The sequence below is a fragment of the Anabas testudineus genome, chromosome 18 (genome assembly GCF_900324465.2).
Source record: "Anabas testudineus chromosome 18, fAnaTes1.2, whole genome shotgun sequence".
Lineage (NCBI taxonomy): Eukaryota > Metazoa > Chordata > Actinopteri > Anabantiformes > Anabantidae > Anabas > Anabas testudineus.
The window spans coordinates 78,298-150,386 of NC_046627.1; the positions used below are offsets into that span (position 1 = coordinate 78,298).

The 72,089-nt window shown below is 42.8% G+C and overlaps 2 protein-coding genes across 2 annotated transcripts; both read right to left on the bottom strand.

Annotated features, from left to right (window-relative positions):
* Positions 1-12,954: 12,954 nt before the first annotated feature.
* Positions 12,955-21,509, bottom strand: LOC117153105 (butyrophilin-like protein 10). Its single transcript, XM_033326721.1, has 4 exons — positions 21,154-21,509; positions 19,958-19,968; positions 15,762-15,992; positions 12,955-13,071 (listed from the first exon to the last, which is right to left on the bottom strand). Exons 1-4 carry the CDS (start codon positions 21,428-21,430, stop codon positions 12,955-12,957), a joined length of 636 nt encoding a protein of 211 aa, XP_033182612.1. The 5' UTR covers positions 21,431-21,509.
* Positions 21,510-22,232: 723 nt separating this feature from the next.
* On the bottom strand, positions 22,233-53,177 carry LOC113166688. The gene is made up of 7 exons (XM_033326723.1): positions 52,968-53,177; positions 27,430-27,447; positions 24,398-24,721; positions 23,586-23,717; positions 22,727-22,746; positions 22,407-22,472; positions 22,233-22,313 (listed from the first exon to the last, which is right to left on the bottom strand). Exons 1-7 carry the CDS (start codon positions 53,002-53,004, stop codon positions 22,233-22,235), a joined length of 678 nt encoding a protein of 225 aa, XP_033182614.1. The 5' UTR covers positions 53,005-53,177.
* Between the last annotated feature and the right edge of the window lie 18,912 nt (positions 53,178-72,089).

Consider the following 72,089-nt stretch of genomic DNA (forward strand, 5'->3'; position numbering starts at 1 on the left):
GCACTGCCGATCCGCTACTCACCGGCCAGAGGCGAATTTACGCCTCAGGTCTTTCAACCCCCTCTAAGGTGGATTGGCTGTCGACAGACTTCGGTGTAGAACTTCAGTGTCGCCAAAACAGTCACGGATCCGGCTCGAAGGACCAGAGAAATGTCAGGAGTTTGTCACCTATGATGAGTTTCACCTATGATGAGTTTCACTCCTTGCTAAGAAACCCTGCAATCAGACAGATGAGACACAGACAGCGTAGTCTTTGTACAAAGGGCACCCTCCTCAGTGCAACACCCTGAGAGAGTACACCGAGGGAGTTCCTTGGTCCTTTATTTATAGTCATGTGATATAAGAATGTACACAGTGTGAGTGGGTGTGATTATGTGTGTGTGTGTGTGTGTGTGTGTGTGAACCGGGCTATTCCCGTCCTGGGGTCTGTCAGTTATGTGTTCTGGGTGAAGGCTGTGTATAAACCAAAACAATGCCTGTTCAGCCAAGATAGCATGAGTACAGAGTGTGACAATATGATTAGCTGTTTCACAGTTTTCTCTTAACAATCTGTTTACACACAGACTCTTCTCATAGAACTGATAATTCATGTGCTCTTTATCACCTTTCATCCTCCATCAGTGCTTTTTATAACCTGCAGCTTCTCCTGATGATAATCTGTCCAGTTTCTACACAGTAAACAGGATTTTTCAAATGTTCAGTCCTTGAGCAGGACTGGACAGGTCTGATTAAGGTCTTCAACCCTCCAGGTCTTTCTTCTTTCTTCAACTGGACTCTCTGGACTTTAGACCAGTTTTTATTTCACTTCTCTCATGTTACTGTCAGCAGAACGTTCTCGTCAGCCTGGTTCAGCAGGGTTTTGGTTCTCACCTTGGTCTTCTGCTCCCTGTTTCTAGTAAATAGGACTGATTAAGCTTAATTGATCGTTGGCAGCCTACACGTCTTCATCACTGTAATTTACAGCTCTTTAATTTGATACATATCTTCTGTATTTATTGTTGAGTTGTCGTTTGTACCATTTGTTATTAACATGATTGATTTTACTGGTATAACACTGACATTTGATTTAACTGAGATGATTTAGTGGAAATAATTGTTGTGATGTGAGGGCTCCATCTTGTGGCAGTGATATGTAAAACATGTGAACAGTAAATTTAGTCCTAGTGAATGTTAGGGGAAAGCTTCTTGATAATAAGTTGTAATTTTTCTGCCTATTGTTGATTTTTTATTTCTTTCAGAAACCACACAACATGACTGTTGTGCTGGAAAAAAGCTTTGTTAAAAGAACTCCAGTGACTTCACTGGTGGACCGTGAGTCCTCTGAACCAAAGTACACGTGAGAAGCTGTCGTCAGCCATCTCCATTTTCTCCTGGACAGTGTTGGTGAAGGTCTGTTTCAACAGCTGCCTCTGAACCTCAGAACGAAGCACTGCGACCTCTCAGCCCTTCACACCTGTGAGCCTGCTCTGAGCCACGGACAGGTGGGTGCCGTGGACCCTCCCTCATGTTTGGTCCCCTTGTGCTTCTGAGCAGAACCTGTGCAGCTTTCATTTTGGACATTCAGACGTTGTACAGTTCAGTCTACGTGGTGGATTTCCGGTTAGACATTGTTCCACATGACACAGTGTAATGATGTCAGAAGGCTTCGACCTCGTCTCTTTACTGTTCACTGATGTCACCTCACTTCAAGTTGTTAAATATAAAGTTAAATATTAAAACCAGTAGACTGTGATGAGAAGATGACGACGTGATGTAAGCTGGAGACTTTTAGATGTAAAAATAAAAACCAGAACCTGGAACATTGAACTGTATCAACAAATAAAGAAGTGAAAGTCAGAGGAAAGTAAAAGTTCCCACAAGAGATCTGTCTTTAAAACGCAGGTTTTACTCAGCTAAATGTTTTATTTACATCACGTTCTGTACATTATCGTGCAGCTCACACTGGAACAATGGGAACATGCCCTCTGTAGAGTTCTCTAAAGTCACTTTACATGTATTTATTCAGATCAGGAGCAGGATGATAGTCTAAAGTCCGGACTCTGATCCTCTCTCCGACTCTGGTCTGCACATGTTTCGTCCTTGTCGTGTTGAGGCTGTAGTTTCTGAACAGTTTCTGAACAGGATCTTCCTCTGCTCTGTAGTTTCCCCTACATGAGGTGTATTTACTAGAACTGTTGTTCAATTCAATTTATTTGTAGAGCGCTTTTTACAATTGACATTGTCACAAAGCAGCTTTACACAACCAAAGAGCAGTACATGAACAGTGTATGTGTATGAGTCATAATAATCTGATTGTCCCTGATGGGCCAGCCGAGGGCGACAGTGGCAAGGAAAAACTCCCTGAGAAGGCAACAGGAAGAAACCTTGAGAGGAACCAGACTCAACAGGGAACCCATCCTCATATGGGTGATTACATGCTGTGTAGGCAGCAGTCCAGTATAACAGTTAATATCTTTTAAGTTAATATGGAGTCCAGTTAGTTATTGCAGGCAGACTTGTTCCATTCCTTGACTATCGAGCGTTGAGTCGAGACCTCCAAGAAACAGCTTCCGACGTCCGCCGAGGCCGGGACCGACATCATAGTAGCTTGTGACCAATCCAGTCTCCAAACGCATCCCAAAGGGCAAACGGTGGATCCAGGCGACGAGATCTCCAGCCAGAAGTTGGGCATCAGGACGAGTCAGACAGGTCCAGAGGGCAAAGGGTGGAATGACGTGTAGCTCGACAGAGAGGAAGGAAGAGGGAAAAGAGAGAGGGAGAGGGAAAGAGAGAGAAGAGGAGAGATGGCAGTTAGTTGTATTCACAGTCAGATAAAGTTTGAGGTGAATGTATATTTAGTGTAGTGCAGCAGGGACTCCGGCAGGACTAATTATGACAGCCTAACTAAAAGGGTGGGTTCAGAAGGAAACACCCCCCTAATATTAAAATCTCCAGCAATTAACGCTGTTGTTATATTTAACCAGATCAGGCTCCTAACACTCCGACTCTCTCATTCCTCTTCCATGCTGCCATGCTAACACGGTCAGTCGATGGCTGCCACACAGGTCCAGTTTGGGGACCACAGGATCTCATCTCTGCTTTTTGCAGATGATGTAGTCCTGTTGGCCTCATCAGACCGGGACCTCCAGCAGGCACAAGGGCGGTTTTCAGCCGAGTGTGAAAGGGCTGGGATGAGAATCAGCACCTCCAAGTCCGAGGCCATGGTTCTCAACCGGAAAAAGGTGGCTTACACCCTCCAGGTTGGGGGGGAGATCCTCCCTCAAGTGGAGGAGTTTAAGTATCTTGGGGTCTTGGGGCCAGTTGAGGTGGCTTGGGCATGTGTTGTGGGTGCCCCTGGGAAGCCTCGCAGGGAAGGTTTTCCGGCCGTGTCCTACCGGGCGGAGGCCCCGGGGAAGACCCAGGACACGTTGGAGGGACTATGTCTCTCGGCTGGCCTAGGAACGCCTCGGTGTTTCCCCGGAAGAGCTGGAGGAGGTGTCTAGGGAGAGGGAAGTCTGGGCATCTCTGCTTAAGCTGCTCTCCCCGCGACCCGGCCCCGGATAAGCGGAAGAAAATGGATGGATGGATGGTGGAACTCTGGTTAGTACCCCTGAATTTAACCAAACTGGTGGAACTCTGGTTAGCCCCTGAATTAGACCAAACACTCACATTTATTTGTTTGTTTGTTTATTGTTTCTCTTCAAAGCGAATCCGAGTGAGCTACAGAGCTAAATATCTAAACCACTTCTGGAAGAGTTCTGTTTTCAGCAGTTTTCTGAAAATGAAAAACTGAGACGACTGAGGTGGCTAGATCGTACGTTCCACCATCGTAGAACCGTTTAGCTTCTTTTGAAGTGAGGGGAACACAAGACATGCAGAGTGCGGAGGGGGGTCTGTAGACCTGAATGAGGGAGTTCAGGTACTGGTGCTGCTGAGTTGACCACTCTGTTAGAGTCCGGCCTTTGAACCTGATGCAGCAGCTCCATGAAGCCAGTGCAGAGATCTGAACAGTGCTATAACGTGTCCTTCTTACTGATCAGCAGTGAGACATGTTGCTGCATTTTGGATCCTCTGAAGGTTTGATGGTGCAGCTGGTGACACCATCAGTAAGACACTGCAGGAGTCAGGACCAGATATGAGCAGAACCTGAACAATGAGCTGTGTTGTCTGAAAGGTCGGGTCTGATCTTTGTGATGCTGAAAAGGGAAAATCTGCATGATGTGGAACCAGAGGAGATGTAGTCAGTAAATGAAATGATAGTTTAGTTTTTGCATCAAGAAAATGCACAAAAAGACAAACGTGAAAACAACAACAAGCAAATGATAAATTCAAAATGAACTGATGGCCACGTTAACACTTGAACTACAGATGAACAGAATTCAGGACTGAAAATGAAACATTTCTATGACATTATCCTGCAAAGATCTCAGTCGGCTTTATTAAAAAGGTGTGTTTAGATGTGTTGATAAGATGCTTTGTGAATTCAATGCCAGCGTCTGAATGCTTAAACTGTAAAAACTGGAACACAACCATTCCATGAAATTCTGTGTCTGCTGACATATAAAGAGCCCACACAGGTGCAGTATCTTCCATCCAGGTGACCTATCCACAGTACATCTACAGTTCCTGATCATCAAGATTTATTCTAACTACACTTTCATTAAATGATACCAGAACATTTAATTTAACTACACTTCAAAGACTTAACGCCTACAAAATAGAACTTATTTGAACCACAGTAATGAGAATTTAACTCACAGTACTAGAAGAAATACTAGGAAACAGAAAGGAAAGCGATATGTAAAAAAAGGTTCTGGTAGTGGACATGATTGAGAATTGTTATGTCTCAGAGTGAAATGTGAAATGAAGAACGAAAAATAATTTTCAGCCTTTTCAGAAAATCAAACATCTCAGTAGTTTAAAATGTCTTATGATCATTTTTTTAAATATTTTAACTAATATCATACTAATATAACTCCTGCCCCAGACATAACTGCTGTTCCTACAGCAACCACTACACCGTCAACAACAACCACTACACCGAGAACATCAACCACTACTACACTGACAACATCAACCACTACTCCAACAACAACCACTACACCGACAACAACCACTACACCAAGAACAACAACCACGACTCCAACAACAACAACCACTACTCCAACAACAACAACCACTACACCGAGAACATCAACCACTACTCCAACAACCACTACTCCAACAACAACAACAACCACTACACCGAGAACATCAACCACTACTCCAACAACAACAACAACCACTACACCGAGAACATCAACCACTACTCCAACAACAACAACCACTGCCACACCAACAACTGTTGCCACAACAACAATTGTTGTCCCACCAACAACTACTGCCCCAACAGCAACTGTTGCCCCAACCACAACTGCTGCCCCACTAGCAACTGTTGCCCCACCACAATAACTGTTGCCCCACCAGCACCACCAGCAACAGTTGCTCCAACAACAACTGTTGCCCCAACAAAAGCAACCAGTCTTCTAAAAACCACAATCACTGTCCTGACAACAACAATCATCAATTCCCCAACAACAACAACAACTGTTAGTATCTCGTCTCTGAGTAACTTGTTTTTGGACACACGAGGGGAAGTTGCTGTGTTTCTTCTATAAATTCTACTAGGTTCACATACTTCAATGAAACATTCTGTCTTCTTGGAGTAAATCAGATCGTCGTTCTGTGAGTTCTATCTGCTAACACAGTTTTCATTTGATGGCCTTTTTTACATTCTCATCACCTCTCAATGCAACCATTGCTTTGCACATATTAAAGAGAAAATACTTGATGTTATTGTAGTTATATAAAAATAAATAGTCAAGTATGTTAGTTTATTATTAAAGTGATTGTTAGATAACAAAAACACTGATAGTGATTATTTCTATACTTAATTCATTAAATATTATACGATGATCATTTGTTTCACTTGAAAAAATAAAACTAAACAACAATTACTTTCACATTTGAATAGTTGTCATGTTTGTTATGCATATATATAGAATTTATAGAATTTTACATTGCTGGTTGACCAAAAGAAGAAATCTTAATTTATCTATTATATGGGTTTGTGTCTCACTGTTGAAAAAGAAAATCTTATTTCAAGTATTACTGGCAGTCACCTGGTAACTTCATATCCATTTATATTTGGACAGTAAGTGCAGTTTTCATGTTGTCCCTCACTGACAGTGTTCGTCCAAACAGTGACATGAACTGGTAACAGCAGCGCTCTATTAGTAGAAGAAGTTTAGTGAATAATGGAAACAACCCTGTGAACTCTGTGAACTTCACTAAAGGGAACAGTGAAACATAGGCTCAAAGCTTTTATCCAAAGTGACTTACAGAGTAAGGAGATAGGAGGTGGAGGTGGAGGTGGTCCACAGCTGGGATTCCAACCCCAGTCTCCCACATAAAAAATGATAATGAATGCTTTATTGATCCCCTTGGGGAAATTGTGGATGGACAGCTGGCAGTCAGTGCATATCTGTGCTACTATGGGGTTTGGTGTCTTGTCCAAGGACAACTCAGCAAGTATCCAGGAGGAACCGGGAATCAAACAATAACTGCTCTACCACCTGAGCCAATGCCGTCCCCATGGAGGGAACCACTCTGTTTCAGAGAAAAGGCTGTTTCAATAATCGAGGCGGGAAGAGATAAAAGCACGAATAATAATCTCTGCCCCACAAAAAGTTAACATACATCTGAATTCATCTCTATTCCTAAGGTGATGAAAACATGATTAAACTATTTTAATCATATTCAATTCAGTTCAATTCAATTCAATTCAATTCAATTCAATTCAATTCAATTCAATTCAATTCAATTCAATTCAATTTTATTTGTAGAGCGCTTTTTACAATTGACATTGTCACAAAGCAGCTTCACACAACCAAAGAACAGTACATGAACAGTGAATGTGTATGAATCATAATAATCAGATTGTTCCTGACAGGGAAGTAATGTGATGCCCAAAACGTATTACTATCAAGAGCAGCTGGTTCGTGTAGTGGTAAGATCACCGCCTACCTTCAGTAGGGATCCAGACCTCCTCCCTTAGGCTGGCTACCTGCCTATCCTTGTAAATCGTTTTCCCAGCTGTGCCTACCTCCAGTAGGGGTCCTTAGGCAAGACCTCCTCACGCTGCCCTGCCTACCATTGTACCTTGTAATGACTTGGAAGTCGCTTTGGATAAAAGCGTCTGGTAAATGTAATACAATACACTTTTACCTTTTAACCCATGAAGTCAAACCTGTTGCTCTTCTTGATTTACATTTAGCAGACGCTTTTATCCAAAGCGACTTACAAGTCATTACAAGGTACAATGGTAGGCAGGGCAGCGTGAGGAGGTCTTGCCTAAGGACCCCTACTGGAGGTAGGCACAGCTGGGATTTGAACCCCAGTCTCCCACATGGGAGGCGGTGATCTTACCACTACACTAACCAGCTGCTACATTAAGTACTGCGCAGTCCAATTAAAAGAATTTCAAATGTAGAGAACTCAGCTTATGGTCCATAGTTTAAAGGCAACACTTAAATCCAACAACACTAGGACAGAACAATTACCAGCATCAACACTGATTAAAGGTTGTTTATGACTGGTAGAGGGTTGAAGTCCCGTCTCTGTGCTGTAACTTTTACAGAAACCAGACTGGAACTTTTCTAAAATATGATGCAGTATGATTCAGAAACTACTTTTTCAAGAATCTTAGATACAAGGGATCATTTGGAGATAGGACAGTAACTGTCAGACAGAGTCGGATCAAGTCCAGGTTTCATTAACACTGGCTGTAAAGAGGCAGCTTTGAAATAATCAGGGACACAGTCAGTGATCTGTTGAATACTGAGAGCAGATGTGGTCCAGTCTGTGACATTTAATAAGAATTAGGTTGGAATTAAATCACAGGGACACGTTGTTACTGTTCTCTTCTCTCTCCTGTTTCCACTCACTCCAACCGGTCGAGGCAGATGGCCGCACACCCTGAGCCCGGTTCTGCTTGAGTTTCTTCTCTCCACTGTTGTCTAATTGGGTTGTTGGGTTTTCTATAGAGTTCTGTACACAGTTATATTTTGTAAGGACCTGAACCTTAAACACTGTAAAGTACCTTGAGTTTGGTGATTTGACTTTTGTTGTGATTTGGCGATATTCAAATAAAATTTAATTGAAATTGACTGAACTGAATTTTTATGTATAAGGAAACATGATGCAAGAAACTAACAGCGAGGTGAGTCAGACCATTGGACCGAAGCTTTGAGTAACTTTTAATTCAAGTATATAAAAAGAGAAAATAACTCATGACAGAACATGGAAAGATGCCAATTAACAAGTTTATGTAGTGGAGGCCTCAAAAGATACTTAGAACAGCTGGAAGTGTTCATATGTGACAAACTGTATAAAGACAGTGTTTACTCCTCTCTGCTTTTTGTGTGGTTTCTGTTACCAAGCTGGAATCCCTTCCATAATGCTAATCCATTTAAATGATGACTCAGATGGATAAATTAATTTGATCACACGACCTGTTTAACAGGGTTATTACTATAAATAAAACTATACTGAGGAATAGCAAGGCCTCAGTGTCAGAGAGGTGCCAAACACTTTCCAGTTGTCAGTTCACCAGGACACTTAAAATAACTAATGAAAATGAATTGAATTCCTAGCTTTAGAGAGACCTTAGAGACCCCAAAATCATTCAGTTCAGTTTTTAGACCTCACATGTGTCAGCCTGTCCGTCCTCCAGTCTCTCTGGTTGCAGCCTAAATCTTCAGCAGTTCTTCTTCTTAGTTGTCTAGACGACGGACACACGGTCGATGTTTGACGAGTTTAAAGATCTTAGTCGGTTACAAGTTGTGAAAATGTAAGTTTACATTTTTTAAAACCATTAAATTACTAATAAATAATAAAAATTCACTGAGAAAGTGTTAAAATGTCTTTTAAACAGTTAGAATTTGGTCCCTATTCTCTGTTACTCTACTGGGTTTCTACTGCACTGAAGTCTGTCTGGGTCCAGGTTTAAAGGAGAGGGGCTCAAAACAAACCTGGTTTAACTCAGACTGGAAGTTCTGACTCTGATCCACAATGTTAACCTCATCATTTATTGGTATTGGTCCCTTGTGGTGGTTTTCGGTCTCTTTGTGGTAGCTTCAGTCTCCTTGTGGTGATTTTAGTCTCTTGTGGTGGTTTTCAGTCTCTTGTGGTGGTTTTCATTCTCTTTGTGGTAGTTTTAGTCTCTTGGGCTGATTGGCTGCCCCTTCTACAGTAGGCATATCGTATCTCTTCCTGTTGTCGATGCTCACTCGCTTTTCAGTTGTTCTGTTTGTTTCGCTAAATTTAACAAACTTTAAACTAAATTTATAGTGTTAGTGAAAAGCACTACTGGCGTAAGAGTTATAACATACACCTGTGTTGCTTAAGGACCATTCATAATACTTAATACTCTTGTTTTCTTGTGTTGTGAGGTCTGTGTTGTGAGGCCGGCTGGGTGACGGTTCGTAGGAAGCATAACCCTAGACACTTGCCCAAGGTTCACCACGACCAGGTTCACGTTTCTAACAGATTTTCCCCACTCAGCGACAAACTGCTGAGAAACCCACTCTGGTCATTGGCAGCTCTACAGTCAGAAACGTGAAGTTAGAGACTCCAGCGGCCATAGTCAAGTGTATTCCCGGGGCCAGAGCGGGCGACGTCGAATCCTATTTAAAACTCCTGTGTAAGGATAAACGTAAGTATAGTAAGATAAGAATTCACACAGGAGTTAATGACGCCCGATTACAACAATAGGAAGTCACTAAAATTAATGTTGAATCAGTGTAACTTTGCAAAAACGATGTTGGACTCCGTAGTTTTCTCTGGACCCCTTCCCAATCTGACCAGTGACGACATGTTTAGCCCCGAGTACCTAAATTATTTATATATAAAACTAACACAAGAGTTATTCATAAAAACCTAATAAAAATAAAGACGACTCCTCTCTTAGAACAAAATAACAAGAAAACAATCAAATGTGGACTGTTAAATATCAGATCTCTGTCGTCTAAATCCCTGTTAGTAAATGATTTGATAATTGACCATCAAATAGACTTATTCTGTCTTACTGAAACCTGGCTGCAGCAGGATGAATATGTCTCTCTGAATGAGTCGACCCCCTCAAGTCATGTTAATTATCATGTTCCTAGAAGCACAGGTCGGGGTGGAGGAGTAGCAGCAATCTTCCACTCAAGTTTGTTAATCAACCCCAGACCTAAACATAGTTTGAATTCATTTGAGAGCCTCACTCTTAGCCTCTCTGATCCTAACTGGAAAAATCAAAACCAGTCCTGTTTGTTATTGTGTACCGTCCTCCTGTCCCTTACTCTGAGTTTTTAACTGAATTCTCAGAGTTTCTATCTGATTTAGTTCTTAGTGCAGATAAAGTCATTATAGTGGGTGACTTTAATATCCATGTAGATGTTGATGATAACTGCCTCAACACTGACTTTAATTCACTATTAGACTCTAAATGTAAATAAACCCACTCACTGTTTTAATCACACCCTTGATCTTATTCTGACATACGGTGTGGAAGTTGATCATTTAATAGTTTTCCCCCAAAACCCTCTTTTATCTGACCATTTCTTAATTACATTTGAATTTACAGTACCAGACTTTACTAAACCTACAGATAAGATTCTCTACAGTAGATGTTTATGTGAAAATGCTGTGGACAAATTTAAGGAACTGATTCCATCTTTTATTTCAGAGCCATGTACCAACACAGAGGAAGGCAGTTATTTCAACGTTACTCCAGCACAAGTGGACTATCTTGTTAATAGTACTGGTGCTTCACTTGGAACAATACTTGATACTGTTGCTCCTCTGAAAAAGAAGCTAGTGAGTCAGAGGAAGTTAGTTCCATGGTACAATTCACAAATCTGTAGCTTAAAGCAGAAATCACGTAAGTTGGAAAGGAGGTGGCGTTCCACCAATTTAGATGAATATTGCCTGGAAAGAAAGTTTAATAATATATAAAAAAGCCCTGCGTAAAGCTAGAACTTCATATTACTCCTCATTAATAGAGGCAAATAAGAACAACCCTAGGTTTCTTTTCAGCACTGTAGCCAGGCTGACAAAGAGTCATAGCTCTGTTGAGTCTAGTATTCCCTCAACTCTCAGCAGCAATGACTTCATGAATTTCTTTACAAATAAAATCATAACTATTAGAGAAAAAATTGATCAGATCATCCCTGCATATAGCATGGATTGTACAACAACTCTAGATCCACGCTCGTACTTAGACTGCTTCCTCACCGTAGATCATTCTGAATTAATTTTTGTAATTAATTCCTCTAAACCATCAACATGTCTCTTAGATCCCATCCCGACTAGACTCCTCAAGGATGTCTTACCTTTGATCAGCACGTCCATATTAGATCAGATCAGGTGACTCTGAACCATCTCTTAGTTCTGCTGATATAGCTTAGTCTGCTGGGGGACCTCTACTGATAAACTGAGCTCCTCTCCTCTCTCCTTTCTCCTCTATCCATTCTAATTCTACCATTTCATGTCATTAACTTTGTGTCTTCTCTCTCCTGTAGTTGTGTTTCCTCCTCTCTGTACGTTTCTGCAAGTATCCTCCTCCAGTTCAGTCCAGATACCAGTTACTGGTCCTACAAACCTGTCAAGTGTTTTCCCTGTTTGTTGTTGTCTTTATTGCCTGCTGTTCTTTTCTCTTTCCATTCATTCCAACCGGTCGAGGCAGGCCATTATGAGCCTGGTTCTGCTGGAGGTTTCAGAGCGTAGCAAAACAGGACCAAAAGCTATAAATTGCACGATTTGAGGACTTTGGGTAGTGTGTTGATTTTCCTCTTTTTTGTTTTTCCACAAAAAAAATTAACCGAGGACAAATGTGGAGACGTGAGGACGTGAATTGTCTCACAGACAACAGGTCTGATGTAACGTAATAACCAATAATCAACGGGATGACCAATCCGATCATGTAAACGTTTCTCTCTCCACAACACTCCACCTTCTTCCTGTATTTACTTTTTCTGTTCCTGCAGCAGACACATCTGACCAATAAGGAGAGAAGACGTTCTTGTGTAGTTTGAAGTGATGTGTTTTGGTTCTCTTGGATTTTTCTGTGTGTGAAACAACACCGAACCGAGGAGAAACTGCTACAAGTTTACAGACTCATCAACTGATTCGGACCAAAGCAAACGAATTAAGGTGTGAAAGCAACCTTAATACCACTAAGGACAAATTTCTAGTCCACAACCTTCAGCACATGAAACAGAGACAGAAGCTGAACTATGGTGAACTGGTTTCTCTGACCAGATCCTGAAGAACTGAGGAGCAGCTGATGTGTTGGTCTACGTAGGACGTAGGACGAGTCCCTCTGTGTCAGTGGACAGTTTGGATCCTTCATAACTGCAGTACTGCTACTGCCTGAGTTGAAGTACATGTTGTACTGAGTACTTCACTTTCCCACATTTCCAACATCACTTTATTAAATCTGATGGTTTCACTGCCGGGTCGTGAAGCTGTGTCTAGTCCTGTGTTGGACAGAATCTGGTCCCAGTGGAACTGAAACGTCCAGAGTTTCTTCAAGCACAACATCTGGTTCTGGTTCTCTCGTCAACAATCTACGAAGTCAGAATTCAACATGAAATCAATCAACATCTGAAACTAAGTAGAAACGTCCGAGACAATTCTGGTCTGAACCCGTCTCCCTGCAGGACTGGACCTGAAGCTGGACCATCACACAGTTCAACATGCTGCTGCAGCTCAGACTCTGTCACCGGTTCAGGTTTCAGATCATCAGCTGATCTCATCAGTTAAAGTTCAGGTACTGGATCAGAGAGAAATTGGGTCAGCACCAAACTGAAGCTCTGAGTTCCAAACTATTTATTTCAGAACTAACAGGTTTGTTTTTTCTATTTAAAGTTACAGAAACATGCGTTAGTGTCAGTTCCAAACGGATCCAGTGGTCTCCTGTGGTTCAGGTTTCATGAAGCTGGTACCAGAACCTCTGTGAACAGCTGGTTGGTAGATGTTCTGAACATCGTGGATCAGTTCTAGGAGCTGAGGATTATAAAACAGGAATAAACACAGCATTAAAGCAGGACTAGATACTAAAGCTGGACTTCACCCAAGCTTCCTGACCATCAGAGACCTGATCCAACAGAGACTCAGGTCTCTACTGTTCAGCAGGAAGATCCAGATCCACGTGGATCCAGATCAAAGTGAACATGGTCTCAGTGTGAACATCAGAAAGATTCAGTGAAGATGCAAAAAGCGGATACAGAACATTTCTATATATGATGAGATACACAGGTTAGAGTCCAGAGGATCCAGAGTCCAAACCAGACCTGGAACTGGAATAGTACTGGATCATACAGAACATTTCTATATATGATGAGATACATGGGTTAGAGTCCAGAGGATCCAGAGTCCAAACCACAGACCTGGAACTGGAATAGTCCATGGACCTGGTCTCTCCTCTTTCACAATAAGAGCCTTTTCTGATTTGAACACAACCTTTCAGAATAAAATGCAGCTGATGGTCAGAGATGAATTAAAAATACTACATCATACAGTATTTTACTGTAATACTTTATACTTCATACTGTGATTTTATTGTACTGGGATTTTTTGGGACCATGTTTTAAAAATGTTTTCTCTCTGATTCTGAAATCAATAAAAATCCAATCAGAACTTCGGATCAGTAACAAAACGTCCTCCTCTCTCCGTCCGTCATCTTCTTCATCTTCTTCATCTTCTTCACGTCCAGTCAGAGCTGATCAGTGATCAGAGACTCATCAGCTGATCAGTCTGACTGATCAATCAGCCTCAGGGGATCTGGTTCAGTGGGATGAGTTCTTCATTCTGGTTCCTGCAGACCAGACAGAGACAAACAGAACAGAACTGGTCTGAGAGCAGCTGGATGAAGATGAAGATGAATCAGAGTCATAAAGACTCATAAAGAACTATATCAGAGACCAGAAGAACCAGGACTCCTGTAACAGATGCTAAGACCTCTCAGAACCCTGATCTGGGTCCAGATCAGAACCAGAGCTGCTGTGATTCATGCTGAGATTCTTAGTTTTAAACTGGTCTGTGTCCGTTTCTGTGCAGACTGTTTGTGACTGGATGTAGATTTTTAAAATGAACAGTTAATGAGATCAGTGATTCTTAAATCTGTCGTTAGATTTAAAGATGTTCTGAACTGTTTCTAGTTGAATTCAGTCAAAGTGTTAAAATCTCATAAAGAACTGTATCTACTCTGTTTACTGCTGAGGAAACTGTGAGGTGACGTCATAAAAACCACTGACACAGAAAATAAACTGTAGAAATTACAGATCAACAACAGTAACATTAGTTTTCCTGTTGTGATGGATCAGTTTTAGTCCTGATGGTGGATCAGGATCCAGATCCGTGACCTGAGCTCAGTCTCACTTCTCTAGTTTCCTTCATGATGACGTCCACATGTTTTAAAGGGAGCTGCTACGTTCCTACTGTCTGATCTTATTGACACTGATAGAAACCAGTAGATGCAGCTTCTACTAACTCTTCTAGACTGAACCTGGTCCCTGAGACTCTGCTGCAGTTCAGAGCAGCTGATCATAGGAACTCTGGAGTTACAACGAGTGTGGATCCTAAAAAAATGATATTTAAATAAAGGTCTCTATTAGTTTAATCTAAAGATCTAAAAGTGAAACTTACTCAGACATCAGAGGAGCTGGATCAGTGGTTCTGATGCGTTTCTCTGTAAAAAGAGAGAAACCAGAATCAGTCCAAGTCCTGATCAATACATTTCTACATCACACAAACATCAGGAACTCTACGAATGTCTTTTTGATTCACTGACAACATTTTAATAAGTGATGAACTGAACTGATATCAGATCTGGATCAGCAGGTTCTGACTAAAACACTCCAGTTATGACTGAGGAGAGTCTGGGTCTAGATCTAGAAACTAAAACCAGGTTTTCAGGGTGTTGGAGATTATCAGAGTCTTGATGTTTGGTCCATGTCTCATCTCAGTGTCGACCTGCTGTCTGCTGGTTTGGAGATTTCAAACTTCTGTCAGCATCTGTGTTGTCGAAATGAATCTTAGTTCCACACAGAATTTAAACACATGGATCCACAGAAACCTTCATCAAGTCAATGTCTCATTGTTTGTGGAGCAGGATTCACTCAGCTCACTTCTACATTTGTCTAGTCAAACTCTTTGTTGCTGATCCAGTGTTTGTCGTTAAAGGATCAGTTCGTGTTTTTAGAGGGAGGATCTGCCACACCAGACTTCATGAGGAATTCACTGGATTAAAGACAATTAGACTCTTTATGAAGTGATACCAATCGAAACTGAATCAAAAATGAATTTTCAATAAAAATAAATATAACAATAAACAAAAAGATTAAATATATTTATATATATAAATACATCAAATAAACATAAAATAATAAATCAACAAATAAAAGAAAAAATAATAATGTTGATATTTTAAAACTATTATAGAATAAATAGAAGTTCGATTCCCAGCCGTGGCCTACCTCCAGTAGGGGTCCTTAGGCAAGACCTCCTCACGCTCACCCTGCCTACCATTGTACTTGTACTGTAAGTTGCTTTGGATAAAAGCGTCTGCTAAATGACTGTAATGTAAATGTAAAGACCTTAAACTGACCTTTGACCTTCAGCTCCACTTGTTTCTTCATCAGGATGTTTCCCTCCCTGTTGTAGACGGTGCAGGTGAAGGTTCTTCTGTCTCTGTCTGTGGGGTATTTCAGGGTCAGACTGAGGTCTCCAGGTTTCAGCAGGTTTCTCTTCATCTCTGTTCGACCTCGGTAAAACTTATGCTGTTCTTCAGGCTGATCAGAGCCTTTCTGATACACATGGACCTTCTTGTTTAAACTGTCTGTCCACTCCACTTTGACGTCTTCAGGCAGTTGAACTGTGGTTTTCCAGGGCAGCAGGACAGACTCCACCCCTGAATCCACCTCCACCTGTGGGACTGAGAGGACAACAGAGCAGAAGATGATGTGGACAGACAGCAGCAGCAGCACTGACACATTTTCTTTGAGGGTATGAAGTGAAATATTTGGAGTGAAAACATGTTTGAGTGGTTCCAGTCTGAATCTCTGATGTTTAGTCCACAAACACTCATTTAAATTATTATTAAAGTCGTTAATTAAAGTTCAATTAATTCATGTAAATGTACTAAAATAATAAAACTGTAAATAAATAAACAAAAGAAAAAAATGTTAACATTCTAAATTTTTTTTAGAATAAAAAGTCTGAACTGACCTTTGAGCTTCAGCTCCACTTGTTTCTTCATCAGGATGTTTCCCTCCCTGTTGTAGACGGTGCAGGTGAAGGTTCTTCTGTCTATGGGGTATTTCAGGGTCAGACTGAGGTCTCCAGGTTTCAGCAGGTTTCTCTTCATCTCTGTTCGACCTCTATATTCCTCATTCTGTTCTTCAGGCTGATCAGAGCCGTTCTGATACACATGGACCTTCTTGTTTAAACTGTCTGTCCACTCCACTTTGACGTCTTCAGGCAGGTGAACTGTGGTTTCACAGGGCAGCAGGACAGACTCCACCCCTGAATCTGCTCCCACCTGTTGGACTGAGAGGACAACAGAGCAGAAGATGATGTGGACAGACAGCAGCAGCAGCACTGACACATTTTCTTTGAGGGTATGAAGTGAAATATTTGGAGTGAAAACATGTTTGATTGGTTCCAGTCTGAATCTCTGATGTTTAGTCCACAAACACTCATTTAAATTCGTTAATAAAGTTTTTAATTGAAGTTCAATTAATTCATGTAAATGTACTAAAATAGTAAAACTGTAAAATAATCAGCTTCAATTAAAACTCAGTTAACTAATAAAAATATAATAAATACAATATTATACAATACGATTAAATACATTTCTATTTAATCTTCTTCCTCTCTTTCGGCTTTTCCCATCAGGGGTCGCCACAGTGAATCATCCTTTTCCTCCTCACTCTATCATGAACATCTTCTATCCTAACACCAGCCAACCTCATGTCCTCTGTTAAGACATCCATATATCTCCGCTTTGGTCGTCCTCTTGCCCTCCTGCCTGGCAGCTCCATCTCCCCATCACACTGAACTGTTGACCCCAAGTACTTAAACTCCTGCACCTTCTTCACCTCAGCCCCCTGTAACCTAACGCTTCTACCTTGATCCCTCTCGTTCAACCCAACTCATTGTACAGGCGTTGATCTTATCTCGCCTGGATTACTGCAATGCACTACTGATGGGTTTACCGGCATCCACGACCAAACCCCTCCAGATGATCCAAAATGCAGCAGCACGCCTCATTTTTAATCAACCTAGAAGGTCTCATGTCACACCGCTCTTCAGATCTTTGCACTGGCTTCCTGTGGCTGCAAGGATCAGGTTCAAAGCTCTGTCTCTTGCCTACAGAGTGGTTAACTCCACAGCTCCATCTTATCTCAATTCAATCGTTCAGGTCTACATCCCCTCCCGTCCACTGCGCTCAACCAGGGAACGTCGTCTGGTGGTACCAGCACCACACAGTCGACACCAAGGAAAACTGTTCAGCTCAGTGATCCCACGATGGTGGAATGAGCTGCCTATCTCTGCACGCTCAGCCACCTCACTTTAATATTTAAAAAACTGCTGAAAACAGAACTCTTCTGCATCTTCCTTTGTACTTAAAACAAAAAAAAAAAAAAAAAAGAAATTCTACCCTTTCTTTCTGACATCTCTTGAAACAGAAACACTTTTTCGATAGCACTTTGCTTTGATGTTGTTTCTTCTTGACTTAGATTTTGTTTGCTTGCCTTGTTCCTCACTTGTAAGTCGCTTTGGATAAAAGCGTCTGCTAAATGACTAAATGTAAATGTAAATGTTCAGACACATGTATTCTGTCTTACTACAGCTGACCTTCATGCCTCTTCTTTCCAGAGCAAACCTCCACCTCTCTAGCTGTTCCTCCACCTGCTCTCTACTCTCACTGCAAATCACAATGTCATCCGCAAACATCATTGTCCAGGGAGATTCCTGTCTGACCTCATCTGTCAGCCTGTCCATCAGCATAGCAAACAGGAAGGGACTCAAAGCTGATCCTTGGTGTAGTCCCACCTCCACCTTGAACTCCTCTGTCTGACCTACAGCACATCTCACCACCGTCATACTTCTCTCATACATGTCCTGAACTAGTCTGACGTACTTCTCTGCCACTCCCGACGACCTCATACAGTACCACAGCTCCTCCCTCGGCACCCTGTCATACGCCTTCTCTAAATCTACAAGACACAATGCAGCTCCTTCTGACCATCTCTGTACTTTTCCATCAACATTCTCAAAGCAAAAATGGCATCAGTGGTGCTCTTACGGGGCATGAAACCATACTGCTGCTCACAAATCTCCACCTTCTTCCTAAGCCTGGCTTCCACTACTCTTTCCCACAGCTTCATTGTGTGGCTCATCAACTTTATTCCTCTATAGTTGCTGCAGTTCTGCGTGTCACCCTTGTTCTTAAAGATCGGAACCAGAACACTTCTCCTCCATTCCTCAGGCATCTTCTCACTCTCTAGAATCCTATTGAACAAACTGGTTAGAAACTCCACTGCTGTCTCTCCTAAGCACTTCCACACCTCCACAGGTACGTCATCAGGACCAACAGCCTTTCCACTCTTCATCCTTTTCAGAGCCTTCCTCACCTCATCCTTTCCAATCTCTGCTATTTCCTGCTCCACAACATCCACATCTTCCTCCCTTCTTTCCCTGTCATTTTCCTCGTTCATCAGCTTCTCAAAATACTCCTTCCATCTTTTCTGCACACTCTCCTGGGTTGTTAGCACCTTTCCATCTCTGTCCTTAATCACCCTTACCTGTTACACATCCTTCCCATCTCTATCTCTCTGTCTGGCTAGCCTGTACAAGTCCTTCTCTCCTTCCTTTGTGTCTAACCTGTCATACAGCTCATCGTAAGCTTTCTGTTTGGCCTTTGCCACCTCCCTCTTCACTCTACGCTGCGCTTCCTTGTACTCCTGTCTACTTTCCTCAGTCCTTTCTACATCCCACTTCCTTCTAGCTAACCTCTTCCTCTGGATGCATTCCTGTACTTCCTCATTCCACCACCAAGTGTCTTTACCTTCTTTCCTCTTTCCAGATGACACACCTAGCACCTTCCTACCTGTTTCCCTGATAATCTCTGCTGTAGTTTCCCAGTCATCTGGAAGCTCATCCTGACCACCCAGAACCTGTCTCAACTTCTGCCTGAATTCCTCACAAGTTTCTTCATTCTTTAGCTTCCACCACTTGGTCTTCTTTTCTGTCTTCCCTCTCTTCTTCTTCCTGACCTCCAGAGTCATCTTACACACCACCATGCGGTGCTGTCTGGCTACACTCTCTCCTACCACCACTTTGCAGTCACTAACCTCTCTCAAATGACCTCGTCTACATAGGATGTAGTCCACCTGTGTACTCCTACCTCCACTTCTGTATGTCACTCTATGTTCCTCTCGCTTCTGGAAGTAAGTGAGAGGAACATAGAGTGACATACATGTCTATTTAATACATTCTAAATATTAATGAATAAAATGAAGATAAAATAATAAAACAACATATTAATGTTGATATTTTAAAACTCAAACTGACCTTTGACCTGCAGCTCCACTTGTTTCTTCATCAGGATGTTTCTCTCCCTGTTGTAGACGGTGCAGGTGAAGATTCTTCTGTCCCAGTCTGTGGGGTATTTCAGGATCAGACTGAGGTCTCCAGGTTTCAGCAGGTTTCTCTTCATCTCTGTTCGACCTCTGTAAAACTTATGCTGTTCTTCAGGCTGATCAGAGCCGTTCTGATACACATGGACTGTCCTGTTTCTTTCTGTCCACTCCACTTTGACGTCTTCAGGCAGCTGAACTGTGGTTTTCCAGGGCAGCAGGACAGACTCCACCCCTGAATCTGCTCCCACCTGTTGGACTGAGAGGACAACAGAGCAGAAGATGATGTGGACAGACAGCAGCAGCAGCACTGACACATTTTCTTTGAGGGTATGAAGTGAAATATTTGGAGTGAAAACATGTTTGATTGGTTCCAGTTTGAATCTCTGATGTTTAGTCCACAAACACTCATTTAAATTATTATTAAAGTCGTTAATTAAAGTTCAATTAATTCATGTAAATGTACTAAAATAATAAAACTGTAAATAAATCAGCTTCAATTAAAACTCAGTTAACTAATAAAAATATAATAAATACAATATTATACAATATGATTAAATATATTAATATTTAATAAATTCTAGAAAGTAATAAATCAAATAAAGATAAAATAATAAATTAACAAATAAAAGAAAAAATAAAAATGTTGATATTGTGGAATTATTAAACAATAAAAACTCCAACTGACCTTTGACCTTCAGCTCCACTTGTTTCTTCATCAGGATGTTTCCCTCCCTGTTGTAGACGGTGCAGGTGAAGGTTCCTCTGTTTCTGAGTGTGGGGTATTTCAGGGTCAGACTGAGGTCTCCAGTTTTCAGCAGGTTTCTCTTCATCTCTGTTCGACCTCGGTAAAACTTATGCTGTTCTTCAGGCTGATCAGAGCCGTTCTGATACACATGGACCTTATCACTGTCTCTGTTCGTCCACTCCACTCTGACATCTTCAGGCAGTTGAACTGTGGTTTTCCAGGGCAGCAGGACAGACTCCACCCCTGAATCCACCTCCACCTGTGGGACTGAGAGGACAACAGAGCAGAAGATGATGTGGACAGACAGCAGCAGCAGCACTGACACATTTTCTTTGAGGGTATGAAGTGAAATATTTGGAGTGAAAACATGTTTGAGTGGTTCCAGTCTGAATCTCTGATGTTTAGTCCACAAACACTCATTTAAATTATTATTAAAGTCGTTAATTAAAGTTCAATTAATTCATGTAAATGTACTAAAATAATAAAACTGTAAATAAATCAGCTTCAATTAAAACTCAGTTAACTAATAAAAATATAATAAATACAATATTATACAATATGATTAAATATATTAATATTTAATAAATTCTAGAAAGTAATAAATCAAATAAAGATAAAATAATAAATTAACAAATAAAAGAAAAAATAATAATGTTCATATTGTGGAATTATTAAACAATAAAAACTCCAACTGACCTTTGACCTTCAGATACACATGTTTCTTCATCAGGATGTTTCCCTCCCTGTTGTAGACGGTGCAGGTGAAGGTTCCTCTGTCCCAGTCTGTGGGGAATTTCAGGGTCAGACTGAGGTCTCCAGGTTTCAGCAGGTTTCTCTTCATCTCTGTTCGACCTCGGTAAAACTGATGCTGTTCTTCAGGCTGATCAGAGCCGTTCTGATACACATGGACCTTCTTGTTGTAACTGTCCCTCCACACCACTTTGACGTCTTTAGGCAGGTGAACTGTCTTCATGAAGGGCAGCAGGTGAACTGGGGGTTTACAGAGCAGCAGGACAGACTCCACCCCTGAATACACCTCCACCTCCACCTGTTGAACTGAGAGGACAACAGAGCAGAAGATGATGTGGACAGACAGCAGCAGCACTGACACATTTTCTTTGAGGGTATGAAGTGAAATATTTTTAACATTCTGAACTCTATAAATCTATAAAATCTAGATTTTTAATTCAATTCAATTCAGTTTTATTTGTATACAACAGAAGTCATCTCAGTGTTGGCCAAGCTGACTTCCATCATGGACAACACGTCTCATGCACTGAATCAGACAGTTGAAGCTCTGAGCAGCTCCTTCAGTGGACGACTGATCCACCTCAGTGTAGGAAGGAGCCGACCGCAGATCATTCATTCTCATCACTCAACAGTCTAACAAACTCTAACAGGACACAGACGAGTTCATCATTAATCTGTCTCATCTCAAGAGTTTGGTTGTTTTATTTTATTTTATACATATAATGTTTTTTTTAATAATTGTAAATTGTTTAATTTTTGCTAATTTCTACAAACTTTCCTGTTTTCATTCTTTTGCACCTCACTATTGTCTTGGAGCTGTCGTAACAATTGAATTTCCCCACTGTGCGATCGATGAAGATTTAACATATCTTATCTACATTTACAGATACTGTAGATTTAGGACTGAAACATCTTCCTGAATAGTCTGTGAAGGAGGTTCAGACACTCGACGACAGGTTTACTGAGACACGTCAGAGACTCAGCTCAGGGACGGTTATTAAACCAAAAGACACTGAAATAAAGGTTCAGTAAGACACAGAGGTGATGGGAGAAGGAGGAGGGGCCACATGGACACTCACTGTCTCACTTCTTGGTGGTACAGGGACCTGATCCAGAAAGAGGGTTTAGTGAAAACTAATCCAGAATCTGAGTTTTCAGTTCCAGAAACAAAGATCACTTTAACCTCTGTGAACACTGACCTCTCCTTCTGAGTCTCTGCTGCTCTGACTCTGACTCTGTCTCGTTTCCTTCATGAAGTCCTTCACCTAATCAGTGTAAGGAGATTAAATCCTGGTCTGACAGTCCCCTGTTAGAGTTTGTGATCAGTCAGTGTGAGGACAGAGACCGTGATGTTCATACTACTGCACTGACCTGTACACAGCAGACGATCACAGACTGACTGATGGTTTGATTAACACATTAACAACCTAATGACTTGAAGTTGGTCTTTGTTTATTGACATGATCTGAACCTTTCAACTGAGAGATTCTGAAACTGACACAAGAAGAAGAGGTCTCACTCTGATGAGGGTTTGTGGAACTACAGAGACAGACACACAGAGTGATACCTCTGACGTCATAAACAATGTTTGTCTACAGACAGCAGTGTTGTGTTAAAGTCTGTTAACATTAAAATTATTTAATTAACATTAGTCTGATCTGAGCTGCTGTTTGAATTAATGACTGACATATTAATGTCTACTTAACTGTGGAAATGTAGTAAACACTGTCTTATCCTGCTGGAGATGATGAATTATTTCTGTGTCCTAATCATTAAAGACTTGAATTTTAAATACTGGACAAATGTTGATGATATTCAGACAAAACAGAATCTCAGTCTGATCCATGGGACACCTTCAATAATCCTCCTGTTACCTGCTGATTCTCTTCAGACTCTTCTTACTATTGAAGATAACAGCTAGCAGCTTACAGCTAACATCTAGAAGCTAACAGCTAATATCTAGAAGCTAACAGCTAGCAGCTAACAGCTAGCTTTGTCCCCCTGTCAGACTGAAGCTGATCATCAGATCCAGTCTGTGTGAGACTCTGTGAGTCCTCAGGTTCTCAGCATCTGCTTCATGTCACTGGATGTTCCAGGATCTTCATCACTCTGCTGCTGCAGCAACATGATGCAGTTTCTCTGAATCACCTGTAGGTGGAGCTACATCTGATTTCATAATTTTAATAATAATAATGTATACTTTATTGATCCCCTTGGGGAAATTCGTTTTGGACGGCTGCCAGACTGAGTCGGCGCTACTACAGGGTTTCGGTGTCTTGTCTAAGGACACCTGAACTCCAGGTGATCTGAGCTCAGTTTGAAACAATCAAACCAGTTTAACTCAGTCTGACACTTTAACACATGATGCTGTAACAAACCTTCTCTGTCCTTCATCACCAGATTATAACGATACATGAAGAAACCAACAACAGCAGCAGCCAGGAGCAACAAGGGAACCAGGACACCAAGAATAATGGGCCAGACTGGAGGAGGAGGAGGAGGAGGAGGTTCTGTAGAAGACAGGAAGAGAAAGAACACCACGTCTTTGAATTGATCCAACATTAAACACATTAGTGACGACCTGACAACACGCTGAGTCTACTGGGGACTTTTCACCTGATCCTGGTTCAGTCTGAGATTTTAGACAAAGATCTTTGATTGAAACTGTTTGAGGGAGTTCTGTTGGATTCAGTCCGGTACTGTCAGACTGTGGAGGACCAGGTTTAGTGACTGGGACAGAGGACACTTTACTGTTCCTCACAGGACAGAACATGAAGAGACAGAACATCAGGGAGTTCCACATGTTCTGATGAGTGTGGTCCGGCTGCATCACTGATGGAGCTTTAATGATGGACCATCACCTGCTCTTCTCATGTCCTCACCTGTTTCAGTCCTTCATATGGTCTCAGAGTCAGTTCTTCCTGTTTTCTGTCCTCTGACAGAGAATTTACTGACAGGACGTTAAAGTCGGACTCAGTTTGTAGTGACTGAAAAGAGCTTTTCTACAGTTCTGGGCAGGAATCTGAAACTAGAGCTTTGAACTGATCTGACTTTAAACTGGCTCCTTCACAGAGTTTCACACTTTATGAACTGATGTTGTTCAGAAAAGATAAAGAGTGAAATCATTAAAGTTTCACAGTGACATCAGAAGGTGGAAAAAGACGTCTGAACACGTGTCTACATCACTGACCTCTGACCTCCAGCTGGACTTCTGTCTTACTCAGCATATCTCCCTCCCTGAGGACGGTGCAGGTGTAGTAGCTGCTGTCCCTGATGGTGGGTTTTCTCAGAGTCAGGCTGAGGTCTCCAGTCTGCAGAGCGTCAGTCCTCATCGATGTTCGACCGCTGTAATTCTGGTTTTGGTTGTTAAGATCCTCACCACTCGATCTACGTACATGAACAGTTGAGTCTTTGAGGTTCTCACGTCTCCAGAGCACTACGGAGTCTCTGGAATCAGAGACATCGACTCTGCAGGGCAGGACGACAGAATCCTCTCCATCATACACCTGTACACCTGGAGCACGGTGAGGAACTGTGAGGAGACACAGACACAGAAATGTAGAATCAGCTCCTCCGGGAACAGAACAGACAGATCAAGTGTTTCAGATGCTTCTCTCCATTGGCTCCCTGTTAAATCCAGAATTGAATTTAAAATTCTTCTCCTCACTTAAATCCCTTAATAATCAGGCTCCATCTTATCTTAAAGACCTCATAGTTCCATATGTTCCAAGCAGAACCCTCTGTTCTCAGACTGCAGGTTTACTTGTGGTTCCTAGAGTTTCAAAATGTAGAATGGGAGGCAGAGCCTTTAGCTACCAAGCCCCTCTCCTGTGGAACCAGCTCCCAGTTCAGGTTCTGGAGGCAGACACCCTCTCTACATTTAAGACTAGACTTAAAACTTTCCTTTTTTATAAAGCTTATAGTTAGAGATGGATCAGGTGACTCTGAACCATCTCTTAGTTATGCTGATATAGGTTAGTCTGCTGGGGGACCTCTACTGACACATTTAAAAGTTGTACAAACTGTTCAGGGGCCGTCTTCTTCTTCTTCTTCTTCTTCTTCTTCTTCTTCTTCTTCTTCTTCTTCTCTCATAAAATCTGCTAACTTAACCTAAAAAGTCTCAGCTGGCTGTCCTAATGTTTAGGGTCTAGTTGTTCAGTCAGTGTTTGGACTTGTTGGTGTCAGTAGGTTTGATTAAGAACTATTTTAGAGTTTAGTCACCATGATGAAGGTTCCTGTAGCTGTGGCCCCCAGTCAGTGTTCATGTTAACATAAATGATGTGGCTTCATGTGGTGTTTGAGGAAAACTGAGATGTTGGTTCCTGACTCTTCACTTCCTTGTTCACAGTATATAAATGTGTTCTTGGTAATGATTAGTATAAACTGCTTACTGAAGTAAAGACATGGTTTAAGTATTAATACAGCTGGATTCTCCTTCCAGAATATGTTCTAACCTGATACTGATCACTGACCGGTCTGTTTCAGTAGATTCATTAACATGTAGTCCACTCTGAAAACTGTTTTTCTCTTAAAAGCTTTGTGAATACGACCCCTGGTCTTTACAAACCACATGAGTCTTCATTCAATTTGAGATCCTCAGGCAGTAGGATTCTGTCTGTACCAGCTTCACCAGCTAATCTGATCCCATTTTCACAAAGACTCCAGAGTCTAAGAGTTTCTCTTAGTGAAGAAATTATAAGACAATTCTTAGATCCAAACTAAATCTTAATAAAGATAAAAATGATTCACAAAGCTTCTCTTCAGTGATGACCCGTCTCTCCGTCTCTGTTAGAACCTTCTATCAGCAGTGATCACACAAACTACTGCAGAACTGAGACCAACATGTTCCTCATTTATTTCTCTGGACGTTCAGACCACACAGAACAGACGTCACCAACGGTACTGAGAGAACCGATGAGACACAAACCGCATCATCAAAGCAACAGAACATGAAGATAGTTTATGATAACAGAATATCAGAGTGGACTGAATCAGCTTAGAACATGTTCTGGAAGGTGAATTCTGTCCATCCAGCTGCTTTAATACTTAAACCATCAGTAGGATCATTGTCATTTTAATCTTTATTGTGATAAGTGAAGAGTCAGGAACAAAGACCTTTTATAACAATCTTCAAGACCCACATAATTTATATTAATATAAATTCTGTTAACATGAACACTGACTGGGGCAACCAGCTGCTACAGGAACCTCCATCATGACAGAGACTAAACACAGTCCAAACACTAACTGAACTAGAACCTACAAACTAACAGAAACATCCATTCACAAGTCAGAGCAGCTGCTTCTCTCAGATCATCGCAAGATATTTTTAACCAATCACAGCTTTAAAACTAAGTGACGACAGGTCAAACACACCTCCTCACTGAGATAAAAAGGTTTTTGTTGTTTCCTAGGTCCTTCTTAGACCAGGAATCTCAGCTGGGACTGTTTTAGGAGCTCTGAGAGTTTTCTAAAAATGTCTGTGAAGATGGGACCAGGCTGTCAACATCAATATTGTCCTTTAAGTCTTGTCCTAATACACATTTATAACACTTTGCTTTTTCTCCTTCCATGTGAGATAGTTGCCTTGATTTAAATTTTTTATTTTGTTACTCTGTGTGATTGTAACTTCTTGTATTATTTCTGTTTCTTTACTGTTCAGTTTACTGTTCAAGTCGGACTCAGTTTGTAGTGAATGAAAATAATTTTTCTACAGTTCTGATCAGGAATCTGAAACTAGAGGTTTGAACTGATCTGACTTTAAACTGGCTCCTTCACAGAGTTTCACACTTTATGAACTGATGTTGTTCAGAAAAGATAAAGAGTGAAATCATTAAAGGTTCACAGTGACATCAGAAGGTGGAACAAGACGTCTGAACACGTGTCTACATCACTGACCTGTGACCTCCAGTGGTACTTGTGTTGTTCTGTGATCCCTTCCAGACTTACGGACAGAACAGGTGTAGGTGCTGCTGTCCCTGATTGTGGGTTTTCTCAGAGTCAGGCTGAGGTTTCCAGTCTGCAGAGCGTCAGTCCTCATCGATGTTCGGTTGATGTAACGTTTGTTTTGGTTGTTAAGATCATCACCACTCGGTGTTCGTAAATGAACAGTTGAGTCTCGAAGTTCATCGCGCCTCCAGAGCACTACGGAGTCTCTGGAATCAGAGACATCGACTCGGCAGGACAGGACGACAGAATCCTCTCCAATATACACCTGTACACCCAAAGCATGCTGGGAAACTGGGAACAGACACAGACACAGAAATGTAGAATCAGCTCTCACTTTGGGGCTCAGTTGGTAGAGGAGTTGTCTATAAACCCCAGGGTTACTGGCTTGATTCCTAGTCATCTACTACAGCTGTTCAAACAACAATTTTCCCAAAGGGAATCAATAAAGTATGTTGTTATTATATATTAGTTATTGCAGACTGAAACCCACTCACCAATCAAGTACTGGTAACACATATGAATCCCTGCCACTAAGTCAATGTTAGAGCGTATAAATATGTTTTAAGTTTGGATTTAACAACCTCTTCAGAGTGGGACGGTCTGATGTCATCAGGTAGGTTATTCTAAAGTTGTGGGACAGGATAACAAAAGGCCCTGCAGCCTGCTGACTTCTTTTTAACTCAGGGGACAAACAAGAGCCCTCCAAAAAACACAATGGTTGTGTGAGCTGTGGTTAGTTTCTTAACCAAAGCATTTAATGTACTTTGATGTCTGTGAGGATTGTGAACCATGAATGAAGGTGGAACTACAAGCTACAAAGACACAGCAGCAGGATCACAGAGATTCTGTTTTAGCAGCAGACACAGCTGAGCTGCATTAGGTTATAACAGTATCAGATAAACAGATAAACATGCTACTTTACCACCATCCAATCCACCAGTGCTATAAAAATACTGTAGTTTTACTGTAGAAGGTTTCATACGACATCTTTGGGACATCCTGACTGTCCTGCTGTGTAATTAGCCTGAAGCTACGACAGCCACACTAGCTGTTTAGAATTACTGTGCAGGTAATGTGGCTACATTCAACAAGCGAGTCTTGAAGTGAATCCCCCACCCCCAGACTACCAACCCCCCTGGGTATATTTATGTCTCTCTAATTACTTCCAGACAACCTTTTTGACCCCCCAGACATCCGCCAGACGCCCTCTAAGACCGTTATAATATACATGGTGGCCATTCATAAAGTCAAAAAACAGATGTAAGTACTCAGGATAATCAAAGAGTGTTGGATCCCCCAACATATACATCCTGCATTCCGCCCACCAAATTTCACCAGTCCATAAAAAGTTCCAAGTTTGGCCAAACTGTCAAAAACCGTTCAGTAGAAGCGTTTGTCAGAAGAAGTTTGACGAGGACGGTCAATGCAGCGCAACACCTGAACAAAACTGATGCAATGCGTGGGATTTCATCGCCAGGGTCAGAATTCTTGGATCCTCGTTAGGCGCCTTATTCTGAAGAAAAGAGGCTTTTATTTTCAGCCATCGTCGGTTCACCTTCCTTCCTCCCCCGTTGGATGACGGACGAAGGATGAGACTGGCGCCTGGAAACAGTGTCATGTGATGTAAGCGCTCCGACTTCTTTGACTTCCTCTTAATTCCTTAGTGAAAATAGTATATGTACGTGTGTCAGCGGGTCCTAAACTCTATCCTATTCATCTACTCTAGGTTTATCCTGTTGTGTTGCTTGTCTTCCTTCAGAGAAAAAAAGTGCCACGAATGTCTCATGGCTGTATATTTCATCAATGTTTATGTTGCATTATTGGTTTAATGTGTGAAATTAAGATGTAATGTTTTGTCGTTTGTGAAAAAATCTTGATGTTACGTGCTTCATGGTTTTATATGTCGCTATTGCTTATTAATAGTCATATATTTTGTGAAATTAAGTAAGAAAATGGAGCTTAATAATTTGAGGGAATTTGTGTCTGAAGTTGTCAACGCTCTATCACCGCCAACGTCACCTCAGCGTACTGATAGGCAAACTACCACTCCGGTCCTTGACACCATCAATGATGATAATGACGTAGCCCGACACAATCTCAGCCAAATAGACATTCTATTAGAACAACTAGCTTCCCGTAGCTCTCAATCAGCGTTAGCTTCTCCTTCTGAGCAAAACGATTATCAGGCCTTGATTGACGAGATAAGAACTCTTACTTTTCAACTGCAGGACAATAGTGCTGAATCTGAGCCGGTAACCCCCACACCACAACATACACCGCCCAGTCCTCGTCCATTTGACCATAATGATATTTTTAATCAGATTCTAAATGTAACTAATGGCTGGAAAACACGGCATCTCAGCAGAATCACAACAGCTGTGATAACAGTTCTCAAAATTACCAGGCATTGATTGATGAGATAAAAACTTTATCTTTTCAAATGCAACGAGGAACTGCTGCTGCAAGTGTTTCGCCGACTCCCACGAGACCCCACAACCCCCGCAACCCCACTTCATTTGATCATGACGAAACAATAAATCAAATACTAAATATTTCCAACCAGATTCAAAACAATGCACAAGACCGGAGTAACGCTCCTGAAAATTTAGCGTGTCAACAACCCTCACCGCAAACTGGAGGAACAATTGTTTCAACAAACCCTGGTAACCAGCCCTCAACAAGTAGTTGTAATCCTCATTCATCAGGCTTTTCTAATCCGGCTCCATCCACCAGTTGTAACCAGCCTTCAAAATCACGTAGTGACAACGTAAATCCTGAAGATGTCGCCCCATACCACCCAATTCAAAATACCTGTGATTATGCTACCATCCTTGTGCGTCCTCAGTTTAACAACATAGAGATCAGACGTCCTTTAAACATATGTCGTAGCAGTAGTATAGGTGATTTCGTAGCTGTGTATGTTCACATTATGGATGTTGTTCATCAGCTGGTTGATGTAATACAGGCGCATGCTAGGGGTGATGATGATGTTATTCAATTAGAGTTACACGGTGATTTATTGCAAAACAACGCCGCAGCCATTGTATCAACGTCGGACAGTATTCATCTGAGTCTATTTCAGGAGGTACTCGATCACATCGCCCAATCAAATCAGTCTGTTTTGAGTGATGATAGTTTAGAAATAGTCGGACAACTTGTACACAATGAGAGAGGAGGAGGTAACAGACGTGCTGACAAAACTCTGAACTGTGAGATTCTCCGGAAGTACAGGCGCAAGTGCCTGTACATTGTTAACAATATAGACAATCAGCTTTGCTTATCCATCAATCTCGCGCATCTTCTCAACCCCCGGTTGACGATGACGCTGAGAAATTTGGCAAAATCATTCAGGAGCAAACCGGTCTAACGGAGCAGACTCCCGTCTCCTTTTCAGACATTGTTAAATTTGAAACCGTCATGGAGAGTAAAATTGTTGTTTTTTACAGAAACTACGGCAGCGGCCCTATGGTGAAATTTGAAACTCAGACCCAGAGGAATGCAAAAACGCTGTATTTGTTCTTATTCCAGGGTCATTATTATGGGATAAAAGATGTCAGGATTTTTCATTGAGTTAGGTACTTTTGCACATTTTGTCATACTGGCTGTACTTCAGAGGCCTATCACGTGTGTGCCAACCATTGTGGTGTCTGTCTTGATCCTGAGTGTAGCACATATCCGAAATAGCTCATCAGATGTGAGGATTGTCGCCGTATGTGTCAATCGCTCTACTGTGTAAAGAAACACAAAGAGAAAAAATGGCAACCTAAAGCTGGGAAAGCTAGTCAATGAAATTTGCATAAATATTGTCCCGATTGCAATCTGTCGTATTACAAGACGTTATCTGAAGGGCTTGAAAAACATAGACGTGCAGCATTTTGTTGCCGTGTCTGTGAAAAAGAATATGATGAAAAAGAGACAAAAAAAACTCATAAATGTTACATTCAGCCCATCGAAGAGAAAGAGAAAAAGAAAAAGAAAAACAACAAAAAGAAAAACAGTAAAACTAATAAAAAGCAAAAGTCTACATGTTACGATTCCTCCCTCTGCCCCTGTCTGTTATGTTTGTTTCTGTGTCTCACCCTCCTGCCACACACCCACATATGGACTTCCTCTACTCTCCACTCTCACTCACCGGACTAATTGACTCATTCAGTTCACCTGTGCATCCCTCCACTTTATAAGCTCCCGTCCGTCCTCTGCTCATTGCTGGTTTGTTGACTTTCATGCTCACTCACCCTGACATCATACATGCTGTTCATCCCATTCTCGCTGGTTAGTTCGTTCGTTCGTTCGTTTGTTTATGTCATTCACCCTGATTTCATTCATGCTGCACACTACTCCATCACTAATCTGGTCAGTCTGTTTGTTCGTTCGTTTGTTTGTCTGTGAGGCACCTGTCTGTTTTTGGTTTGTCGGTTTGAGTTGTTCGGTCTGCGCTCATGCAGTGTTTTTCAGTTGATACTTTGTCCTGTTAGTTTTGTATGTTTTGTTCTCGTTTTCCTGCCCTCGGCAGTGATTTTCGTTTGTCACTTTGTATTTCTTTTAGTGAGTTGTAGTTTGTATTTTTGTGTAGTGGTTTATTAGTTGGTACTTTGTATGTTTTGTTGGTTCGTCTGTTGCCTGCGTTCCCGCAGCGTTTTGTGTTGATACTTTGTTAGTTTGTGTTAGTTCCCTGTGTCCCCTGCCCTTTTGTCAATAAATATATATTTTTTGTTCTTACTCGTTCGTCCCGTTAGTCCGTTCGTAACACTACAGGGGGCAGCAAAACTAATACAAAGCTAAAGCCGGCAGAGGGCAGTGATGATGATGATGATGACAAGCTAGATATTATTTACTATGATTTCGAGACATTCCCACCAGCCAATGGTATTCACATACCATTTTTTGTCTCGGCCGTAAGTGTTAAGGGTGATGAGTGGTCGTTTGACGGCGTGGAATGCTCTAGGGATTTTATTCTCCATTTCAGGAGCCCACAGTACAGTCAATGCATTTTTGTGACACATAATTCTCGGGGTTTTGACGGTTACATAATTGTCAGAGCTTTGGTGGAATTAGGAGTTGATCAGGACGTTGTCATGCAAGGTGCCAAGCTTGTGTTTTTCTGTGAAAAACACTACAATCAGAGATTTATAGATTTATAGATATAGATTTGGTACAAAACGGTCTGCAACGGTACGTTTGATTTTCAGAAAGAGGCGCGACTCTATTGTAGGAATGACACAGAGATCCTCAGGAAGGCCTGCCAGTTGTTTCATAATAACTATATAAGCGAGACGACTGTGGATCCGTTTGTCAGCCACGATAGCTTCCGCCTGCATGACCGTCTTCTGCAAAAATTATCCATATATTCCATGCCTGGAAAACTACCGTCATCAATGTAAGCGATATTCCGACGCTGCCATCCAGTGGTTGGAATACACTATGCTTCAGAAAAACATTTTTATTCAGCATGCGCTCAACAGAGGAGAAAAACAATTAGGTCATTTCTTTGTTGACGGTTACGCTGTGCTTGATGGTGTTGAGATGGTTTTTGAGTTTCTAGGCTGTTTTTACCACGGATGTGTGCAGTGTTTCAAACCCACAGACAGAAATCCTCTGACAGGTGAGAGCTTTAAATGCGCATACAGGCAACTTAGGAACGTCTTAGGTTGCTGGAAAGTGACTATGGTGTAAAGCTTGTTGTTATCTGGGAGCATCAGTGGAACAGGCTTAAAAAAATGGAGCCGGCTGTGTGTGACTTCTTTAAAGATTATCATGCCCCCCATCCCCTGATCCCGCGAGACGCGCTGTACGGTGGCCGTACGTGTCCAACGCACCTGCGCTATTCAGCCGCTGATGACGAGAAGTGTTTTTATGTGGATTTTACATCGTTGTACCCTGATGTTCTTTGCAGGTTTCCATACCCAATTGGCCATCCTCAAATTATCAACAGAGACTTTCAGGCCCCGGGGTCAGTATTTTGGACTCATCCAACCTAAAGTGTACACACCGAGGGGCTTGTTCCATCCAGTTTTACCATACCGCACATCTCGCGGTAAACTCGTCTTCACTCACTGCTGCACATGCGCAGAGAGTGAATTATCAGAGCGGACCTTGTCACCATAGCGACGAAGAGCGATCTCTGAGCGGTGTATGGATTTCGCATGAAATCAACAAAGCGGTGGAAAAGGGTTACCGAGTTGAGATAGAAGAAGTATGGCATTTCCCTCAAAAAAGTAGGTCGCTCTTCACAGGTTATATCAAGGGTTTCCTTAAAGGGAAACAAGAAGCCAGCGGGTATCCACCCGAGGCTGTAGATGTGCGAAGCAAAAAGAAATACATCGGAGAGTATGCGCAAAGACAGATTATTAGACTCGATCCAGCTAAAATCTCCTTCAATCCGGCTAAAAGACAGGTTGCAAAACTCTTTCTTAACAGCCTCTGAGGCAAATTTGCACAGTGTAGCAACATGACCCAGACTGAATTGATAAATAATCCGGAGGATTTCCTCACATGCATGTTCTCAGTGGAATTCCTGATAAAATACTTTATGTTTATTAACGACAAAGTGGCTCTGGTTCAGAAATGTTACAGTGACAAATGTGTAGCTCCGCCAAACAAAACAGACAACATTTTATAGCAGCATTCACCACAGGCTATGCTTGCCTCAGGCTCTATGAATATCTCGATCAGCTTCAGGACCGTGTTCTTTATTATGACACAGATAGTCTCATTTACGTGACTAAACCAAATCAGAATGTTCTCCCCCTAGGTAATCTACTTGGTGAACTTACAGATGAGCTTTCAGGCGATTCCATTAAAGAGTACGTAGCAGCGGGGCCTAAAAGCTATGGGTATCAGACAACGAGTGGCAAAGTGTCACTGCGTGCCAAGGGGATCACCCAGACATATGAATGCTGCGAGTCAATTAATTTTGATAGTGTCAAGGATCTGGTTGAAGGGTACATTGCCGATTCGACTGAAGAACATTTTCTCAAAGCGCTGCAGCATAAATTTCAACGTGACAAGAGCAGATTCCAGTTGAAAAACTCCTCGATTTAAAAAAAGTTTCGAGTGGTACTAAAAGACAAACTATTATGGAGGAAACAGATTCAGATTTTAGACTGAAGGCTCCATTCTCTTGCTTGATTGTAGGCCCTAGCGGATCAGGTAAAACTGTTTTTGTTAAAAATGTATTGGAGAATTGTAATTATGTAATGGATGTTGTACCTGATAATATTGTATGGATTTACACTTGTTTTCAACCTCTGTATTGTGAATTTCAAAAATTGTGTATAAAAATCAAGTTTGTGGAAGGTCTACCTGATTCTTTTGAAGATGAAAAACTTTTCCCTCCTGGTGAAAAACATTTGGTTATTTTAGATGATGTAATCTGTGAAGCCAATGATAATCCAGAAGTGGTAAAAATTTTCACACAATATAGACATCATAAAAATATGTCTGTAATGTTTCTCACACAAAACATATTTCACAAGGGAAAATATAGTCGTACTCTCAACTTGAATTGTACACACCTTATACTTTTCAAAAACCCACGTGACAAACTGCAAATGTCTATCTTGGCTCAACAAATATTTCCTAGAAAAAAATCATACTTTTTAGAAAGTTATGAAGACGCCACAAAACATCCACACAGTTATTTATTGGTCGACCTCACGCCAGCCTGCCCAGACAACTGAGACTGAGAGCCGGTCTGCTGCCTTCTGAGCTCCCATGCGTCTATCTGCCTGGAAAAAAAATAAAAATAATGTTGGCGCGTATGAAAAGAAACATGCCTCTGCTCATGCCGTTATTGAACAGCATCCCTCACCTGCGTAAAGCTATACTGGCAAACTGCTCCTCAGACCTGATTCAAGCAGTGTGTGAACTGGTTTTAAACCTTTTAAAAGGTCAGATACCCGTCTCTGACACGCAATATAAAAAACCCAAACGGGAAAAGAATCATCTTAGATTGATTGCCGACAAAAGGACAAGTTTATCCAAGAAAAAAAAAACTCTTCAAACTGGTGGTTTTCTGCTCCCATTACTCAGTCAGAGTCAACCCACCTGAAAATATCCGAGAGCAGGTTGAAAATGATTTAGACGAAAAGATGCACGAGATCCTGGAAGATAAAAAGTCTGATGCCTGATAAGAAAATAAAAAATTACAATATGCTATTGCAAAGATATCTGAATCTCCAGAGAGTGAAACAAGGTGAAAACAGATAAATTGTTCTCAATGTGCCGAAGGAAAAGGAACAAAAAGATGCTCAGGTGCGTAAAGACGCTGAAGACGATGTTGTCAAAGAGGTTCTTATGAACATTAATCCTCATTTTCAAAGGAATGCTCAATACATTTTACAGAAAATATCTGACTCTGATGGTTTAGCCCGTTGGAACAATGAGGGAGAATTTGTCTACAATGAAAAAACTATACGTGGATCACATATATTGGATTTAATGAAACATTTAGCCGTAACACATCATTCAAAGCAGCGACCTCACAGCTGGAACGATTTCATACAGACTTTATCCAGCCTGAACATACCTCTGTCCACGATTCCCAACAACCGTGCCCGTATGGAAATTCGCCAAATCAAAGACAACCACGGATCATCTCTGACATATTCTACACCCCCACAAATGAGAAGTTCTGGTTCATACGCTGAATGGCCTAGATCACCACAGGCCACATACAATGCGCCCGTTTAGTGAGCTTTTGCAACTAAATATAAGAAGAACAAAAAGAAAAACATCACTCTATCACCGCGCTGGCTCACTATGTCATAATTATGTATGCATTGTAATTATTTTGTTTCATAATAGTAATAATAGTAATAAAGAGGCTTTTTGAAAAGTATTTATGGATTAGTTTATGGACATCTTTATTTGTTAAAATCTAGCCACAGGGGTTGCAAGCCAGTGATTTCTGTGCCGGTCCCAAGCCCGGATAAATAGAGAGGGTTGCGTCAGGAAGGGCATCCGGCGTAAAAATTGCCAAAATAACCATGCGAATCATCAATAAGACTGTCATACCGGATCGGTCGAGGCCCAAGTTAACAACGACCGCCACCGATGCTGTTAACCTACAGGTGTCGGTGGAAATTTGACTACTGTTGGTCGAAGAAAGAGGGGAGGCAGAAGGGTTCGTGGTCAGAGAGAGAAGGGGAAAGGCAGGGACATAGATCTGAGAATAGGGACTCTTAACGTTGGCACAATGACAGGGAAAGGCAGAGAGCTGGCAGACATGATGGAGAGAAGGAAGGTAGATGTACTGTGTGTGCAGGAGACAAGGTGGAAGGGCAGCAAGGCACGTAGCATTGGAGGAGGATACAAACTGTTCTACCATGGTGTGGATAGGAAGAGAAATGGGGTAGGAGTGATCCTGAAGGGGGAGTTTGTGAACAATGTTCTAGAGGTGAAAAGAGTCTCAGACAGGGTGATGAGCCTAAAGTTAGAAATTGAAGGGGTGATGGTGAATGTAGTCAGTGGGTATGCGCCACAGGTTGGCTGTGAGTTAGAAGAGAAGGAGAGATTCTGGAGTGAGTTTGATGAGGTCATAGAGAGTATCCCCAGAGGAGAGAGAGTTGTTGTTGGAGCAGACTTCAATGGGCATGTTGGTGAGGGCAACAGAGGTGATGAGGAGGTGATGGGCAGGTTTGGTGTGAAGGAAAGGAATCTGGAAGGACAGATGGTGGTGGACTTTGCTAAGAGGATGGAAATGGCTGTAGTCAACACTTACTTCCAGAAGAGAGAGGAACATAGAGTGACATACAAGAGTGGAGGTAGGAGTACTCAGGTGGACTACATCCTATGTAGACGAGGTCATTTGAGAGAGGTTAGTGACTGCAAAGTGGTGGTAGGAGAGAGTGTAGCCAGACAGCACCGCATGGTGGTGTGTAAGATGACTCTGGAGGTCAGGAAGAAGAAGAGAGGGAAGTCAGAGAAGAAGACCAAGTGGTGGAAGCTAAAGAATGAAGAAACTTGTGAGGAATTCAGACAGAAGTTGAGACATGTTCTTGGTGGTCAGGATGAGCTTCCAGATGACTGGGAAACTACAGCAGAGATTATCAGGGAAACAGGTAGGAAGGTGCTAGGTGTGTCATCTGGAAAGAGGAAAGAAGGTAAAGACACTTGGTGGTGGAATGAGGAAGTACAGGAATGCATCCAGAGGAAGAGGTTGGCTAGAACGAAGTGGGATGTAGAAAGGACTGAGGAAAGTAGACAGGAGTACAAGGAAGCGCAGCGTAGAGTGAAGAGGGAGGTGGCAAAGGCCAAACAGAAAGCTTACGATGAGCTATATGACAGGTTAGACACAAAGGAAGGAGAGAAGGACTTGTACAGGCTAGCCAGACAGAGAGATAGAGATGGGAAGGATGTGCAACAGGTAAGGGTGATTAAGGACAGAGATGGAAAGGTACTAACAACCCAGGAGAGTGTGCAGAAAAGATGGAAGGAGTATTTTGAGGAGCTGATGAACGAGGAAAATGACAGGGAAAGAAGGGAGGAAGATATGGATGTTGTGGAGCAGGAAATAGCAGAGATTGGAAAGGATGAGGTTAGGAAGGCTTTGAAAAGGATGAAGAGTGGAAAGGCTGTTGGTCCTGATGACGTACCTGTGGAGGTGTGGAAGTGCTTAGGAGAGACAGCAGTGGAGTTTCTAACCAGTTTGTTCAATAGGATTCTAGAGAGTGAGAAGATGCCTGAGGAATGGAGGAGAAGTGTTCTGGTTCCGATCTTTAAAAACAAGGGTGACACGCAGAACTGCAGCAACTATAGAGGAATAAAGTTGATGAGCCACACAATGAAGCTGTGGGAAAGAGTAGTGGAAGCCAGGCTTAGGAAGAAGGTGGAGATTTGTGAGCAGCAGTATGGTTTCATGCCCCGTAAGAGCACCACTGATGCTGTTTTTGCTTTGAGAATGTTGATGGAAAAGTACAGAGATGGTCAGAAGGAGCTGCATTGTGTCTTTGAAGATTTAGAGAAGGCCTATGACAGGGTGTCGAGGGAGGAGCTGTGGTACAGTATGAGGTCGTCGGGAGTGGCAGAGAAGTACGTCAGACTAGTTCAGGACATGTATGAGAGAAGTATGACGGTGGTGAGATGTGCTGTAGGTCAGACAGACGAGTTCAAGGTGGAGGTGGGACTACACCAAGGATCAGCTTTGAGTCCCTTCTTGTTTGCTATGTTGATGGACAGGCTGACAGATGAGGTCAGACAGGAATCTCCCTGGACAATGATGTTTGCGGATGACATTGTGATTTGCAGTGAGAGTAGAGAGCAGGTGGAGGAACAGCTAGAGAGGTGGAGGTTTGCTCTGGAAAGAAGAGGCATGAAGGTCAGTCGTAGTAAGACAGAATACATGTGTCTGAACGAGAGGGATCAAGGTAGAAGCGTTAGGTTACAGGGGGCTGAGGTGAAGAAGGTGCAGGAGTTTAAGTACTTGGGGTCAACGGTTCAGTGTGATGGAGAGTGTGGAAAAGAGGTGAAGAGGAGAGTGCAGGCAGGTTGGAGCGGGTGGAGGAAAGTGTCAGGAGTGTTGTGTGACAAAAGAGTGTCAGCAAGACTCAAAGGAAAGGTGTACAAGACAGTGGTGAGACCAGCTCTGCTCTATGGGTTAGAGACGGTAGCAGTGAGAAAGAGACAAGAGGCTGAGATGGAGGTAGCAGAGATGAAGATGTTGAGGTTCTCCTTAGGAGTGACCAGGTTAGACAGAATAAGGAACGAGTACATCAGAGGGACGGCTCACGTTGCCTGTGTTAGCGACAAAGTCAGGGAGGCCAGACTGAGATGGTTCGGACATGTTCAGAGGAGGGATAGTGAGTATATTGGTAGAAGGATGTTGGAGATGGAGCTGCCAGGCAGGAGGGCAAGAGGACGACCAAAGAGGAGATATATGGATGTCTTAACAGAGGACATGAGGTTGGCTAGTGTTAGGGTAGAAGATGCCCATGATAGAGTTAGGTGGAAGAGGATGATTCGCTGTGGCGACCCCTGATGGGAAAAGCCGAAAGAAGAAGAAGACCACACAAAGCTTTATTAGTAATCTCCCAGAGTTATCAACTTTGATTGGATCACCATCTGACACCACAGAACTAGACCAGGCGACTGAATATCTAGAGTCGTCATTCCGTTATACCTTAGATAATGTAGCTCCAGTTAAAAGAAAAGTCATCAGAGATAAGAAACCTGCTCCCTGGTATAACGATGACATGCGCGCCTTAGAATGCTCGAAAGTTAGAACGTAAATGGCGCCAAACTAAATTGTTAGTATTCCAGATAGCGTGGAAGGAGAGCATCCTGAACTATAAAAAAGCTCTTAGTGCAGCTAGATCAACGTATCTCTCCACTCTTATAGAAAACAACAAAAATAACCCTAGATTTTTATTTAATACAGTAGCCAAATTAACTAGAAAGAAAACCACTGCAGATATCTCCACAACAACGTTGTGCAGTAGTGAGGACTTCATGAACTTTTTCAATAACAAAATTGTAAATATAAGGCATAAAATTCAAGCTTTAAAACCAGACAATTTAGTTGACGCAGGTGACGAGCTAACCTCAGCAGATCAGTACCTAGATTACTTTACTCCCCTTGAAGAGAATGAACTAATTTCACTCAACTCTTCTGCAAAATCTTCAACCTGTACATTAGACCCTATACCGACACACTTTCTAAAACAGATAGTGCCAGAAATAATAGAACCCCTGCTGACAATCATAAATTCTTCACTCAGCTGTGGGTATGTCCCAAAGTGTTTTAAATTAGCAGTTATTAAACCGCTAATCAAGAAACCTGATCTCGACCCTTGTCAGCTGTCCAATTATAGGCCGATATCAAACCTCCCCTTTATCTCTAAGATTCTCGAAAAGATAGTAGCTGGGCAGCTATCCTCGTATCTTCATAGAAATAACATACACGAACTCTATCAGTCAGGATTTAGGCCTCATCACAGCACAGAGACGGCACTTGTTAAAGTAGTAAATGACCTCCTATTGGCCTCTGATCAGGGTAGCGTCACTATGCTTGTACTACTCGATCTCAGTGCAGCTTTTGAAATCATTGACCATAGTATTCTCCTTCACAGACTAGAAAAGGTTGTAGGAATTAAGGGAACGGCCCTCTTCTGGTTTAGGTCCTATTTGACTGACCATTATCAGTATGTAGATCTAAATGGCGATTACTCCACATGCTCTCCAGTGGAGTTTGGTGTTCTACAGGGTTCAGTTTTAGGCCCACTGCTTTTTTCCCTCTACATGCTTCCTCTGGGCAACATAATCCGTAAGCATGGTATTAACTTTCATTGTTATGCTGACGACACACAGTTATATGTTTCATCAAAACCAGATGAGATCAAACAGCTTAATAAAGTTGAGCAATGTGTAAAGGATATACGAGACTGGATGCTAATTAACTTCCTTCTGCCTTCTAAATCCTGATAAGACAGAAGTACTAGTTATAGGATCATCTGCTGCTGGCTGTTCAACCAGGTGCATAAACAAGCTTCAATTAGTTCAGAATGCAGCAGCGAGAGTCCTCACTCGAACCAGAAGATATGAGCACATCACGCCTATCTTATCTACACTTCATTGGCTCCCCGTGAAATTTCGCATTGATTTTAAAATACTACTTTTGACATTTAAAGCATTCAATGGTCTTGCGCCGCAGTATCTAAGTGAACTGCTAGTGTCTTATGATCCACCACGCCTACTTCGATCAAAGGATGCTGGCTGCCTGTCAGTACCTCATATCCTAAAAACTACAGCTGGGGGCAGAGCTTTTTCTTACAAAGCCCCAAAGTTATGGAATAGCCTTCCAAATAGCGTTCGGCGCTCAGACACAGTCTCAGTGTTTAAGTCTAGGCTGAAAACCTACCTATTTAGTCAAGCATTTGAGTAAATAGATCTGGGAAGGACTCATGGACGTAGAGCATTATGGTGAACTGGTATGTTTAGATGCTGTCTTCCCAACTCTCACTGATCACTCAGGTTTGTTGATGGTGAAGTGTTCGGTTGCTCTACATCCCAGGGAGCCCTCATGTCTGTGTTTCCTTCTGAACCCACCCTTTTAGTTAGGCTGTCATAATTAGTCCTGCCGGAGTCCCTGCTGCACTACACTAAATATACATTCACCTCAAACTTTATCTGACTGTGATCACACCTAACTGCAATCTCTCCTCTTCTCTCTCTTTCCCTCCCCCTTTCTCTTTTCCCTCTTCCTGTCTCTCTGTCAAGCTACACGTCATTCCACCCTTTGCCCTCTGGACCTGTCTGACTCGTCCTGATGCCCAACTTCTGGCTGGAGATCTCGTCGCCTGGATCCACCGTTTGCCCTTTGGGATGCGTTTGGAGACTGGATTGGTCACAAGCTACTATGATGTCGGTCCCGGCCTCGGCGGACGTCGGAAGCTGTTTCTTGGAGGTCTCGACTCAACGCTCGATAGTCAAGGAATGGAACAAGTCTGCCTGCAATAACTAACTGGACTCCATATTAACTTAAAAGACATTAACTGTTATACTGGACTGCTGCCTACACAGCATGTAATCACCCATATGAGGATGGGTTCCCTGTTGAGTCTGGTTCCTCTCAAGGTTTCTTCCTGTTGCCTTCTCAGGGAGTTTTTCCTTGCCACTGTCGCACTCGGCTTGCTCATCAGGGACAATCAGATTATTATGATTCATACACATACACTGTTCATGTACTGTTCTTTGGTTGTGTAAAGCTGCTTTGTGACAATGTCAATTGTAAAAAGCGCTCTACAAATAAAATTGAATTGAATTGAATTGAATTTTAAAATACTACTTTTGACATTTAAAGCATTAAATGGTCTTGCGCCGCAGTATCTAAGTGAACTGCTAGTGTCTTATGATCCACCACGCCTACTTCGATCAAAGGATGCTGGCTGCCTGTCAGTACCTCGTATCCTAAAAACTACAGCTGGGGGCAGAGCTTTTTCTTACAAAGCCCCAAAGTTATGGAATAGCCTTCCAAACAGCGTTCGGGACTCAGACACAGTCTCAGTGTTTAAGTCTAGGCTGAAAACCTACCTATTTAGTCAAGCATTTGAGTAAATAGATCTGGGAAGGACTCATGGACGTAGAGCATTATGGTGAACTGGTATGTTTAGATGCTGTCTTCCCAACTCTCACTGATCACTCAGGTTTGTTGATGGTGAAGTGTTCGGTTGCTCTACATCCCAGGGAGCCCTCATGTCTGTGTTTCCTTCTGAACCCACCCTTTTAGTTAGGCTGTCATAATTAGTCCTGCCGGAGTCCCTGCTGCACTACACTAAATATACATTCACCTCAAACTTTATCTGACTGTGAATACAACTAACTGCCATCTCTCTCTTTCTCTACCTCTCTATTTCCCTCTTCCTGTCTCTCTGTTGAGCTACACGTCATTCCACCCTTTGCCCTCTGGACCTGTCTGACTCGTCCTGATGCCCAACTTCTGGCTGGAGATCTCGTCGCCTGGATCCACCGTCTGTCCTATGGGATGCGTTTGGAGACTGAAGTTGTAGAGGTGGGAAAAACGAGTCTTTGAACTGACTCAGATCCGTGATTCTCGAACTATAAGTGAACGAATCATTTTGAGTCATTTCGTTCATTTTTCAGCAGGTTGCGGTGTAACCCCCTAGTGGGCGATGTAGAAATGGCCGCGATTCTCAGACACTATATAGTGAAGACAACATGGTTTGTTCAGCTTACAAATTATAATACATAAAAGCAATTCAAACCATGTGAAAACCTAGGAAAGGAAATACACACCACAATAAAGTGACTTGTGTTCCTGCATCCTCCCTGATGTTGTTTAACAGCGCAGCAGTGACTTTGTAGCTGTCACGTGACAAATGAACGAGAGCCCGATCCGCGAACGAGTGAACGATGAACGAAGAACGATGAACGAGAGCAGTGAACGATGAACGAGAGCAGTGAACGAAGAACGATGAACGAGAGCAGTGAACGATGAACGAGAGCAGTGAACGATGAACGATGAACGAGAGCAGTGAACGATGAACGATGAACGATGAACGAGAGCCAGTTACTGCTGCCGCAGCCTGAGCTGTGACGGGCCGGTAGAGGCCGAGTGAAAGTTAAACGTTAAACTTATTAATAATGAGTGAGAATTTTAAAGCAACAAGTAACAAGTTCCCGGAAATATTTACATGGTGCATTTATTGTGTCCAAAACTCGACATTATTATTATTATTATTATTATTATTATTATTATTATTATTATTATTATTGATGTTATTGCCGTTGTTATTGATAATTTTACATTTAATTATTTTATGGAAGAGAATAGCACAATTAACATGTTTATAATTTTCGAAAATATTTATGTACAAACATAATTTACATTATTTACACAAAATCACTACACACATCTACAAGAATCAAAGACCACTAATTAATTATGATTCCATGTAGAAATCATGTCTATCGGCCGTCAGTTGACAAATAAATGACAGATATCAGACATCATTCATTTCCTTGTTTCTCAGTCCACAGCTCCGTAGCGGAGTTGCAGCTGTCACGTGACAAATGAACGAAAGAACAAATCCGTAATGATCCGTATGAACAACTCATGAACGTACTATAGTGCTGCTGACACAGAGCCTGAGCGGCCTTAACTGTTATACTGGACTGCCTGCTGCCTACACAGCATGTAATCACCCATATGAGGATGGGTTCCCTGTTGAGTCTGGTTCCTCTCAAGGTTTCTTCCTGTTGCCTTCTCAGGGAGTTTTTCCTTGCCACTGTCGCCCTCGACTTGCTCATCAGGGACAATCTGATTATTATGATTCTTACACATTCACTGTTCATGTACTGTTCTTTGGTTGTGTAAAGCTGCTTTGTGACAATGTCAATTGTAAAAAGCGCTCTACAAATAAAATTGAATTGAATTGAATTGAATTATTTTGAGGAGCTGATGAATGAGGAAAATGACAGGGAAAGAAGGGAGGAAGATGTGAATGTTGTGGAGCAGGAAGTAGCAGAGATTGGAAAGGATGAGGTTAGGAAGGCTTTGAAAGGGATGAAGAGTGGAAAGGCTGTTGGTCCTGATGACGTACCTGTGGAGGTGTGGAAGTGCTTAGGAGAGACAGCAGTGGAGTTTCTAACCAGTTTGTTCAATAGGATTCTAGAGAGTGAGAAGATGCCTGAGGAATGGAGGAGAAGTGTTCTGGTTCCGATCTTTAAGAACAAGGGTGACACACAGAACTGCAGCAACTATAGAGGAATAAAGTTGATGAGCCACACAATGAAGCTGTGGGAAAGAGTAGTGGAAGCTAGGCTTAGGAAGAAGGTGGAGATTTGTGAGCAGCAGTATGGTTTCATGCCCCGTAAGAGCACCACTGATGCTGTTTTTGCTTTGAGAATGTTGATAGAAAAGTACAGAGATGGTCAGAAGGAGCTGCATTGTGTCTTTGTAGATTTAGAGAAGGCGTATGACAGGGTGCCGAGGGAGGAGCTGTGGTACTGTATGAGGTCGTCGGGAGTGGCAGAGAAGTACGTCAGAGTAGTTCAGGACATGTATGAGAGAAGTATGACGGTGGTGAGATGTGCTGTAGGTCAGACAGAGGAGTTCAAGGTGGAGGTGGGACTACACCAAGGATCAGCTTTGAGTCCCTTCTTGTTTGCTATGTTGATGGACAGGCTGACAGATGAGGTCAGACAGGAATCTCCCTGGACAATGATGTTTGCGGATGACATTGTGATTTGCAGTGAGACTAGAGAGCAGGTGGAGGAACAGCTGGAGAGGTGGAGGTTTGCTCTGGAAAGAAGAGGCATGAAGGTCAGTCATAGTAAGACAGAATACATGTGTCTAAACGAGAGGGATCAAGGTAGAAGCGTTAGGTTACAGGGGGCTGAGGTGAAGAAGGTGCAGGAGTTTAAGTACTTGGGGTCAACAGTTCAGTGTGATGGAGAGTGTGGAAAAGAGGTGAAGAGGCGAGTGCAGGCAGGTTGGAGCGGGTGGAGGAAAGTGTCAGGAGTGTTGTGTGACAGAAGAGTGTCAGCAAGACTCAAAGGAAAGGTCTACAAGACAGTGGTGCTCTGCTCTATGGGTTAGAGACGGTAGCAGTGAGAAAGAGACAAGAGGCTGAGATGGAGGTAGCAGAGATGAAGATGTTGAGGTTCTCCTTAGGAGTGACCAGGTTAGACAGAATAAGGAACGAGTACATCAGAGGGACGGCTCACGTTGTCTGTGTTAGCAACAAAGTCAGAGAGGCCAGACTGAGATGGTTCGGACATGTTCAGAGGAGGGATAGTGAATATATTGGTAGAAGGATGTTGGAGATGGAGCTGCCAGGTAGGAGGGCAAGAGGACGACCAAGGAGGAGATATATGGATGTCTTAACAGAGGACATGAGGTTAGCTAGTGTTAGGGTAGAAGATGTTCATGATAGAGTGAGGTGGAGAAGGATGATTCGCTGTGGCGACCCCTGATGGGAAAAGATGAAAGAGAAGAAGAAGAAGTTTATTACTGTTAGTGGTTTAAATTTAGGGAGATAAGTAGGTAGGCTGGTGTAGGAACAGCATGCACCAGGGAGGACCTATGTTTTCTGACTTGAGCAAGAGAGGCAGCGGGAACAATGTTTGTTTGTGTGCTTTGGATAAATTGTCAACACAAATTTGAGAATGGACTCTTTTGCCTGTGTACACTATGCTTCCCAAGGTGCATCAGTGGCCTTTTTATTTTAAATCTTCTTTATGATTAATTTAAATTTTGTTAAACAATGGCCACTACAAATCATCACTTATAGCTGCTTACTCAGTATTATTTAATGAACCTTACTTTGATTTTGGCCAAATCTGAAACAGACCAAAATGTTTATTTGGACTTCTAATGTAAAATATATAATATTTTTTAAAATATATTTATTTACTTTTTAAAATAATTACCTTTGCATGTCTAATTATTACCTGCCCAATGTTCTTGCTGCTTGTTGTTTTCTTATTGCCTGCTGTTCTTTTCTCTCTTCTCTTTCCACTCACCCCAACCGGTCGAGGCAGATGGCCGCCCACTATGAGCCTGGTTCTGAGTTTTTCCTCTCCACTGTTGCCTAAAGCTTGCTCAAATGGGATCTGTATATCTTTGTAATGTATATTTTTGTTCACTGGGAGCAGCTCTGGTTGTAAAGCCTAACGGCAGCAGGATGTAGAGACCTGTGATATCTGTCCTTTAGACATTTAGGATGTCTCGATGTCATAGAGGAGGAGAGAGACTCATTCTCCAGCAAGGATTAAAGCTTGGGTACAATGGTCTTTTTTCCAACCTTCTGTACTTTATCGAATGGCCTCACCAGGAGTGAGCTGGCCTTCCCCATCAGTTTGTCCAGTCTCTCCCTGTCTGCAGTGAAGATGTTGCTGCACCAGCAGACCACTTCCATAAATGATGGCTGAGACCACCACAGAGTCAAAGGAAGTCTTAAGTAGTACTCTCTGCACTCCAAAAGAACTTAGTCTCCTCAGCAGCAAAAGTCTGCTCTGGCTTTTTCTATAAATTGTAGACGTGTTATCTGTCCAGTCCAGTTTATTGTTCAGGTGAACTCCCAGGTTGTGGGTAATGATTGTGAACGGCTGCAGAAATCCACCACCAGCTATTTGGTTTATCTGGAGGTGGTTCTGCTGGTACCAGTCCACAAAGTCCAGCGGTACCACTTCAAGATCAAATCAGGGACATGAAACTATTAAATTAGATTGGAAAATAATTTATTCCACTATTTCATTGCTATTCCAATACAAAACAACAAAACATTAAAAATGAATGACACTGTGAAAAACACTTGCCTGAACCACATCTTCTATGTCTTATCTTCCACTTTACTTAGTGAGCTCTAGGAGCTGTAGGTTTTGACCTGTACTTTGTGGTATTCTAAATTATATAATGTGAAATGCAAAAAGTACAACCACAAATTCACAGATACTGGGTAAATATATATTGTTTATGTTTTTATGTATTTATTTAATTGAATATCGTCAGCCTTTTACTATAATGTACAAGTATAATTTTTCATTGTCAAAGAAGATCCTGTGAATGGCATGCTGGCAGGTTTGACCGAGGTTTGCTATCATAATACACAGAACATATACATACAGTCATGCAGTAACTTTAGTGCAGGGGTTATTTTTATGCGATGTCATTGGTCTTTTACTACAAAGTACAAAAAATCGTTTTAAAGTTAAGAAAGAGGATCATGTCTGCTATATCAGAAAGAAGTAATTGTGTTCACTTAGTCTGAACTGTCCTGGTTCAACCGTGATTGGATCAATCTTGATCAGGGGTCTCAAACTCGCGGCCCGCGGGCCAATTGCGGCCCGCAGGACAATATTTTGCGGCCCCCACTTTAATAAGAAAGTTTTATGTTAGTGCGGCATTCGAATTTAATAAGTTTGGTACTTTACAGTGTTGGTGTGGAGCTGAACTTTTGTTTTCAAGATGGCGGCGCGCACAGACGCAGCGGCTCACTGCTCCTCACGAACGGTGCTTTATTTTCTTTATTTACTTTGTGTGTATGTTTGTTTTGGTGTGCTACTTTTTGGGAAAAACCACCGGATGCTGGGCACAGTACATATACAGTCGTCAGGATCTTCTGGGCTTGGGTTTAAGCTGTGAAATGATTATTACATCGGACTTCCACCGCTCCCACGACATCCCAGAGGGCATTGTGAGACCCCAGGGGTCTCCGTGGATGGTCCTCCCCAGCGGCAAGCCCAAGAGGAAACGTAAACAAAGGAAGCAAAAACGGGGCTGCAGGGGTGGCCCGCTAGCGCGGCTAAAGAGACAACCATTTAAGCCGCCGCTTCCCAGCCTTTTCCTCTCCAACACCAGATCCATTGTGAACAAAATTGACGAGCTGAGGCTGAAGAATGCAACCAACAAGTGTTTCCGTGACTGTTGTGTTGTATTAATCACAGAGACTTGGCTCAATCACTCCATACCGGACTCGGCTATCGAGTTAGCAGGCCGCACGGTCTACCGCCACGACAGGAACGGTGACTCCGGTAAGAGCAGAGGAGGGGGGTTATGCGTCTACATCAACGACAACTGGTGCAGAAATGCAACGACTGTAGACAGCTACTGTTCCCCAGATGTGGAATATCTGATTGTTAAATGCAGACCCTTCTACATTCCTCGAGAGTTTACCGTCCTCATGGTAACGGCCGTATACGTACCTCCTGATGCTAATGCTAGCGTAGCTATGGAGGTGCTGCACAATGCAATAACCACCCAGCAGAACTCTCATCCTGACGCAGTGCAAATCATAGCTGGGGATTTCAATCATGCTGATTTAAAGTTAGTACTCCCCAAATTTGATCAGCACATTAAATGCGCTACAAGGGGTGCAAACACACTGGACAAAGCCTACAGCAACATCAGAAAAGGCTACAGAGCAACCCCTCTACCACATCTGGGTTTGTCTGATCACACGTCCTTGTTGCTGATTCCAGCTTACACCCCCGTCAGGAGGAGAGCCCCTCCAGTGACAAAGACTGTAAAAACATGGCCGGAGGGCGCTTCACAACAGCTGCAGGACTGCTTTGAGGAGACAGACTGGAATGTGTTCGCACAGCAGGACCTTGAGGAGCATACTACATCTGTGCTCTCTTACATCAACTTCTGCGTTGACAACGTCACCGTGGTCAAACGTCACAGGGTGTACTCCAATCGGAAACCCTGGATGACTAAAGAGGTCCAGGTCCTGCTGAAGCAACGTGATGTTGCCTTCAGATATGGTGACAAAGCGCAATACAGTGCAGCCAGGGCTAACCTTAAAGGAGGCATCAGAGAGGCCAAGGCAGCTTATAAGAGGAGGATTGAGGACCACTTCAGAGACAACAACACACGACAGGTGTGGCAGGGGGTCCAGCACCTAACCAACCACAAGTCCTGCAACACCATGACGGCTGTGGGTGATGTTGTGCTTGCAGAGGAGTTAAACCACTTCTTTGCGCGCTTCGAGGTGGACAGACCTGGAACAGCTGAAGCCCATACTTCAGACTGCAGCAGCTTCAGTCTCACAGTGCAGGAGCATGAAGTGCGGTGTATGCTGAGGGCAGTGAACCCCAGGAAGGCTGCGGGACCGGACGGTGTGACTGGGAAGGTCCTCAGGGAGTGTGCAAACCAGCTGGCTGGGGTCTTCACCAACATTTTCAACTGCTCACTGTCTCAGTCCTACATCCCACAATGCCTGAAGTCAGCCACAATCGTCCCACTGCCTAAAAAGACCTCCATCAGCAGCCTCAATGACTACCGACCAGTAGCTCTGACACCTGTCATAATGAAGTGTTTTGAGAAACTGGTCCGACATCACATCATGTCCTACCTCCCACCCACACTCGACCCACTACAGTTTGCATACAGAGCTAACAGATCGACAGAGGACGCCGTCGTCACAGCGCTGCACACCACCATTTCACACCTGGAAACACAAGGGTGTTATGCTAAGCTGCTCTTCGTCGACTTTAGCTCTGCCTTTAACACAATAATACCGTACAGACTGTCAACAAAATTGTTGGACATTGGACTTCCTCCCACCACTTGCTGTTGGATCAGAGACTTTCTCTCTGACAGAGTACAGAGAGTCAGAGTGGGTCCTCATCTCTCCACAGCCCTGAGACTAAACACCGGTTCCCCACAAGGCTGTGTGCTGAGTCCTCTGCTGTACACCCTGTACACGTATGACTGTGTCAGCACACACCCAGACAATGTCGTCATTAAGTTTGCCGATGACACAACTGTGGTGGGGCTCATCTCTGGCGGTGATGAAACGGCATACAGGAATGAGATCCAGAGGCTGGTGGGGTGGTGTGAAGACAACAACTTGGTCCTAAACACCTCAAAAACAAAAGAAGTGATCGTGGACTTCAGGAGGAAGAAGTCAGATCTGCAGTCCATTGTCATTAATGGGGAGTGTGTGAAGAGGGTGCCAAGCTTCAAGTACCTTGGTGTGCACATAGATGAAGACCTCCAATGGAGCTCAAACACCGCAGAGGTAATGAAAAAGGCTCAACAGCGTCTTCACTTCCTGAGGATCCTCAGGAGGGTCAACCTGAAGAGAGAGCTGCTGGTTGCCTTCTACCGTTGCTCCATTGAGAGTGTGGTAACATACTGCATCTCCGTGTGGTTTTCAAGCTGCACCATGGCACAAAAAAAGGTTCTACAAAGGGTCATAAACACTGCCCAAAAGATCATTGGCTACCCTCTTCCCTCACTGAAGGACCTCTACAGCACCCGATGTCTTAGGAGGGCACGCAACATCCTGAAAGACTGCACACACCCAGGACACCGGGTGTTTAAATGGTTGCCCTCTGGAAAAAGACTCAGGGTGCTGAGGTCACGGACAAACAGACTCAGAGACAGATTCTACAATAGAGCAATAGCCCTCATGAACACACACACACATCTGGTTTAGTTTTTCTAGAAGAATGTAGATTGTATATTCTGTATATACAGCTGGTGTGCATGTGTATATTTGTATATATAATTGTGTATATATATATATATGAACATATGTATATATATTTAAATACTTTTTGTATGAAAGGTAATTGTAAGCTGTTTTATTATTATTATGTTGTTTTCTACTCTCTCCTTGCACCAATGTGGGACAGTTTTGCAATTTCGTTGTACTGTTGTACCAAGTGTGACTGTACAATGACAATAAAGCTTTATCTTATCTTATCTTATCTTATCTGAACGAACCAACCAATCACGCTGAGAAATATGGTTCTCGGGGGCGGGACATCAGCCGGGCTTAATCCAACCAGAGAAACATTTCTCGATGAGTGACAACAGCTTTGCCATGGAGAGTTCAGCCTGGCCTTGTTTCTATGAAGCACACGCGGACATTCGCCCCAGCGCTGCGTTTACAACCTTCAAAAAAAAGGTTTTTTAAGTTGCTGCCCAGCGGGACATTATAAGTCAAAGTAATGCTTTTGCGGCGGGTTAATAGAAAAGTAAGGAACTCAATGCAGTAGTCTACAGTCACATAGCGACACCTGTCCATCGGCAATAACAGTCCCCGGTAACCCGGACCAATTATAGGGTTGCACTGTTATTTATGGCTCATTGTTTTTATTCGCATTGCGTTATTTGCAGTTTTTGAGAGAACTGACCTCCAGCTTCCCTGAGCTAAACTTCAATAAGTTCAAGTTCAGGTCCAGACTTACGGATGATCATCTTTAAACCATACTGAGGGTCTCAGCTGCTTCCTCCCTCAAGACAAATGTGGCTCGACTATGGGAGAGGAAGCGCTGCCAGGTCTGTAGCAGCAAGGAGTAGACAAGAGAAGAACAGCTGATGTTCTTCAATGTTCAATTCATGTTCAGAAGAAGGTTAAAGGTTAAAGAACTGTTAATAAAGACATTGATACATGAATACAGCGGATAGAGAAGACTGAAGAAACCACATATAATCACAGACTAGAGAAATTGTATTATTATTATTATTTTCATTGTTATTATTATTATTTAATTTATTTATTACTTATTTTTCTTATACATTTTTTATGTGTTTATTTTTTCATATTATTTTGTATTAAAAAATAAAAATAAAGAGATTTGAGAAGGTAGGATTTTTTTTTAACAAAACTTTTCTTGTGGAAAATCTGATGTGGCCCAGCCTCAGCCAGACTCTGCTTCCCGCGGCCCCCAGGTAAACTGAGTTTGAGACCCCTGATCTAGATTGAATTTACTGGCTGTGAAAACCAGAGGGCAGAGATCATTATACTAAAGCAAAGCGGCGTTGTTGATGGTGTCCCACATGACTGGAAACGCCGTCTAAAGCTAAACGATGAGAGTTGTTAGTTCTCTAACAGTGAGGATCCGCCCAAACATGGCGCCGTGGACGGAGGAGGAAGTAACGGAAGTAACTTTAAACAGAGATAAATCTACTGTTTGTTACAGTCTGTGGTTCTGTTAATGTTCTTTTTATTTATTAGTTAGTTTGTTACAGTCTGTGGTTCTGTTAATGTTCTTTTTATTTATTAGTTAGTTTATAGAAACAGTAGAAACTGTACAAACTGTACAAACTGTTCTCTAACAGTGAGGATCCGTCCAAACATGGCGCCGTGGACGGAGGAGGAAGTAACGGAAGTAACTTTAAACAGAGATAAATCTACTGTTTGTTACAGTCTGTGGTTCTGTTAATGTTCTTTTTATTTATTAGTTAGTTTATAGAAACAGTAGAAACAGTAGAAACAGTAGAAACTGTACAAACTGTTCTCTAACAGTGAGGATCCGTCCAAACATGGCGCCGTGGACGGAGGAGGAAGTAACGGAAGTAACTTTAAACAGAGATAAATCTACTGTTTGTTACAGTCTGTGGTTCTGTTAATGTTCTTTTTATTTATTAGTTAGTTTGTTACAGTCTGTGGTTCTGTTAATGTTCTTTTTATTTATTAGTTAGTTTATAGAAACAGTAGAAACAGTAGAAACTGTACAAACTGTTCCCTAACAGTGAGGATCCGCCCAAACATGGCGAAGTGGACGGAGGAGGAAGTAACGGAAGTAACGATCAACAGAGATAAATCTACTGTTTGTTACAGTCTGTGGTTCTGTTAATGTTCTTTTTATTTATTAGTTAGTTTATAGAAACTGTACAAACAGTAGAAACTGTACAAACTGTTCTCTAACAGTGAGGATCCGTCCAAACATGGCGCCGTGGACGGAGGAGGAAGTAACAGAAGTAACGATCAACAGAAATAAATCTACTGTTTGTTACAGTCTGTGGTTCTGTTAATGTTAATGTTCTTTTTATAGTTTTTATTCTAACATTAATATTTGTAGCTTCAGTTCTTTGTGATGATCAGAGTTCTTCTTACCGTTCAGCAGAATCAGCATCAACACAAACATCTTCATCTTGTGTAAAAACCTCCACAGAGTCCAGAGTCCTGTTAAATCCACTTGTCCCTGAACTGACTACAGATCAGTACAGATATTAATCCACACTAACTGCTCCTCTCTCTACTTTCTCCTCTCGAAGACACCGACGCACTGAAAACAGGTTTAGTTTCGATTTCAACAGGAAGTCAGACTCAGGAGGACACCTTCACAATAAAAGCTCGTTCTGTGGGGTGGAAATGCTTTTATTAAAAATGCACAAAACAAACATGGCTTTATAATCTTTCACAAAACAGTGATGTTGCCAGAGGAAACAGTAACATTAACATTATACGGATTAATATAATAATAATACAACTAGAACAGTGGAAAATAAGTAATACTAGTTATCTAGACCACTGGGGAAATGTTTTAAAATATTTTCTTTTTTTATTAGCTTTAGATTAAAGATTTAAAGATTAAAAAACTTCAAACTATTCATCTTAAAGGGAAATTGTTTTGCCTTGTTACAGCCGCTCTGAATTTAGACAGAAAGAAGAGGAGCCACAGCCAGAAAAGATCCACATCAACACAAACACACAATAACATCAATACAGAAAACTCAGTATACAGTGCCTAGAAAAAGTATTCACACCCTTCGATGTTTCTATCCACAAATTCTCTATTGGATTGAGGTCTGGCCTTTGACTCCACTCCAGAACATTCACCTTGTTGTCGGTAAACCCTTTCTGTGTAATTTTCGCTGTATGCTTCAGGTCATTGTCTTGCTGAAAAACAAATCTTCTCTCAAGCCATAGTTGTCTTGCAGAGTGAATAAAATTTGTCCTCCAGGATTTTCCTATATTTTGCAGCATTCATCATCTAACTCTCTACCTTAGCAAACCTACCAAGAAGCATCCCCACAGCATGACGCTGCCACCACCGTGTTTCACAGTGGGGATGATGTGTTTGTGGTGATGTACAATGTTTGGTGTGCACCAAACATAGCGTCTTGTGTGATGGACAAAATGTTCATCACACAAGTATGAGTAAAGTGTATTTGTGAATTTTATCTTATTGAGCAGTTTTTATTTGCACTTTGTTTGTCAGCATTGTATAGAGCTCTAACGTCACAGTCCTTAAATGAGTGTCCTTTATCCTTAAGATGAAGGTACACAGCTGATTAAGGACCTGAGGTGTTACTCCTCCTGTGGTGGTTTGAGAGAGGGGTGAGGGAAGCCCTGCATGTGCAGATCAACACTCCCTCTCTCAACAGAGGTGGAGGACTTAGACACAACCTGTCTTCTATTTATCATGCTGCCCTTTCATCTATCCCCAAAAAGGCCAGAAACAGTTCACACCTGCACCAGGTTGGACACACTTAACGACCCATTTAGGTGTTACGAGGGGGTGGGCAGAGGTGTGATCATTATATCCTTCACATCCCCCCCATCCTTTGTTTCACCTAACGAGCCTATTCAGGGGTGGAGTGAAACCAGCCTTGGAGCATAAATTTGCGGCCTCTAACCAACTATCTTCAGACTGAAGAAGCTACTTGGATGAGTAGCGAAACGTTTCAACTAACTAAAGGAAGTCCAGTTGCCATGACTCAACTTCCAGATAATTTCACCTGGACGACTGAGAATCTTCACCGAAATGTTACAGTGAGGACATTATTTCATGGAGAACTGTTGCAATTTCCCACTTCTGAATGGTGACTGGCCTGATTTGGGTCATCAGGTGGGCCATTCAACCCACGGGTCAGTGGCCCACCTGATTTCTATGTCTGTAGATGTCCCACTGTTATTATTATTGTTATTACTGTTATTATTATTATTGTTATTATTATTATTATTACTGTTATTATTATTGTTATTATTATTGTTATTACTGTTATTATTGTTGTTATTATTGGAAGGCCCCGCCCACTTTCATTCAACAGCTGCACAGGAAAAAAGGCAACGAAGGAGCAAGAGCTTCGAAATCAACCCCCCACACCTGGAAAGTCCTGGAAAAAGAGCCCAGTGCGAGGTGAAGCACTGCTGCACTGTGAACCTCACGACCAAGAGATGTGCTGGTTGCTGTAGGTTCACATGTGGACAGTGGATCAATCAGAAGCCCTGGATGTGTCACTTCTGCCATTGTGATTTTTTATTTGTTACTTTCTTTTTTGCACATTCGTGATTTGCGTGGTTTTAGAAAACATATTAGAGTGAGAAATTCACATATACAACTCTACCTCTGGTAACTAACAAGAACACCTCCTTATTTCTCCTTATTTACTGTGTTGTTTTATCTAGATTATCGTATTTTTGTAATGTAACACTATAACAATAGCTCCCTGCAGAACACTACAGGTTCTGTTCTTAGCTTTGTTAAATCATTAGTATCCGGCTGGTTAGTGTAGTGGTAACATCACCACCTCCCATGTGGGAAACTGGGGTTCAAATCCCAGCCGTGGTCTACCACCAGCAGGGGTCCTTAGGCAAGACCTACCCTTGTACCCTACTTGTAAGTTGCTATTTTTTAACTTGAGAACTGCACCCAGTTTAGCGGCAAAGACAACTTGTCGTCCCGCTTTGGAGAAGGAAGAAGAAGATGAGTGTGGATGTCTCCATAAGATGTCTTGGTGAGGCAGAGCTTCAGCGGGCCTCCGTTCCTCCTGTGGTGAGTCAGCGACAACCCTCCCCCCATCTCCCCCCACCCCGACGTGTGCCGGTAAAGACCGTCTTTACATAATAAAAGCAGCTGTCCACAGGGGGCCAGGTTGTCATTTGACCACTCTGCCGGGCTCCTAGGTATATTGTCATTTGACCCGTCTGTCGTACTTCTAGTGTTAAAGGTGAGTGAACAAAACAGGTGGTGGGATGGTTTAAGAGGAGGAGAATGGATGTATTGTCCTCTGTCAGAATGGCAAACGAGGCAAGAGATATGAAGTTAGTGGTATGTATCTGTTGGAAGAAAATAACTGATGGCTTCCACCTTATTGGTAAAGAAGGTGGCAAGGGTAGGTGCTTAGGAGAGGTTGGCTGAGATGTGGGTGCCCAGGACTGTAATGGTGGAGACAGTTCCCAAATCCCACACGTCATCCCCTCCAGAGATTCAATTCAATTCAATTTTATTTGTAAAGTTCTTTTTACAATTGACATTGTCACAAAGCAGCTTTACAACCAAAGAACAGTACATGAACAGTGAATGTGTATGAATCATAATAATCAGATTGTCCTTGATGAGCAAGCCGAGGGCGATGGTGGCAAGAAAAAACTCCCTGAGAAGGCAACAGGAAGAAACCTTGAGAGGAACCAGACTCAACAGGGAACCCATCCTCAAATGGGTGATTACATGCTGTGTAGGCAGCAGTCCAGTATAACAGTTAATGTCTTTTAAGTTAATATGGAGTCCAGTTAGTTAATTACAGGCAGACTTGTTCCATTCCTTGACTATCGAGTGTTGAGTCAAGACCTCCAAGAAACAGCTTCCAACGTCCGCCAAGGCCAAGACCGACTTCAAAGTAGTGTGTGACCAACTCCAGTCTCCACACGCATCCCATAGGGCAAACGGTGGATCCAGGCGACGAGATCTCCAGCCAGAAGTTGGGCATCAGGACGAGTCAGACAGGTCCAGAGGGCAGAGGGTGGAATGACGTGTAGCTCGACAGAGAGACAGGAAGAGGGAAATAGAGAGGTAGAGAAAGAGAGAGATTGCAGTTAGTTGTATTCACAGTCAGATAAAGTTTGAGGTGAATGTATATTTAGTGTAGTGCAGCAGGGACTCCGGCAGGACTAATTATGACAGCCTAACTAAAAGGGTGGGTTCAGAAGGAAACACAGAGATGAGGGCTCACTGGGATGTAGAGCAACCAATCACTTCACCATCAACAAACCCGAGTGATCAGTGAGAGTTGGGAAGACAGCATCTAAACATACCAGTTCACCATAATGCTCTACGTCCATGAGTCCTTCCCAGATCTATTTACAAAATGCTTGACTAAATAAATAGGTTTTCAGCCTAGACTTAAACACTGAAACTGTGTCTGAGTCCCGAACGCTATTTGGAAGGCTATTCCATAACTTTGGGGCTTTGTAAGAAAAAGCTCTGCCCCCAGCTGTAGTTTTTAGGATACGAGGCACTGACAGGCAGCCAGCATCCTCTGATCGAAGTAGGCGTGGTGGATCATAAGACACTAGCAATTCCCTTAGATACTGTGGCGCAAGACCATTTAATGCTTTAAATGTCAAAAGTAGTATTTTAAAATCAATGCGAAATTTCACGGGGAGCCAATGAAGTGTAGATAAGATAGGCGTGATGTGCTCGTATCTTCTGGTTCTAGTGAGGACTCTTGCTGCTGCATTCTGAACTAACTGAAGCTTGTTTATGCACCTGGTTGAACAGCCTGACAGTAAGGCATTACAGTAGTCCAACCTAGAGGTGATGAAAGCATGGACTAATTTTTCTGCATCATTTAGTGACAAAATATTCCTTATTTTGGCAATATTTCTGAGGTGAAAGAAAGCTGTCCTGGTGATATTATCTACATGAGCTTCAAATGAAAGACTGGAATCTAGAATCACACCAAGGTCTTTGACTGTTACACTGGATGTAACAGAAAGGCCATCTAGAGTTACGGTGTGGTCTAACATCTTGCTTCTAGCTGCAGATGATCCTATAACTAGTACTTCTGTCTTATCAGGATTTAGCAGAAGGAAGTTAATTAGCATCCAGTCTCGTATATCCTTTACACATTGCTCAACTTTATTAAGCTGTTTGATCTCATCTGGTTTAGATGAAACATATAACTGTGTGTCGTCAGCATAACAATGAAAGTTAATACCACGTTTACGGATAATGTTGCCCAGAGGAAGCATGTAGAGGGAAAAAAGCAGGGGGCCTAAAACTGAACCCTGTGGAACACCAAACTCCACTGGAGAGCATGTGGAGTAATCGCCATTTAGATACTGATAACGATCAGTCAAATAGGACCTAAGCCAGGAGAGGGCCGTTCCCCTAATTCAAGATTCAAGATTCAAGATTCAACATTTACATTTACATTTAGTCATTTAGCAGACGCTTTTATCCAAAGCGACTTACAAGTGAGGAACAAGGAAAGCAAACAAAATCTAAGTCAAGGAGAAACAACATCAAAGCAGAGTGCTATCGAAAAAGTGTTTCTGTTTCAAGAGATGATAGAAAGAAAGGGTAGAATTTTTATTTTTATTTTTTATTTTTTATTTTAATTTTTTTAAGTGCAAAGGAAGATGCGGAAAAGTTCTGTTTTCAGCAGTTTTTTAAAGATTGCAAGTGAGGTGGCTGAGCGTGTAGAGATAGGCAGCTCATTCCACCATCGTGGGATCACTGAGCTGAACAGTTTTCCTTGGTGTCGACTGTGTGGTGCTGGTACCACCAGACGACGTTCCCTGGTTGAGCGCAGTGGAAAAAACTTTATTGATCCCAGAGGGAAATTGTTTTGCCTCATTACCATTGTTCTCAAAACAGACAGAAAGAAAAGGAACCACAACCAGGAAAGATCCAACACCAACATAAATACACAAACATAAATACACAATAACTTCAATACCAAAAAACTCAATATATATACAGAATATGTAAAATAGATAAATGAAATTGGGTCAAAATATATAGATTCACAGCAAGTTTATGACAGTATCACTTCCCCCACCCCTTACAGAAGGGGGGAGGAATTGTACAGATTGATGGTCACAGGTAGAAAGGATCTCCTGTGGTTCTCTGTGGAACATTTAATGTTAATAAATCTTTGACTGAACGTGCTCCTCTGTCCAGCCAACACACTGTGCAGTGGGTGGGAGGGGTTGTCCAAGATTGAGAGGAGTTTGGACAGCATCCTCCTTTCAGCTACAGAATGTAGAGGGTCCAGCTCCACCCCCAGAACAGAGCCAGCCCTCCTAATCAGCTTGTTTAGTCTGTTAGTGTCTCCACCTTCATGTTGCTGCCCCAGCAGACCACTGCATAGAAGATGACACTGGAACCACAGACTCATAAAACATCCTCAGCATGGTGCTGCAGACGTTGAAGGACCTGAGTCTCCTCAGGAAGTACATCCGGCTCTGAGCCTTTCTGTACAATGCTGATGAGTTTTTGGTCCAGTCCAGTTTGTTGTCCAAGTACACTCCCAGGTATTTGTACTCGGACACTACCTCCACGTCCTTCCCCTGTATAGAGAGAGGGATGACAGGACTCCCAGATTTCCTGAAGTCCATCACCAGCTCTTTTGTTTTGTTGATGTTCAGTTCCAGATGGTTGAGTCCACACCAGTCAACAAAACTGTCCACCACTCCACGGTACTCTGTGACATCTCCACCCTTAATACATCCCACAACTGCAGAGTCATCAGAGAACTTCTGAAGATGACAGGACTCTGAGTTGTACCTGAAGTCTGAGGTGTACAGGGTGAAGAGGAATGGAGACAGAACTGTCCCCTGTGGAGCACCTGTGCTACAGACCACAGTGTCAGACACACAGTTCTGCAGGTGAACGTACTGTGGGCGGTTAGTGAGGTAGTCCATGATCCAGGAAACATGTTGACCTGCATGTTTTTAATTTCTCTCCCAGCAGTGCAGGCCGGATGGTGTTGAATGCACTGGAGAAATCATAAACCATGATCCTCACTAAGCCCCCAGGCTTGTCCAGGTGGGTGTAGGTGCAATGGAGAAGGTGTATGATGGCGTCATCCACTCCAATATGGGGTTGATAATCAAACTGGAGGGGGTCAAGTGAGGGTTTGACCAGAGGTCGGAGGGACTCCAGGATCAGCCTCTCAAAAGCCTTCATAATGTGTGATGTCAGAGCCACTGGTCTGAAGTCATTGAGGACTCTGGGACGTGGCGTCTTAATCACTGGAACAAGGCACGACTTTTTCCACCCTAGAGGAACTCTCTCCAGGTGCAGGCTGAGGTTGAAGATGTGATGGAGAACAACACATAGCTGAGGAGCACAGGCTTTCAGCACCCTTGGACTGACTCCATCAGGACCTGCAGCCTTTGTGGGGCGAAGCCTGTTCAGCTCTCTTCTCACCTGCTCAGCTGAGATTGTTAGGGTGGTGGCTGAGTCGTGTGGGGGAGGGACTGAGGAGCAGTTGGTGAACTGAAGTGGGCTCTGTGGATCAGCCTGGAATCGATTGAAGAAATTATTCAATTCATTGGCTCGGTCCACAGTCCCCACATTCTCCTGGCTGCTGGACTTGTATCCAGTGATGGTCCTCATGCCCCTCCAAACCTCCCTGGTGTTGTTCTGTTGAAAGCGTTGTTCCAGTTCTTTCCTGTAAACCTCCTTCCCCTCCCTGATCCTGACAGACAGCAGTCTCTGGACCCTCCTTGCTGCCTCCCTGTCTCCTGATCTGAATGCCTCCTTTTTGTCATTCAGGATGGTTTTAATGTCCTTAGTGACCCAGGGCTTATTGTTTGGGAAGCAGCAAATGGTTTTTGTGGGTACCTGGGTGTCCACACAGAAATTAATGTAGTCAGAGATGCAGTCCGTCAGTCCATCAATGTCCTCACCATGAGGTTCACAGAGAGTCCTCCAGTGTGTCTCTTCAAAGCATCCCTGCAGGGCAAGGTGTGCCCCCTCTGTCCGCCTCTTTACAGTTTTAATGGTGGCAGGCTGCCTGTGAACCAAAGGTGTGTATTGTGGGAGGAGATGTACCAGGTTGTGATCCGACTTCCCCAGAGGGGGGAGGGCAGTGGAGCTGTAGGCATCTTTAACATTAGCATACATCAGGTCCAATGTCCTCTCCCCCCTGGTGGGACAGCTCACAAACTGGGTAAAGGTAGGAAGTTTCTTATTAAGGGTGGTGTGGTTAAAGTCTCCAGAGATCATAAAGAAGGCGTCAGGGTGTCTGGTCTGCAGGCTGGAGGTGACCGTCTGAATGACGTCACACGCAGCAGCGGCGTTAGCGGATGGAGGAACGTAAACAGATTAATACGGTGTGAGAAAACTCTCTGGGCAAATAATATGGACGAAGTCCCACAGCCAAAAGTTCAATATCAGGTCTGCATACCCGCTCTTTCACAGTGACATGACCAGGATGGCACCACCTGTTGTTAATGAGAATGGCGAGCCCCCCTCCTCTCCTCTCGCCTCCTGTCCCAGCTCACGGTGCTGAAACCGTCTATGTTAACACTGGAGTCAGGAATACCATCATGCAGCCATGTCTCTGTGAAACACATCAAACTACACTCTGCAAAGATTTTCTCCATCCTCACCAGAGCTGTCAGTTCGTCCATCTTATTGTCCAGTGACCTCACATTACCCATAATCACAGAGGGGAGATGAGGTTTGAATCTTCTCACCTTCTCTCTGAACATCACTCTTCTTTATTTCCTCCTTGTTGTTTTTTGCCTCCCCTGCGTCCCCTCGTTGTCCTTCTTCTGATCTCCTCTGGAATGTTTAAAGTCCCAGACAAAGTTTGATCCTTTACTCCGGTCGTCCTCAGTAAGATCAGCTGATCCCGGGTGTAAACAAAGGAGCTGTCTCCATGGTGATGGAGCAGCTGTTGCACTCCGGTCTTTGGATTAGTGAGAGAATGAATCCAAAGATAAAAACGGAGATAAAAACTCTCTCGAACAACATGATCAGAGAGGGTAAAACTTAATTTCAAAACTAGTAACTTATCTACACAAAAGGAATAAAAATAATAAGATAAAATACAGAAAAGACAACACAAGATGAGAACAACGGTAAATCGGCTGAAGCAAGGCTCGCGCCTGTGCAATGACTTTTTTCCAACAACATTTTCCAATGTGTGAAGCTGAATACTATGGTCAATGGTGTAAAAGCTGCAATTCAATTCCATTTAGTTCAGTTTCATTTGTATAGCGCCAATTCACAACAGAAGTTATCTCAAGGCACTTTACAGTGTTTAAGGTTTAAGACCTTACAGAGAATAATTATACAAAGAAATGATACAGAAAATCCAACAATCCCATTTGAGCAGCTTTAGGCAACGGTGGAGAGGAAAAACTCCCTTTAGAGGGAGAAACCTCCAGCAGAACCAGGCTCATAGTGGGTGGCCATCTGCCTCAACCGGTTGGGGTGAGTGAAAAGAGAAGAGAGAAAAGAACAGCAGGCTACAAGCAGTTTTTGCAAAGTTACACTGATTCAACGTTAATTTTAGTGACTTCCTATTGTTGTAATCGGGCGTCATTAACTCCTGTGTGAATTTAAATTTTACTGTATTTCCGTTTATCCTTAGACAGGAGTTTTAAATAGGATTCGACGTCCCCGCTCTGGCCCCAGGAATACACTTGACTGTGGCCGCTGGGTTTCTAACTTCACATTTCTCACTATAGAGCTGCCAATAACCAGAGTGGGTTTCTCAGCTGTTTGTGCAGCTGAGTGGGGAAAATCTGTTAGAAATGTGAACCTGGTCATAGTGAACCTTGGGCGTGTCTTAGGTCTATGGACCGTCACCCAGACCGTCTTCCCGGCTGCTCAGGAACTGCCGGGGGGACAGCTAACGAGAGCTAGGCTAGCTGGCTCCGCACCAACTACCGGGACCTGGCCAGCTGGCTTGTTTTCCACGGTGCGGAGCCGAGTCTCCAAATCAGTCAGCCTCGCCTCCAATGCTGTAAATAAACTACATTTATTACAAATTCCCTTCTCACTAAAGGAGGTGGAGGAGAAACTAAACATATGACTGAGCAAGAGAAGAAGGGGGAGAAGCAGCCATGGCTAACAGAAGAGCTAACAGACCTCAAAACACAAGAAATTAAAAAATTTGGAGTATTATAAACAGTCTGTTAAGTAACACAGGTGTGTGTTACAACTCTTACGCCAGAAGTGCTTTTCACTAAAACTATGAATTTAGTTTTAAGTTGGTTAAAGTTAGTTGTACAAACACGGAGCAACTGAATAACGAGTCAGCGCCAACAACAGGAAGTGATGCAATACGCCTACCGTAGGAGGAGCAGCCAAGCAGCCAGATCAGATATTTCTCTGCACTGAGGTAGAGTAGCACAAGCATAGTGACGCTACTGTTGTGACTTCAAGGAAGGACTCAGTGTGATGATCCATCTCAGTTTAATACATACATGCCGGCATGGAGAAAACAGCACAGTCATGTAAATGTCTTCTGCTTTACCTCTCTCTAACCCTCATACTTACACTACACAGGGCCCCCCCCGTATATAAGTAGGTATGTGAGCCATAAAGAGAACATCAATTGTTCTACACGTAGACTGTTTATACCATAAATTCCCACTACAGGTCTGTGTTTTTCACTCGTGACCTTGTGACCCAGAACTCCTCTACTACCCATGTCCTATCTGTGAACCCTTGTCCTGTCTAGTATCTCTTCTCTTCTTTCATACTGAAGTTGCTCTTTTCTCCCACACCACCCTGATCAGAGGCCAATAGGAGGTAATTTACTACTTCAACAAGTGCCGTCTCTGTGCTGTGATGAGGCCTAAATCCTGACTGATAGAGTTCATGTATGTTATTTCTATGAAGATACGAGGATAGCTGCCCAGCTACTGTCTTTTCGAGAATCTTAGAGATAAAGGGGAGGTTTGATATCGGCCTGTAATTGGACAGCTGACAAGGGTCGAGATCAGGTTTCTTGATTAGCGGTTTAATAACTGCTAATTTAAAACACTTTGGGACATACGCACAGCTGAGTGAGGAGTTTATGATTGTAAACAGGGGTTCTATTATTTCTGGCACTATCTGTTTTAGAAAGTGTGTCGGTATAGGGTCTAATGTACAGGTTGAAGATTTTGCAGAAGAGATGAGTGAAATTAGTTCATTCTCTTCAAGGGGAGTAAAGTAATCTAGGTACTGATCTGCTGAGGTTAGCTCGTCACCTGCGTCAACTAAATTGTCTGGTTTTAAAGCTTGAATTTTATGCCTTATATTTACAATTTTGTTATTGAAAAAGTTCATGAAGTCCTCACTACTGCACAACGTTGTTGTGGAGATATCTGCAGTGGTTTTCTTTCTAGTTAGTTTGGCTACTGTATTAAATAAAATTCTAGGGTTATTTTTGTTGTTTTCTATTAGAGTGGAGAGATACGTTGATCTAGCTGCACTAAGAGCTTTTTTATAGTTCAGGATGCTCTCCTTCCACGCTATCTGGAATACTAACAGTTTAGTTTGGCGCCATTTACGTTCTAACTTTCGAGGAGTCTGTTTTAAGGCGCGCGTGTCATCGTTGTACCAGGGAGCAAGTTTCTTAGCTCTGATGACTTTTCTTTTAACTGGAGCTACATTATCTAAGGTATAACGGAATGACGACTCTAGATATTCAGTTGCCTGGTCTAGTTCTGTGGTGTCAGACGGTGATCCAATCAAAGTTGATAACTCTGGAAGATTACTAATAAAGCTCTGTGCGGTAGTTGATGTAAATGTACGTTTAATGCGATAGCGCAGCGCTGAGTATACATTATTAATATGACACACTGTAGTTGAAACAAGATAGTGGTCTGAGATAACTTCAGACAGTGGGAGCGTAAGTAAATTTCTTATACTTAAACCGAAGGATATTATTAAATCTAAGGTGTGACCCGCTTTATGAGTGGGTCCTACTACACACTGATCTACTCCTAGCGAGTCCAATATGGACATAAATGCTGTTCTCAGAGGGTCTTCTGGATTCTCAAAGTGAATATTAAAATCTCCAGCAATTAAAGCTTTGTCTACAGAAACAACTAGGTTAGAAAGGAAATCTGCAAATTCACAAAGAAATTCAGAGTAGGGCCCTGGGGGTCTGTAAATGATAATTAGCGGGATCGGCTGAGCAGACTTTATATTTGTATCTATACTTGTTATGTTACTATAAAGACATTCAAAAGCTTTAAATTTGTGTACATGCTTTTGTACGATAGTCAGTTTATCATTATAAATAACTGCGACACCTCCTCCTCTACCAGTCAGACGAGGCTGGTGAATGTAGCTGTATCCAGGAGGAGTTGCTTCATTTAAAGCTACATACTTGTCCTGTTTAATCCAGGTTTCTGTTAAACAGAGTATATCAAACTCCTGATCTGTGATAGTTTCATGAACAGTAAGAGCTTTAGATGTAAGAGATCTAATATTTAACAGTCCTAACTTCAGATCAGAGGTGCTGGCTGCACAATCAGTGTGCTCTGAATTTGAGGTCACTATGTTAATTAAATTATTAAAACAGACTTTCTGGGTTTTTCTGTCTTTTTGTTTAGCTCGAGGAACAGACACAGTCTCAATATGTTGAACCCTGAGTGACGACTCTGTGCAGCTAGCAGACACTTGGTTTAGCCTGTTTGTCTGCTCCCTGGCCTGGACTCTGGGTAGTCAGCGACTAGCTAGGCCTGATCTTAGACTATGAGCTATACTGCAAGAAATGAGAGCAGCACCTTCCCGAGTGGGATGGACACCGTCCCGCCCTAACAGGCCAGGTTTGCCCTCAAAGGTACTCCAATTATCTATGAAGCCCACGTTGTTTTCGGAGCACCACCTGGACATCCAGCGGTTCAGCGACCATAACCTGCTGTAGGTTATGTCACCTCGTCTCATTGGGAGGGGGCCAGAGAAGATTACCACTTCGGACATCGCCTTCGCTAATTTAAACACCTCTTTAAAATTATTCTTGGTAACCTCAGAGTGACGAAGGCGTATATCGTTAGCCCCGGCATGTACCACTATCTTAGAAAAGCTATGCTGTCCTAAGGCCCTAAGATTGCCTTCAATGTCCGGTGCCCTGGCTCCCGGGATGCACCTGACCACAGCCGCTGGAGCCCCTAAAGGTCTGGCTAATTTCACGTGTGTCATTATCGAGTTCTTCCAGGTTTCTCAGCGGGTGAATCACTGAGAGGGGCAAACCTGTTAGACACGTGAAGCGCGGGGGTGGAGTGCTCCGGTGGGCTAGCCTTAGCCTTGGCTGCATGAGTATGCAGCCGAGTTGTCACCCACTCGCCCCGCTGTGAGGGCTCCGATGCCGGAGGCGGGGACTGGCTATCTCCGCCTGCGGCACCCAGACGGTCTGCTACAGAAATAATGCCACTCTCACTCTCTCTAACCCTCTCTAAAGTCTGGATGTGCTCCTCTAACGCTGTTATTTTCTCCGTCAGAGTGCTAACTAACACACACCTGTCACATATAGAATTTTTGCTAATGACGGAGGAAGACGGTCTAAACATCCTGCACTCCACACACTGAAAAAGCTGAATATTACTAATTTTAACGAACCTGAGTTGGAGAAATGTTGGAGAAATGTTGGAGAAATGTTGTGTAGAGTTCAAAAATTCCTGGTCCTGGTTCCTGGAAGTGAAACATGGAAACAACCGGAAGTGGTGGCTTGTAGACCGCGGAATATGGTGGAGCTTCCAAGATGGCCGACAGTAGAATGAAGCACATGTAGACTGGGAGCAGAGGAGGAATTATAATATGGTCTGTAGAACAGGATAAGTGGCAAAAGCACAATGGGTTAGTAAACACAAACAGTTGACAGTTCTCCAGAAATCCGAAGTGCAGAGTGAGAGACAAATCCAGGGTTATACACAAAAAGCCGTCCAAGCACTATAGCTGTAAGGCGAGATCCAAGGTCCAAAAGGCTGATAGCAATGTCAAGGGACGGTCCAGGTCATACACAGGGAAATCCAACACAGGGACAGAACAGGGAAGGGGGCAGAGGGGAACAGGAACAGGTCAAGTAGAAAACACTCACGGTACCGAAGGGCAGAGCAGAGGTAGGTTCAGATCAGGCAGGTTCAAACACTATTAGTCAGTCCCAATGAATGCTGGATAGTGTGCGTTAGAGTAAAAATGATTTACTCACTGATTTATAATTTTCTTATTACAATGTTACGTCACTCATAAGGACAATTTCTTGTTTCTTACTTATTGTCATTATGAAGGATATATGTTTATGATGTTTAATCCTGTCAGCAACAGGAACATGTTATACTCTGCTGATGCTGCACTCTGCACACAGACATAAAACAGGACAGGTCAGAAAAAGGTCAGCATTCTCAGAGTTGACCAGTTCTTGTTGCTATACACCTATGAGCAGTGTTTTATCCTTATATGGAGTTCTTTTTCCATGTAAAATGATCATCCTTTAACCATACCAGCCCACATCTGTGACTTCAGGGTGTGTCTCATCTTTAATAAAAAACTTGCACAAAGGGGGAACGGACGGAGTCGGAGGTGGAAATTCCTGGGTGAAGCATTTATGATGCTAAGACCTCAGGCCGGCTCCCCTTGCAAGTAAAAAGGCCAAAGAGTGTCCTTGTTGTGCTTTATTGTCTTTGTCTCTTAGTGTATGAAACCTGTTGTGGTAAATTTGGACCCAACAGTGTGTGTCCTCAGGTCAATGTGAGACTACCTGGCAAGGCTGAGATGCACAGGGACCTGCTTAAGTAGGAGTGGCACAGGTGTGGAGAATTAGTAATCAGCAGTAGACATACACTCTTCTTTCCAGCTGGAAAAAAGGTGACTTCATACTCTTCCTGAATAATGTGTATTATCTTATATGGGTGTGGCTGTGGATCAATCGGTAGAGCAGTTGCCAATCATAGGATTGGTGGTTTGATTCCCGACTGCCATATCACATGCTCATGCCACAACACAAAGTGTCCTTGGGCAAGAAACTGAACCCGAATTTGCCCCACGGTGAGTCAGATCAGCTGCAGCAGCTCCACCATCAGTGTGTGAGTGTGAATGAGATGCAATGTAAAGTGCTTTGATGTTACCAGTTAGGTAGAAAAGTGTTATATAAGTGCAGAACATTGACCATTTATAGTAAATGCTCATGTGAACAGTATTTGTCTGAGGTCTAATCTGTACTACTACAGTGGCAGTGGTGGGTTGGATGTTGGTTAAGTAACATGTTTATCTGACACCATATCATATTGTGTTGGTCTCCCTTTTGCTGCTAAAACAGCCCTGACCCATCAAGGCATGGACTGCAGTAGACCCCCTTTAGGTGTACTGTGGTATCTGGCACCAAGATGTTAGCAGCAAATCCTAGGTGCAAGGTGGGACCTCCATGGATCAGACTTGTTTATCCACCACTTGCCACAGATGCTTGATTCGATTGAGATCTGGGGAATTTGGAGTCAACACCTCAAACTCATTATTTTGCTCCTCAAACCATTCCAGAACCATTTTTGCTTTGTGGCATGGTTTCCATTAGAAACTGACTTAAATAGGTGGTGTGTGTCAAAGTAACATCCACATGGATGACCGGACCCAAGGTTTCCCTGCAGAACACTGGCCAAGCATTACACTGCCTTCATCAGCTTATCTTTTTCATCAGGTAAGTGATACACACGTGACCAGCCATCTGCGTGATGTAAAAGAAAATGTGATTCACCATTGTTGGTGCTTTCAGCAGTGAAAAGGGGTCAGCATTGGTACCCTAACTGGTCTGCAGCTATGCAGCTCCAAACACTACAAACTGTGATGCACTGTGTATTCTGACACCTTTCTATTAAGGCAGCATTAACGTCTTCAGCAATTTGAGCTACAGTAGCTTGCCTTTTCATTTCTTTCTGACCAAAACATAGCTTGTCCTCCGAAGGGCTGTGTGGGGTACATCCTGCACAGGTCAGTTCATTGCATTCACACTCACACCTATGGGAAATCTAGAGTCATCAATTAACCCAACCTAAGAAGTGGGAAGAAGCTGGAGTACAGAAAGACACCAAGCTGACCTGTGGATTCCAGCCTAGGAACTTTTTGCTGTGAAGCAACAGAGCTAACCACTACAACAACATGCTGACCAGAAAATAATTTCAAGCAGTGTAAATAGTAGAACTGCTGAATAGATTCAATTGAATAATGATAATGTGCTCAGTTTCTATAAAGTCTTTTCATTGAAAACCTTTTTCTGTCCAGTTGATTATTTAGCATTAAGCTGCTTCTATAAAATCACTCTTCACGTGTGCAGTAGTGTCAGCTTAGTGTCTGTGTGTTGAATGAAGTTTGTCCTTCAGGTTAAAGAACCACAGAAACATTTTGTTTTGTAGCAGCTGTAGACAGGTCGGCCTCTGTGGGTTTTCATAGACAGTCACTGTGTTTCACTGATGGTTGTTCTGCTGTTAAACTGATGGTTCTTACTAATAATGTTCTCAGACTCTACACCTCAGAGCACAAAGCTGAACCAGGAGCTCCAACAGAACAAAAAGAGCCTCAAACTGGACCTCATCATTTGAGCTGAGCCTCTCTGAAGACAGAGATCGTGGAAACTTGACACTTAGAGGAGGAAGTGACACATCTAGATAAGATAAGACCAGAATAACTCTGTAGCTGACAGATCTGGTTCCTGTGTGAAGGACTGTGAACTTTCAAGTTGTTCTCAGAACAGAAAACACAAAGAGGATCAGATCTGATTTGGAGACTTGGCTCTGCACCATGGAAAATAAACCATCTCCCGTTAGCCTAGCTCCCGTTAGCCTAGCTCCCGTTAGCATAGCTCCTGTTAGCTGTTCTCCAGCAGTTCCCGAGCAGCCTGTGTTCCAAATTTACGAGTGACCACGTTAACTGGTGACCAACTTCCAAATGCGTCTCCCGTTGCTGCTAGTTACGGCAGCTGTTGGAAACAGGAAGAGAGCTCGTTATCTGTCCTTGTCGATGTAGATTTGATTGTTAATCGTTGTTTTATTAAACCTAACACGTAGCTAAAGAGTATTTAGACAAGACCGTGCAGCACTAGTCCGACACAGCGTCAACGTTTCTTGTACTGTTTTACTGAAGAGTCTGAAATCGGAGGATCCTCAGTGGACTCAGTAAATCTCTTCGTGACTCTGGTCTGTGTTCATTCAAACATTAAACCTGTGCGTTTCGTCTTTGGGGCAATGTTTAACTGAATAAATGTCAACTACACAAATATTCTGTCTCACTTCATTACAACAACACAAATTAAGAAAAAAAATGTTTGTTCGGGATTCGAACCCGCTTCGGATTGTAGGAAAATGTTCAGGGTCAGAGGTGAAAACCACTGATCCAGCAGATGATCAACGCTGCTTATCTGTCTGTCTGTATTCAACCTCCACAGCATCAGACACACGTCTCTCTGAACAGCAGCAGCAGACACATCAACTTGTGACCACCGTGTCTGTGGATTCACACAACTTCAGCTTCTAATAATGTCTCTGTCCAACACTGACACTGTTTCTCCCTCAGGGTTGGTCTGCTGGTCACTACAGGAACGTGTCGTGTCCAGGAAATACAATAAATAAATCTTACACGTTGTTCGTAGTTTCGTAGTTTCCTTGTTGTTGTTGTGAGGTCTGTTGTAAAGAGGAACTCTTCCTGTATATTTCACTGCTCTGTCCTCATTAAAATCAAACACCGCCTGTCTGCTGATCATCTTGTAAAAATACTCTTTAGCTACGTGTTAGGTTTAATAAAACAACGATTAACAATCAAATCGGCATCGACAAGGACAGCTAACGAGCTCTCTTCCTGTTTCCAACAGCTGCCGTAACTAGCAGCAACGGGCGACGCATTCGGAAGTTAGTCACCAGTTAACGTGGTCACTCGTAAATTTGGAACACCGGGAAGTCAGGCCGGCTGGGTGACGGTTCGTAGGAAGCATAACACTAGACACTCGCCCAAGGTTCACCACGACCAGGTTCACGTTTCCAACCGGTTTTCCCCACTCAGCAACAAACTGCTGAGAAACCCACTCTGGTTATTGGCAGCTCCATAGTCAGAAACGTGAAGTTAGAGACTCCAGCGGCCATAGTCAAGTGTATTCCTGGGACCAGAGTCGAGTCCTATTTAAAACTCCTGTTGTAGTGAAAATGTTTTGTCAGGTCAAGAGACAACAAACAAACTAGCCCAGGGAAAGAAAAGTCAAAGAAAGGACACTCCACTCCAAACACCATCTGTATGTTTATGACTATTGCCGTCCATGGACTCAGAAATTATGCGAAGATCTCCCAACCCCCGTATGACATCATGTAACGGGTGTAGAACTGACACAAATGATAGCCACGCTGATTGCTGTTTTCCTTTGCTTTATTGACTCTTCAACAATGCCTGCAGAAGACAATAATACATATTGTCTTCTGGCCTGTCCTGCACATCTGACCCCTATATCTACAAAAATAAAGTTTCCAGTGAGAAATACAATGAAAACTCTACACAGCTACTTTAACACACCACATGGCGGCCTGCTGTTACGCTAGTGGCACTAAAGAGTAAAACAAAAACGGCTATAAAACTTATACTAGCGGTCAAAACTCAACAAAAATGTCTCAATGTCATAGTAACATTAAAAGAAAAAGTTATACAGTAAAAACAACACAATAAACAACTTATGCTATAAAGAAATTAGCATAATAGCGCCACCCGCGTTCCTACACACCACTTACCCTCAGCGATGCCTAGCGGCAGTGTGAGGGAAGGGGGAGGGGGACGAGACACGGAGACTCCAGAGGTACGGAACACCTTTAACACTAAACTTTTCCTGAACAACGTCCTGTCTGGACATGGTCTGTATCAGTTGATTAACAGGTTTGACCAGGCGGCCAAATCTAGACCTGACTTGTGCGTGTGTGCAGGAAGGGTGACCGTGCATGTGTGTGGTCTGATCAACAATGTGTAAGTCGTGCGTTGTGTCGTCTGTTTGTGTCATGTTGTCAAGCACAGGGTTCGACTGTCTTACATCAGCAGCCATGTCAGTCACTGACTCACCAGTCAAAAGTCCATCAGCTGAAACAGGGGATTACTGGGGGTCAGAAGACACGCTGGTCCTGTCAATAACATCGACCAGAGATAGACCTGGCACAGACAATTGTGTAACCCACTCAAACGTTCTCCTGTCAGCATCCACGGGATGAGTTGAGTGGCCTACTCCATCTCCAAAATGCACAGATGAGTTGATGTCACTTTCAGCATCAGGGCCTTCACCACCCTCACTATCTACATCCCCTCTCTCAGGCTGGGTGCCCACAACCTCTCCTACATGGTCCGAAACCGGTGAACTCGCAACAGATGTGGACGAAGGCAGAATAGACATGTCAGAGGAATTCCCTAAAGAGAGGAAGTTGACCAGCATCAGCAGGTTCCTGTGTACCACCTTCTGTCCATCACTGTGTAGACAGTGGATTCCCATTTGTCAGCAAGTTTCTTCTTGCCCCTTTCTGTCCGATTGGCTAAGAGCACCC

Coding starts and splice junctions, on each gene's coding strand:
- LOC117153105 (XM_033326721.1), bottom strand. CDS start 21,430: ATGAAGACAGTTCACCTGCCTAAAGACGTCAAAGTGGTGTGGAGGGAC. Junction 13,072..15,761: donor TGACCCTGAAATACCCCACA/GACAGAGACAGA, acceptor TATAATCCTCAG/CTCCTAGAACTGATCCACGA.
- LOC113166688 (XM_033326723.1), bottom strand. CDS start 53,004: ATGAAGATGTTTGTGTTGATGCTGATTCTGCTGAACG. Junction 22,473..22,726: donor TTCCACAAACCCTCATCAGA/GTGAGACCTCTT, acceptor TACACTGATTAG/GTGAAGGACTTCATGAAGGA. Junction 22,314..22,406: donor GCAGAGACTCAGAAGGAGAG/GTCAGTGTTCAC, acceptor TTTCTGGATCAG/GTCCCTGTACCACCAAGAAG.